A 53,966-nucleotide genomic window follows, 5' to 3' on the forward strand; every position below is an offset into this window, starting at 1 on the left:
GCTGAGAGTGGGATTGCTGGATTGTACGATAAGCATATGTTTAACTTTATAAGAAGTTGATAATACTGATTTGAGGTTCTCTGGAGGAGAAAAGAAATAAAGTATAAATATAAACAGGGTAGAGAGGACCCACTCCCACCCCAGAATATATTCAGTAAGCCTCAAAAAAAAAAAAAAAGATAAAAAGATTTCAGCATAGTATGGAATACCACAACTTGTCTATGCATTCACTGGTTGTATATGTGGGTTGCCTCCAGTTTCTGGCAATTACAAATAAGGCTGCTATGAACATTCATGTACAAATCATCATGTGGACATGTTTTCCTTTCTCTTAGGAAGCCATCTTGGAGTGGGATTGCTGGATTGTACGATAAGCATACGTTTAACTTGATAAGAAGTTGCTGGCTGGGCACAGTGGCTCTCACACCTATCATCCTGGCACTTTAGAAGGCCAAGGTGGGAGGATCGCTTGAGCCCAGGAGTGTGAGACCACTCTGGGCAGCATAGTGAGACCCCATCTCCACAAAAAATTTGAAAAATCAGCCAGTCATGGTGGTGTGCACCTGTAGTCCCAGCTACTCAGAGAAGCTGAGGTAGGAGGATCACTTGAGCCCAGGAGATTGAGGCTGCAGTGAGACGTGACTGAGCCATTGCACTCCAGCTTAGAGGGAGATCCTGTATCAAAAGACTACCCCCAAACAAAAAAACCTGCTGGTCCCAGAGTGCTCCCTGGAACAGGGAGCTAATGCCTGCTTGAGACCAAGCAACAGTCAGAGAATGAGATGCTTCCTCTGAGAGCTGATGGTGTCCTTTGGATGCAAGACTCAATTCAAGACACAAAGAGAGGTCTGGGCCCAGTTGCATGCAGGGCCTCTGGAAACAGGGTTGCAGCTTCTTACTCCAGTTCCTAAACACCAGCTTTTGAAACTTCTGAGTCAGGCCGGTTAAATTATAGCAGAGGGTTCAGTAGGTCTCAGCAAATGCAGCATCCAGCTCAAAGAGCATGCCTCCCAGCTGGCAGCAGTGCAGTGAGCAGCAAGGCAAGAGGAGAAAGACCCTGGTGCTGGTGCTGGTGCTGGTGGTGGTCATCACCTAGATCCCTGCTCACAGCACTGACGATGCCGCCACCCTATAGAGACAGAACAGGACCCTTCGGTGAGTGTGTGGCATCATCGGTCTTGACATCCGAACCAAATTTCGGATGGGGAGATCCATCCCATTTTTGCAGATGGCCAGAGCATCAGCCTTCAGGGTTCAACTCCAAAGTCCCCTCCTCCAGAAAGCCTGACCTGGGTTTCTTGCCCCCTCATTGCTCCTACAACCTGTCTGCCTCTCTCTTTTTATCACTTAACTTCTTAGAATGGAAACTTGGGCTTGCTCGTGGAAAAGCCAGACTGTAAAATATTTTAGAGAGGTTTATTCTGAGCCAGTAGGAGTAGTCATGGCCTGAGGAACACAGTCTCGAGAGGTCCTGAGCAAGTGCACACTGAGGAGTTGGATTACAGTTTGGTTTTATGCATTTTAGAGGCAGGAGTTACTGGCAAAGTCATAGATCAATACATGGAAGGCACACATTGGTTTGTCCTAAAAAGGCAGATCTTGAAACATATACTTACAGGTTATAGGTGGGTTCAGAGATTCTTTGTCTTTCTTTCTTTCTTTCTTTTTTTAGATGGAGTCTCACTCTGTTGCCCAAGCTGGAGTGCAGTGGCGCGATCTCGGCTCACTGCAACCTCTGCCTCCTGGGTTCAAGTGATTCTCCTGCCTCAGCCTCCGAGTAGCTGAGACTACAGGCCCCCGCCACCATACCCAGCTAATTTTTGTATTTTTAGTAGAGACAGGGTTTTACCATGTTGGCCAGGATGGTCTCGAATTCCTGACCTTGTGATCCACCCGCCTTAGCCTCCCAAAGTCCTGGGATTACAGGTGTGAGCCTCTGCGCCCAGCCTCAGACATTCTTTAATTTGCAGTTGGTTAAGGGAGTAAAGCTGTGTCTAAAACTTCGGAGGCAGCAGAAAGGAGTGTTTTTAGTTAACATAAGGAAATCTGTTAACTAAACCACCAGGTCAGAGCGACCTGCACAGTGCATGACCTCAGGTCCTGTGTATAACTTGGTATCTTGAGGTCACAAAGAGTTTATTTCCTCAGCCATAATCTCGATTTTAACATTAATGCTGGTCAGTTGTGCCTAAAGCCCAAAACGCAGAGGGTACAACGAGGCTTATCTGACCTCCCTTTCCATCATGGCTGGGAATTAAGTCTTAAAGTTTTTTCTGGGGTCCCGTTGGCCAAGAGGGTGTCCTTTCAGCTGGGGAGGGGCTTAGAATATTGATTGATTGATTGATTGAGACAAGGTCTTGCTCTGTCTCCCAGACTGGAGTGCAATGGCGTGAACAGAGCTTACTGCAGCCTCAACTTCCCAGGCTCTACTCCTGCCTCAGCCTCCCCAGTCGCTGGGACTAAAAACACTCGCCATCACGCCCGGAAAATTTTTTTTATTTTTTGTAGAGACAGGGTCTTGCTATGTTGCCCAGGCTGGTCTCAAACACCTGGGCTCAAGCAATCCACTCACCTAAGCCTCCCAAAGTGCTGTGATTACAGGTGTGAGCAACGGTGCCTGGCCCATTATCTCATTTAATTGTCTTCACAATCCTGCTAAATAAGTTTCATGCTCTCTGCTCCAGAATGAGGAAACCAAAGCCTCTCAAATCACAAGGGACCGCCCTCAAGATCCTCTAACCAGCCAGGGAAGAGCTGGAACTTGAGCTCAGGCTGCTTGATTCTCCTCTGCGGAAGGGGAAAGACTGAGCTCAACTCAGTGGCTTTCAACCTGCTCCAGCATGAGGCCTCCACTTTCCCTTTGGAAATTATTGCCCAGGGTGGTCCCAAACTCCTGAGCTCAAGTGATTCTCCTTGTCTCAGCCTCCCAAACAAAGTGCTGGGATTACAGGGGTGAGACACCATGTCTGGCCTAGGTTTTTATTTTTAGTTTACAGTTGTTAACACAAACTAAACATGGCCTGAGAAGGACTCCATACTTCTATATTTAAGTCCTTGTGGATGAACTGTAACCTAGCTTAATAGGCAGGCAGAATTGAAAACCTAACTTAGTAGTATGCACCTGTTACATCAGCTAAGTCTTGGCCAACCCAGCGGCCGTACTTCAACCATTCATACACTGCTGAGTGTTCAGACTGTGTTCAAATAAGACACATGCCGAGGCCGGGCGCGGTGGCTCAGGCCTGTAATCCCAGCACTTGGGAAGGCCCAGGTGAGCGGATCATCTGAGGTCGGGAGTAAGAGAGGAGTCTGACCAACATGGAGAAACCCCGAACCCCGCCTCTACTAAAAATACAAAATTAGCTGGGCGTGGTGGCACATGCCTGTAATCCCAGCTGCTTGGGAGGCTGAGGCAGGAGAATTGCTTGAACCCAGGAGGCGGAGGTTGCAGTGAGCTGAGATCGTGCCATTGTACTTCAGCCTGGGCACTAAGAGCGAAACTCCATCTCAATAATAATAATAATAACAACAATAATAATAATAAAAACAAATAAGACATACGCTGAGCTGTAACCAATCCAGCCATTCTGTACCTCACTACCAATTTCTGTACATCATTTCTCTCTCTCTCTCTCTCTCTCTGTTTTTTTTGGTCTACATATCTTCCACCACGTGGCTAAGCTGGAGCCTCTGTGAATCTGCTGTGATTCTGGGGCCTGCTCGATTCGGTAAATGTGCGTTGCTCAATTAAACTCCTTTACATCTAATTCGGCAGAAGTTTTTCTTTTACCACAGGCTTATATTCCCCACTGCCCTCAATAGCCTGGAAAGTTCCACGGGGACCCATGTACAAAGCCTCACACTGGGCCAGTGGCTGAGCTTGGCCTGACCCTCTAGGCTAACAAGGTGAAGTCCGTGGGGCCATGGAAGATGGGGTTCCATTAACCAGGATAGGGTTAAATCACCAGCGATTTTCCTTAGTGTAGGTCCATTCTTCTGTAAAATGGAGAAGATGACATTCCATCCAGCTGAGGCCTTGGGAGAATGGAATAAAAGGAGTTCCAGTGCTGTGCCAACCTGGACAAACACCAGAAAGCCTGGTTCGTCTTTTGACAAAATCCCCCTTGATTCCCCACTTTGCTTTTCTCCTCCTTTCTTTCCTCTCTTTCTTTTTCTTTCTTTCTCTCTCTCTCTCTCTCCGCCCCCTCCCCCCCATCTTTCTCTCTCCCTGTTCCTTGCTTTTTTTTTTTTTGAGACGGAGTCTCACTCTGTAGCCTTATCTGGAGTGCGGTGGCGCAATCTCGGCTCACTGCAAGCTTCACTTCTGGGGCTCAAGCAATTCTCCTGTCTCACCTCCCAAGTAGCTGGGACTAGAGGCATATGCCACCACACTCGGCTAATTTTTTGTATTTTTAGTAGAGACGGGGTTTCACCATGTTGCCCTAGGTGGTCTCGAACTCCTGAGCTCAGGCAGTCCAACTGCCTTGGCCTCCCAAAGTGCTGGGATTACAGGCATGAGCCACCATTCCAGGCTTCTCCCCCTTTTTCAAGCCTTCTCCATTTCCTGGCTCCACCAGTTCTCTCCAAATTCTTTCCAGTGCAGGCTTCCATTGTTATTAAAATTCCCCTGGGCAAAAAAACAGGAAGAGGAGGGCAGGTGGCTGAGAAATCCCAGAAGAGGGAGGAGGGAGGGAACGCTGAGTAGCTCACCACCTGGCCAGCCTTCCTGAGTCGAGGTGTTGTTGATAGTCAGAATCTCCAGCCCAGCTATGTCATTATTTTCTGTTCCATAGGAGGGATTTGGGTGGCTGCCTCCTACTCTCCAAAATCCACAGCTGTCACTCAAGGTAGCTCCCCTGGCACTGGGACCTTGGAGACAGCCTCGTAATTACACTAATAATAAGAGCAACAACAATAATGAAAATAATGACAGCTACCACTTATTGAGTTCTCACTCTGTTCCTGGTGTTCTTCTGAGCTTTTCACAGGAGCTCAATTAATCCTCCCAAAAGCATTCTACAGTCAGTGCTGTTCTTTTTTATTTTAAAAAGTTTATGGATACATATGGGTGGAAAGAGTTGAATTAGTTGGTGACACATTTTCATTCGTGATTTAGAGAGGATCGCTCTTTTGTTTTCCTTATTTATTTTGTTCCCTTTTATTTCCTTTCACTTCTGCTATTGTCTTTATCATTGTGTACCTTTTGCCATTATCTTTGTTAATGTGTATCCTTTGCTGTTGTTTTTATTATTGTGTATCCTTTGTAATTATTTTTGCTATCTTGTCTCCTTTGCTATTATCCTTATTATCCTGTGTCTTTTGCTGTTGTATTTATTATTGCATAGCCTTTTATTAAGTTGAAATTCACAAATCATAAAATTGGCCATTTAAAGTGGACAGTTCAGTGGTGTTTAGTATAATCACAACGTTATAGATCTTTTTATTAATATATGTCCGTACAAATTGTGTGTTGCCACCAGGAGTGTGGTTCCAGTTCAAGTTGGCCCATATCTTTGTCAACACTTAGTATTGTCCGTCTTTTAAATTTTCACCATTGTAGTTGGTAGCACTATACCTTTAAGATTTGATTCCTATTGCTGTCTCTAGTTTGTTGCTTTTAACTGCTGCAAAGTCCTCCATGAGGGATCCACCACATTCTATCATCCACTCCCCCGTTAATAGGTAACCGGGTTTCTTCTAATTTCCACCACAGCAAAAAACTCTGTGACAGAGAGCTTATATCTGCCCCTTTGTGAAGTGCATAATTATTACCTTTGTGTAGACACCCAGAAGTGGAACTACTGGGTCTTAGGATGTACATATACTTAATTCAACCAAGCAATGCCATATTAGTTTCTGAAATAACCACACCAATGTACATTCACACCAGCTGTCCACAAGGGTTCCTGTGTTTCCACATCTCTGCTAATACTTGGGATTACTTAACTTTGAAATTTTCTTAAATCCATCTAACAAATGTAAAGCAATTTGTTATTTGTATTTGTGTTTCTTGGATACCTAATGAGTCTGAGCATATTTTGTATGAGTGTTTTGGGTTTCCTTCTTTATAAATCTGTTCATACCCTTTGCTTATTATTCTCATTTATTTTTGCAGGACTTCCTTGCATATTTGGGTCAATATGTCAATCTTAAGTCAATAGTACAGACTGCAAATGTCACCTTCTTAAGCTGTTACATGTTGGTTTACCTTGTCCGTTGTATCTTTTGCTGAACAGAAATCTTTAACTTTGATGTAATGAAATTAAACATTATTTTGCCTTTAGATTTGTCTTTCTGAAGTTTTAAAAAAATCCTTCCTCAGGCCAGGCACAGTGGCTCACATCTGCAGTCTCAGCACTTTGGGAGGCTGAGGTGGGCAGATCGCTTGAGCCCAGGAGTTTGAGACCAGACTGGGCAACATGGTGAGACTCTGTCTCTACAAAAAATACAAAAATTAGGCGGGCGTGGTGGCATGCACCTGTAGTCCCAGCTACTTGGCAGGCTGAGAGATGGGAGGATTGCTTGAGCCCAGGAAGTTGATGCTGCAGTGAGCTGTGATTGCATCACCGTACTCCAGCCTGGGCGATAGAGTGAGACCCTGTCTCAAAAAAAAAAAAAGGAAAAAGAAAAAAAGAAGAAGGCAAAGAGGAGGAGGAAGAGGAACAGGAGGAGGAGGAGGAGGGGGAGGAGGAAGAAAAGTCCTTCCTCATCCCCAAATCACAAAAATGTTATCTGCCATTATCTTTTTTTTTTTTTTTTTTTTTTTTTTTTTGACAGAGTCTTGCTCTGTACCCCAGGATGGAGTGCAGTGGCGCAATCTTCGCTCATTGTAAGCCCCACCTCCCAGGTTCACGCCATTCTCCTGCCTCAGCCTCCAGAGTAGCTGGGACTACAGGCGCCAGCCACCGTGCCGGGCTAATTTTTTGTATTTTTAGTAGAGACGGGGTTTCACCATGTTACCCAGGATGGTCTTGATCTCCTGACCTCGTGATCTGCCCGCCTCGGCCTTCCAAAGTGCTGGGATTACAGGCATGAGCCATGGCGCCCGGCCTCTGCCATTATCTTCTATTAACTTTGTAGTTTGACCTTTTGCTTTGCGGTCTTAAAGCCATTTGGTGTTAAGCGCCATTGTTATACGTACTTGAGTAATGGGAAAACTGAGGCACACAGAAGGTGAGTAACTTGAAGAGTATACAGTTCAACAAGTGACAGAACTAGCATTCAAACCCAGGCAGCCTGGCCCCCGAAACTGTGTTCCATAGCTACTATGTCATGCTGTTCTCCATTGACGAGGATCGGTGATTCAGAAGTTGCTGTATGCAGAGCCTTTAAATACCTATCTTTCACTCTGTCCTCTCAACAGCCCTGAGCAGTAGGGCCTGTTATTACCAGATTAAGGAACTGAGGTTCCCAAGAGATAAAGTGGCAAAACCAGATCTTTCAGACTCCACCCTTTGTGTTTTTGAACACTAAACTATAGTCTCCCCTGAAAAAAACAGGAATCATGCAGGAATCATCCTCAACACTCACCCTCACCCCTACGGACACAGTGGATCCTCATTATTCATGGAATTTGTATTTTCAAATTTACCTGCTTGATGAAATCTGTGGGTAACCCCAAATCAATACTCTTGGGACTTTTGCAGCTGTTTGCAAATATGCACAGAGTGGTGAACAATTTGAGTTGCTTGAGGTGCGTGCTCCCAGGTGAGGTCGATTAAGGCGATGCTCTCCCTTATTTCCGCTCTCATTCTGTAAACAAGCGTCCTTTTGTGGTCTACTTAGTGCCACTTTTGCATGTTTTCGTTGATTTCGCTGTTTAAAATGTCCCATCTAGCGTCCTAAGTGCAAGAAGGCTGTGGTGTGCCTTATAGGAAAACATACAAGGTTAGGTGTGGTGGCTCATGCCTGCAATCCCAATACACTGGGAGGCCAAGGTGGGGGGATCACTTGAGTCCAGGAGTTTGAGACCAGCCTGGGCAGGAGATTGAGACCCCATCTCTACAAAAAAAAAAAAAAAAAAAAAAAAAAAATTAGCTGGCCGGGCCCAGTGGCTCAAGCCTGTAATCCCAGCACTTTGGGAGGCTGAGACGGGTGGATCACGAGGTCAGGAGATCGAGACCATCCTGGCTAACATGGTGAAACCCTGTCTCTACTAAAAAAATACAAAAAACTAGCCAGGCGTGGTGGCGGGCACCTGTAGTCCCAGCTACTTGGGAGGCTGAGGCAGGAGAATGGGGTAAACCTGGGAGGCGGAGCTTGCAGTGAGCTGAGATCCAGCCACTGCACTCCAGCCTTGGCGACAGGGCGAGACTCCGTCTCAAAAAAAAAAAAAATTAGCTGGGCATGGTGGTGCATGCCTGTAGTCCCAGCAACTCAGGAGGCTGAGGTGGGAGGATCACTTGAGCCTAGGAGTTCAAAGCTGCACTGAGCTACGATTGCACCACTGTACTCCAGCCTGGGCAACAGAGCAAGATCCTGTCTCAAAAAAATTAAATGAATAAAATAAATTTTGAAAAATTTAAAAATAAAATACATGTTAGAGAAGCTTCATTCAGGCATGAGGTACATCACCATCGGCTGTGAGTTCAATGCATCTATATTAAGTTGTCTTTAAAGAGAAACACACCTAAAACAAGGTTATATATTGATCAGGTGACAAAAGCATTGTGACCAGAGGCTTGAAGGAACTTAAACCCTATGTTTCCCCCTAGAAGCAATGCTTTAGTAGTTGCTAATTCAGTGTTAGAGGTGACTTTATAGATCGTAACTACTATGAGAAATAGGATTGATTGTATGCTAAGTTTCCTCAATGTGACTGCAAAACTCTCATTCTAATCCATCTTCATCTCTGTTGGCTGAGCCATCATCTTACCCACTGATTACTGCAGGAGGCTTCAGGTTCATCTCCTGGCTTCCAATATTCCCTCCTGGCACCTTGTCTCCACCAGTAACCCAGCAACCAGAGTGATAATCTGATTTCAGATATGATTCCTCCCCTGTTGACACTTTCCAGGAGCTCCCCCACTGCAATGGGAGAAAGACCACCTCTCTGACTACAGCAGAAAAGATTCCACATATTTGGCTCCAGCAGAATCCTCCAATCTCATTCCCTACCCAATCACTCCTTCATCATTACTGTACAGTCATGCTGGCTTTCCCTCAGATCCTGGAATAGGCTAAACTCAAGGACTTTGGCCCAGTGGCTCCTTTTTTCAGAGGTATTTCCCCCATTCTTTGCTAAACTGGCTCCCTTTAACCCTTTGGCCACATGCCACCTCCTCCAAGAAGCCCTTCTTGATCACCCTATTCAAAACAGCTTCCTTCTTGACTCTCTAAAACAAATCCTTGCTTGTATCCTTCAAGGAAATGTTTGCATTTGTTATTATCATCACACAGAAATCATCACAATCTGCAGTTATTTAGTTTGTGTAGGTTTTTCTTTCTTTTTGAGACAGGGTTTCACTTTGTTGCCCAGGCTAGAATGCAGTGGTGCAATCTTGGCTCACTGCAGCCTCCGCCTCCCGGGTTCAAGCGATTCTCCTGCTTCAGCCTCTGAGTCGCTGGGATTACAGGCACCTGCCACCACCAGCTAATTTTTGTATTTTTGGTAGAGATGGGGTTTCACCATGTTGGCCAGGCTGGTCTTGAACTCCTGACTTCAAGTGATTCGCCTGCCTCAGCTTCCCAAAGTGCTGGGATTACAGGTGTGAGCTTCTGTGCGTGGTCGTAGTTGTTTATTTTCTATAAATCCTCAGAGAACAGTTTATTTCCACTTGAGTGTCCAACAGTCCAATCAGATCCAGAATCTGACCTCTCGCCTTCTCTAAGGCCATCACCTTGGTCCAGGAACCATCACCTTTTGCCTGGGCTAATGTAGTCCCTTTCTCTCTGGCCTCCCTGAGTCTGTTCCCCATGGAGTAGCCAGAGGAATCCTGTGCACATTCAAATCAAATAAAGTGCCTCCTCTGCTCAGAGCCCTCTCATACCTCCTGGCTCCCTCAGAGGAAAACAAAGTCTTCATTGTGCCCCACAGGACCCAATGCAGTCTGCTCCGTTCATTCTCTGCCCTCACCTCCCACCCTCTCCTCCTCACTCACTCAGCTCCAGCCACACCAACCTCTTCACTGATCTTCAGACACACCAAACGGGCTCCTGCCTCAGGGTCTTTGTACAGCTGTATCCCCTGCTCCAGCGGCTGCTCCTCAGATATGCGCTTTGCTTCTTCCCTTCTTCTTTTTGGTCTTTCTTTAAATGTTACCATCTCAATTAGGTCCTCTTCCCTGGCCATGCTGTTTAAATTGTAATGCCATCCCTTCCACATATACAACCCTACATTCCCAATTCTTAATCCTTTCTTCTTCTCCTCTTCTCTTGTTCTTGTTCTTTTTCCTCTTCTTCCTCTTCTTCTTCTTCTTCCTCTTCTTCTTCCTCCTCTTCCTCTTCTTCTTTTTCGTCCTCCTCCTCTTCTTCTTCTTCTTTTTTTTTTTTTCTTCTTCTTCTTCTTCTTCTTCTTCTTCTTCTTCTTCTTCTTCTTCTTCTTCTTCTTCTTCTTCTTCTTCTTCTTCTTCCTCCTCCTCCTCCTCCTCCTCCTCCTCCTCCTCCTCTTCCTCTTCCTCTTCCTCTTCCTGTTTCTCTCCTTCTCCTTCTTCTTGACAGGGTCTTGCTCTGTCATCCAGGCTTGAGTGTAGTGGCACAATCACAGCTCACTGCAACCTCAAACTCCTGGGCTCATGCAATCCTCCTGCCTCAGCCTTCTGAATAGCTGGGACTACAGACTCATGCCACCATGTCCAGCTAATTTTTTAAACTTTCTTGTAGAGATGGGATCTTGCTGTGTTGTCCAGGCTGGTCTTGAACTCCTGGTGTCAAGCGATCCTCCCACCTTGGCCTCCCAGTGTTGGCATTACAGCCATGAGCCACCACACATGGCCCTTGTTTCATTTCTTGCCATGGCTTGTGGCACCACCTGACAGCCTATTTCTTTATTCAGTTTTGTTATGGAGACTTCCTGAAAAGAATGTAAGTTCTACAAGGGCAGAAATTTTTATCTGTTTAACTCATTGGTTATCACTTGTGTCTGCAACAGTGCCTGGCTCATGATAGGTACAAATGTTTGTTGAATAAATAAACTATATTTACCAACACCCAGGAGAATGCTTGCACATAGTCAACACTGAATAAATGTCTCCTGAGGAAAATAAATGAGTGCAACACCTTTTTTGGACATTTTGCAAATTCGAAGGGCTGTTATTAACATTCTAAGGTAATATTTTATGGGAATCATGCAAATAATAATAATAATGATAAATGCTTGACATTTATCCTTGTAATAATGCTACAATTATAAAAAATCATGAACCCATTTTATAGATGAGAAAGCACAGAGACTGTGAGTTTTATAACTTGTCCAAAGCAAGGATTTGCACTACATTTTAGGGTCATGGACAAAGATGTAACAGCAAGGGACACTGAACAAGGATGTTCATGGTGGAGATACAGGACAGAATATTTGGTAGGCAATATAGCTCAGGCAAGGAGACCCTTTGGTATGTTGAACCCCATAACTCTAGAGACTTAGGGTGCCATTGATTCAGAGAGAGGGAATGTTGGCAGAGATGGGGTATTGGAAGAATGTGGGATGTAGGTTGGGTTGGAACATCTGAGACAACCATAACAGTGTGAGAATGAACCATTCTGAGGATCCAATGTTAGCTGTGGTGAGTCACAGAGGTACATAGAATGTTGTCAGGGCAGAAGATTGTGGGCATAAGATAATATTTTCAGGATGAACTATCGTGGGAGTCTAGAGCCTTCTGGAGTGCAAAAAATAGAAGGTCTAGGATACTGGCATTGAATAAATACTTGAAGAGTTAGAGGATGTTGTCAAGGATGGTCCATTTATAGGACATATATTGTTGAGATGGGCTGACGGAAATATTTAAGAATGTGCCACAGACAGAACATTCAGGTGGTGATGTGGGCTCATAGAAGCCATGCTGATGCAGTTGAGAGATCTGGGCCGTTGTCTGGGTTGGGACATTCAGGTTGTTGAGATGTTTCTGGGATGCAACATCTGGGAGACTGCAAGCCTGGCAGTGCCTGAATGCTTCTGAAACATGGAATGTCAACTGGGATTGAGCATTTTTCAGGACATGGATCACTGGTTCAAATGGAACACTGGGAATACGGAGCAGAGAAGGGCTAAGCAGACCATACGAGGGAGTCATGGTGAAAGGACGGAAGCCGGTATATTTCACACCTTTTATTGTGGGCCCTTCAGCCATTTTTGCTGCTGGGTTTCATATTTTCGGATTGTTTCACGGATCCACAGGATATATCTTGAGACACGGGTGTAGACACCAGGCCGGTCAGGCTGCCCACATGGGAAGTCTCCCCAGGAGATGATGCCATACAGTGTTCTGTTACAGACCAGGGGGCCCCCAGAGTCACCCTGAGTTGGGGAAAGAAAGAGAGAGAGAGAGAGAGGTGGGTCCTTGCTGGGGCTAAACAAAGCAGGGACAGGGAGATGTGGGGAGAGAGTGAAAGATGGAGAGAGACCCACACAAAGAAGGAGACTCAGAGAGGCAGAGTCAGACACACACAGTGTGAGAGAAAGCAATGAAGACAGTGAGAAACAAACAAGAAGACAAACACAGAGGGACAGACAGCAAGAGACAGAAACAGGGACAAGAAGACAGAGATAGGCACAGAGAAAGAGAGACAGAGAGAAATTTCTGTGTCTTTCTCTGTTCCACAGTTTCATTAAAATGGTAACAACTTACTTCATACCCATTTTTGTTTCCCTGGTACTAAATCCCACCTTGCACCCCCTGCCCCACACCTGCTGAACCTGTTCCTACTTTAAGACTCCTTTGTGCCTCTCACTATTGAGGGAACCCATCCACATCTGGGCAGGGTATGCAATACACATGTACATCTATTTCTCTTCCTGAGCCCAAGGCAGATATCACTAGCGGATCAAGGCACATATCATTAATATAATATCATACTCTTTCTCACTGAATCAAATCTCTACTTCTTTATTGGATGCAGGTTTGTTTTTTTTTTTTTTTTTTTTTTTTTTTTTTTTTTTTTGCTCGTGTAGTATCCATTTCCTCTTATTAAACATTCATTTTTAACTATTTATTTATTTATTTATTTATTTGAGGCAGTGTCTTGCTCTATTTATTTCTTTTTGTTTTTGAGACAGGGGCTTGCTTGATCACCCAGGCTGGAGTGCAGTGGCATGATCTTACCTCACTGCAGCCTTGAGCTCCTGGGTTCAAGTAGTCCTTCTGCCTCAGCCTCCCAAATAGCTAGGACTACAGGTATATACCACCACACCTGGCTAATTAAAAAAAATTTTTTTTTCTTTTTGTAGAGACAGAGTCTCACTATATTGCCCAGGCTGGTCTCAAACTCCTGGGCTCAAGTAATCCTCTCACCTCAGCCTCCCAAAGTGCTAGGATTACAGGCATGAACTATTGTACTTGGCCATTTCCCCTTATTTTGGTAATAGCCACTCCTGATTTTTTCATTTGGGGAACTGCCCTTCTCCACTCCCAGTCCATGCCGTTTGTCCCTGCCCCTCTCCAGCACTCACAGTTAACTATGTGACTCAGGTTTGGCCCATCAGAGAATCCCACAGCTCTGATGGACTTATGGCTCAGGACACATGACTTAGGTCAGCCTAGTGAGAATCATGCTCAAAACTTTTATGTGAACTATTGGAAAAGAGAGATTCTCTTTCTAATAGGGTTGCCTAGGGGGTAGGATGTAAGCTCAAAGCTGCTGGGGCCGTCTTGTCATGGGAAGAACCTAACTGAGAATGAAGCCAAAAGAGAATAAAGAAGAGCTGAGAGTTAAAAGAAAGACAGAATTCCAAACACACAATTTGCATACCTGGATCCATCTGTGCCTAAAGTCAGACACCCTGGATTTTCAGTTACAAAAGCCAGCATTTTGTTTAAGCCAGTTTGAGTTGGTTGTCTGTCACTCACAATTGAAAGAATACCAACTTTTATGCATCTCAACACAGGGATCTGGGCAGCCACTCAGTCAAAGCTGGGGCTTATGATGAATTATTCCTGCCATCCCTGGGTGCCTCTTTTTGTCTTGACCTCCTATGTGAGGGGACATTGTACCTTATAAAGACTGGTTCCCCCTAATGCTGGAAACAAAGCTTTTTCCCCAGCATCTGTCACTTCCATTCTGGCTTTCTATCCTGTCCTAGGCACTCACCAATCTCCTGGCCTCACCTCACAGGAGTCTTTGCCACCCTCTTTGGTGCCAGCACACAACATGTTGTCAGTGATCTTTCCTGGGTAGACTTGACGACACTCCTCATCTGAGCGAAGTTGGATGTTGGCACATTGTAGAGTTTTGGGGTAATTCACTGGGGAGAAGAAAGAGAAGGTCTAAGGTATCCAACCTGAATAGGATATGGGATGAAGGTTAAATAGGCGAGTTGAATGGGTAAAGAGTAGGTAGAAAATTGAGATGGGAAGAGAAAGATGGGAGAAGAGATGAGCACGTATCTGGGTAAAGCAATGGAAGTGACAGAAATATGGAGGGACATGGGAGAGAGGCGACGGGAGAGATGAGGAGAAAAGTGGAAAGAAGGACAGGGACAGAAGGGACAAGAGAATAGGAGGTTGATAAGGAGAGTGGTGGAGCCAGTGGTGGGGACAGAAAGTTGGAGACAGGGAGTTGGAATAGGGAGATGGTCAGAAATAGAGAACTAAAGATGGGAAAGGCAGGAACAGGGATGGGAAGAGTTATGGAAGAGTTGGATAGAATGGTAGGAAGAGAGACGAGGCATGTTGAGGAGAAAGATACAAACATGAGTCTGGGAGAGAGTCAGGGATTGCTAAGGAGATGCAAAGGGCTCTTGTTGGTATATACATCAACTTTATATTCACATACACAATGTATTATACTTAATAAGTAATGATATATAATTATTAAATTGAACTATTAGAAATTTCATTAATAAGCATATTTAACATATTAAACATTTTATAAATTATAGAAATATAAAAATTTTATATGTATGATTTATATATTATACATGATAAAATTCATTTATAGTATATAAATATATAAATGTATACATTTATAAAATATATTTATAATATATAATTTAAATATAGATGATATATTTATAATATATACACTATGGAGAAATACATATTTAAAATACATAGTTGATAAATTTTATAATTTATAAAATACATTCAATTTGTATAATTTTTGTATAATATATAAATATATTACTATATAATACATAATATACATCATATAATATATTCATATATATTAGATCTATTTATATTTTTATATATTCATGAATTTATATGCATTTATGTAAAGGATACAGCTAACTGTATATAATTATAACTGTATATAAATTATTATATAAATAGTAAATATGCTTATTTACTAATTTATATTTTTATATATAAAAGAATCTACCTCAGACGTTCCCTCCCATCTCTGCCCCTGTTTCCCCAGCCACTCCTGTGGGGCCTCAAGCCACCTGTGTGGGTGCATACCCTGGGGACTGGTGGTGGTGCCCCAGCCAGACACCCGACAGGTGGTGCCAGGGGTTAGGCGGTTGTTGTGGGAAAGGGACAGGGTTTGGATGTAGCCTGTGAGCTGGACCGGGGACTGCAGCTCCAGAAGCATGATGTCATGGTCGTGGTTCAGGTGGGTGGGGCTTCTCCGGTATTCAGGGTGGGGGATAGAGTAGACAACTTCCCTCACCTGCTCACCAGCTTCCACACGCCCTAGGGCATGCTTGCCTAGGTAAACTTTGAGCCCCCTGTGGGTGCAGGAAGAGGGTGGTTAGAAAAGAAGAGGAGCCCATTTCCATCCCCATCCCAGCCCCAACCTCTTCCCATCCCCAACCTAACCTCTTCTCCATCCTACCTTCCTCATCTCCAAACATATCTCCCCCATCTCAACTTCAATCCCATCCAAATCCCCTACTTTGATTCTATTCCCATACCCAATCCCCATATCTCAACCCCAAACCTCATTCTCATCCCCATATCCATCCCCAACCCTAACTCCAACTCCATCCTCAAATCCAACTCCATCCCATCCATAATCCCAGTCCCATTCTCATCCCTACCCCATGCTCCCCTGGCCCCTACATACTCCTTCAGACAGTGTGCGGCAGTGAGGACCCATTTGGGGTGGACCAGGACTCCCCCACAGAGTAGCCGCCCTTGCACTAGTAGGGCTGCCTGCCAGGGCTGAGAGTGGGGAAAGCAGGTGTAGCCACCTGGGAGAAACCCACTGGTCCCATTGGTGTTGAGAACCTTGGAAGACTCCTGGGAGATACCTGGTAAAGAAGAGAGATTGTTTGAAAACTGGGATCCAGGGGACAGAGGAGCCCTGGAGTTGTGGTTCCTGGTCTTAGGGAAAGGGTCAGACTATTGCCCTGGGTGACCAGGAACTGAAGACGAATTTGCCGACCTCTGGTAGTTGCTATTCTTGACCAAGTGGAGATGAGTTAGGGCAAGGAGGTGACATTCTTTTCCAAAGAAGTACCAAATCTGTTAACCCCACTAGGGGTTAACAGAAGAGTTCACAAAATGAGGATGTTACTGATAGATAAGCAGGAGATTGACTTTCTCTCCACATGCATTTTTTATATCATTCTACCAGAGGATGGATTTCAGGAGGTAGAAGTGAGACTGACCTACACATCCACCTAGGCAATATCCATCCATCAATCTATCCAATCATCCATCCCCAATTCATCCTATTGATTTGTCCATCCATCTACTCATCCATCTATCCATTCATCCAGTTAGGTAGTCATCTAACCATCCATCCATCCATCCATCCATCCATCCATCCATCCATCCATCCGTCTATCCATCCACTCATCCATTTATCCACCAATTCATCCATCCATCCATCTATCCATCCATCCATCCATCCATCCATCCATCCATCCATCCATCCACTCATCTATCCATCCACTCATCCATCTACCCATCCACTCATCCATCTATCCACTCATCCATTTATCCACTCATCCATCCATCCATTCATCCATTTATCCACTCATCCATCCATCCATCCATCCATCCATTCATCCATCCATCCACTCATTCATCTCCATCCACTCATCCATTTATCCATGCATCCTTCCACCCACTCATCCATTCATCCATCCATCCACTCATCTGTCCCTTCATCCACTGGTCCATTTATTCATCCATTCATCCATCCATCCATCCATCCATCCATCCATCCATCCATCCATCTATCCATCCATCCATCTATCCATCCATCCATCTATCCATTCATCCATCCAATCCAACCATCTATCCATCCATCCATCCATCCATCCATCCATCCATCCATCCATCCATATATCCATCCATGCATCCATCCAACCATCTTTCCACCCACCTCTCTATGCTTTCACTGCATATATACTGGTTGCCTCCATGGCTTTAAATACCAGCTACAGGCTAACCATCTCCAGCCCTGAACTCTTCTTTAAGCTCAAATCTCAAACACTGTTGATTTGAATGCTTTACAGACATCTTAAGCTTTGTATTCCCAGTTTGATCCTTCTCAATCAAAACTGTTCCCTCCAGTGTTTCCCACCTCAGTGCTCAGCTCCAAAACTAGGAGTCATCTTTGCTTCTCCTCTTTCCTTCATCACTCACAACCAATTCCTATTGGTTTTATCTCCCAAATATCCAGTTATCTCCACACTTCTGCCACCATCTTGGTCCATGCCCCATCTTCTCTAGCCCAAATGACTACAACATTAACCTCAATTCTTCCACTTTCACATTCCTCCAATCCAGTCTTCTCAAAGCAGGCTGAGGACTCTTCAAACAAAGAAAGTCGGATATTGTTCCTAGGCTTGACTTCCTTTAAAATAAATCCAAAAAGCCTTCCCAAGGTGTGCAGGACTCTTTGCTGTCTGGCCCTTGCCAGCATCTTTGACCCCATCTCCAACCTCTTTCTCCTGACTTCCTCTGGTCCAGCCTCATGGACCTGTTCTTCAAACACACCAGGCATTTAAAGAAAAAAAGAATTTAAATAATCTTGGATGCCCCCATACTAGACATTTTATACTTACTATTTCCTCTCTCTGGACAGTCCTTTCTTCAGACCTGTGTTGTTTAATATGGTAGCCACTAGCTACATGTGGCTATTTAAATTTAAACTAATTAAAATGAAGTAAAAGTAAATTAAAAATTCAGTTCTTAAGTCACACCAGCCATATTTCAAACATTCAATAGCCTAAAGTGGCTAGTGGATAATTGGACAACACAGATATAGGATATTTCATATATATGGAATATTCTACTGGATGACCCTCAGAATCTAGAGGTTGCATGTCTGGGTCCTTCTTAATTCTGAGGTCAGGTAAATGTCTTCTTTTCAGAGAGGCCTTCCCTGACCACCTGGTCTAATGTTGACTCTCCTGGTCCCCACTCATCCCCCATTACATTCTTCTGGTTGGTTTTCAATCAGAACAATGATTGCTATTCATTTCTCTTCACATTTGTATACATTCATTTTTAAAAATCTCTCCACTTTGACTGTAAGCTCCATTGACAACAGGCACCTTAACTGCCTTATTCAGTACCATATTCCCAGGACTTAACACAGTGCCTGGCACACAGTGGGGGCTCAATAAATAAATGCTGTGTGTGCCAGGCACTGTGTCTGGTATTGGAAGCACAGCAGGTGTCCGTGGGACAGGGAGAATCCAATCCTGAACATGCATGCCATTTTGTGACTGTGTGAACTTGTGCAAATTACCCGCCTCAGTTTCCCCAGCTGTCAAGTAGAAAAAGTAATAGTTCATCTCTCATTGCACAGTTGAAGAATTCAAGATGATCCTGCATTTCAAACCATACAGCACAGCAGGTAGCACAGAGAGCACTCAGTCAGTGGGCAATGTTATTATTAATTATTAGCTACAGCAGGAGGTCCATATGCCTCCCTAGCTAGTTTCCAGGGCAAGCAGTGGGATTAGCCCAGTGGTTTTCAATTGGGTACAGAAGTTATTGGTGAGCACAGGATCATTTTAGATGGTAGAGAGATGAGATATAAGTAACATTAAATCGTACACTCAGACGCTGAGTCAGCATCCAGTTCTCTTTTAATCCTGATTTTGTCAAGGATAAAGTCTCGGGATGGTGCTAATACAGTTTTAACACCTCCCTAATCCTCACTGAGCTCACTTTTTAAAGCCAAGAGGACACAGAAGCCTCATCAGGTCACCTAACATTTATCATGTTGAAACATCTGCAAAAGCTGTTTTAGGAAGATCAAAAATGGTCAAGTATCAGCAATTTCAGGTGGTCCAACCCAATAAACACATTATTTTCTTTTCATTGTGCAGGATTTATTTCCTTCCTCACCTTTTATTTATGACAAAGAATTCTGTTCTCTATTCAGGACAGTAATATAAACTTGAACATGCTTTTGTCTGAGTAAAAAAAAAAGAAAAAAGAAAAAAGCTAACCTTAAGTAAATTATTAGGTCAAAAGTTATACAAATGGTTTTCAGAGCCTCAAGTCCAGGATATGGAGGACAGGGCGGACAACCTTGATTAGGATTCTGACTCAGGCATTGCTGGTGTCATTGGAGCAGGAGCCTTCTGTCTTTGAGTCCTAGGTTTCTCTGCCGTGAAATTGGACTGATTACAGTGCACCTACCTCGCCAGGTTGTTGAGGACTCCACAAGGCGTAGCATGTGGATCTCCTAGCCTAGGGTGTGGCACTCAGGAGAGGCATGGGCATGAATCCAGGGAGTGTCGCCAGAGGAGAAAAGCCACCCCACCTTCAGGCCAAGGATGGTGCCAGGTGCCAGGCACCCACAGACCCCTCCTTTTTCAGGTCTTGGCTCAAGGGTCAAGCCCTTTGGGAAGGCCTCTGGTGGGGGAGCCGCCATTACATCTCTAGGCCCCTGGCTTGGCTCCTTGAAGTCTTCACCTCATGTCAAGATAATTATTAACTAATTATTTGGATAATTGTTTGAATAACATCTGCGTCTGTCCCCGCTAGACTCCAGGTGCTGAGAGCAGGGACTGTGTTTCTGCTTGTACAGCACCCAGCACAGTGGCCGGTGTTTAATAGCTGTTTGTCGAATGACTAAATTATGCATGAATGGGGTTTCCAGAGAAACTGCCTACAATGGCAGGGAAAGATGGGAAAGATCCATACGGGTCTTAAGGACTACCAATTTGGGGTGAAGTCACATAGGTTTGGGGTCAACCCAAGAATGAAAAGAAGAACAATCTGGAAGGTTCTGGAAGGGACTGAGTATGAAGACAGAATACTAGAGACCGGGCTCGGCGGCTCATGCCTGTAATTCTAGCACTTTGGGAGGCTGAGGCGGGCCACCTGAGGTCAGAAGTGCGAGACCAGCCTAACCAACAGGGCGAAACCCCGTCTCCGCTGAAAATACAAAAATTAGTTGGGCATGGTGGCGGGCGCCTGTAATCCAGCTACTCGGGAAGCTGAGGCAGGAGAATCGCTTCAACCCGGGAGGTGGAGGTTTCAGTAAGCCGAGATCGTGCTACTGCATTCCAGCCTGGGTGATAGAGCAAGGTTCCGTCTCAAAAAAAAAAGGAGAGGAGAGGAGAGGGGAGGGGAGGGGAGGGGAGGGAAAGGAAAGGAAAGGAAAGGAAGAAAAGAAAAAAAAGAGACTACTACTAATAAGGTAATAACGGCTAAGTGGCTAACTTTCAAGTCCCTTCTGTCTGCGACATATTGCATGTTCGACGCATTACCTCGTTTCAATATTCACAGTGACCTTCTGTGGTAAGCACTTATATTTTGAGCCCATTTTCCAGATGAAGACAATTTAGGCACAAAGCAGCTGCTAGGCTACTGGCTCAAAGCGGCAGCGTCAGGACACGAACCTGTGTCCTTCAGCTTTCCAGAGAGGACAGGAAGCCTTGAACGGGGGAAGAGGCTGCTGAGAGGGTATTTTGGGAGGTGAGGGGTCTGGGGTCAGAGGGCGGACCTCAGCCGGGAAACCAGGTCACCCAGGGACAGGCAGGAAGAGCTCTGGGCTGTCCCCACGGGACCCGAGTCCGAGTGGGTGGGGGGCGGAGCTTGCGGCTTCCACGCCCCCTCCCCCTTCGGCCTGACCCCTCCTACCATTGTCCCGAGTGGCCGCCGCGCCTCCACCCCCACGCATTCTTACCTCCTGACAAAGCCACGGTCAGGGAGGCAATCACTAGGGCCAGGGGCCACATGGCTCCGGGATCGGGAGGGCAGGGTGGGCAGGGCCTGAGGAGAAGGTGAAGGGGGTGTTGAGGGCGTGCCCGGAACCTCCGCGTCTGAAACCTTTCGGCTCCTAAATTTCTCCTCCCCTCATTCACTCTTGACGGCTCTGACCCTGGAATCTGCCCCCCACCCCCAATTCCATCCTTGGAAGGGGTGCAGTAGCGAGGTGGGAGGAGTAGTGTGCAACCCCCTGGGGCTCCGGCGTGCAGCCCCTCACCCCTGGAAGCCGTCCCTTCCCCCCTGCCCTCTGGCAAGCTGGGTGGTCGGTGCACTCTCGCCCTTTTCCTCCAGAGTCAGCCTTCCACTCTACCCCTCTAGGTCTGTCCCCAGGCTTGGTATTAGCCCAAGTTCTTATCTGTCCTCTCCCTTCGCCTCTCTCCGTCTCTGCAGGTTTCTCTCTAGATCCGAGACTCTAGCTTCACTCTCCCTCTCCCTGACTCAGCTGCCCTTCTGCTTTCCCCATCCCTTCTATCCCCTCCTCTCTCCCCTTCCTGCCCTCCTCTGCTCCCCGCCCCGCCCCAGGCAGACCCTACCTGAGTGAGGGGCCCGCCAGGAGTGTCAGCCGTCAGCTGCCTAGAACTTCAGCCCCAACCCATGGCTTTTAACCCCTGAACTCCCTCCCCCAGCTCACTCAGCATTTCCTGGTCCCTGGCCTCCCCCTCTCCACCCCCAGTGGCTCAGCGGGCTGTCTCCAGGCACCCCCCAGCCTGGGCTTGGCCCTCTGCTTGGGGCGGAGCTTCCAGGACGTGCTAGGACCTAGATCTGACCCCGCCCAAGCCGGAGTTGAACCCACTGTGAACTTTCAGGCATCAGGACCCAACAAGGGTAAGGGGAAAGCCCATTTCCTTCCCCCTGCCCCACCGAGTTCCATGCCCATCCCTAACTTCAACCCATTCTGCACCTGGTTTTCTAACCTCTTCTCCAACCCCATTCATAATTCTTAATACGCAGTCAGCCCCCAGATGGCCATGTTCTACCAGATTCCCACTTCTCTATACATCCCTAACCATACCCGGTACTCCAGCCTGTTCCTCAACCCCAGTCCCATCTCCGACCTCATCTCAGGTTTAGCTCTCAACACATCTAGGTTCCAATTTCCAGTCTCATCTCAACCCTTTTTCTTTTGAAAGACACAAGGACACCCACAATTATCCCATCATCCTTTCCTCCCTGCTCCCGCCAACCATCGGACACAAGAAGAAAATCATCAGCTGGGTGGGTAGAAAGTCAACTGCCCTTGGATTTGGATGGGGGCAGAGATAGGACCTGAGAAAGCAACATTTTCCAGAAATGGCCTTTTAGGAACAGGGCCGGAGGGGGTGAGGGAGTCACGGGATGTAGGTGGAGAGGAAAAAGCAGGAGTGGGAAAACTCTGAAGATGTAGATTGGGGGTGGGGGAGAGGAAGGAGGAAGGGGTGGTGTTTTGGGAATGAGTAGGTGTCTCCAGGAACTATGACTGGGTGGAGCCCTGAGTTAATCCTAGGGGGTGGAGGGCACAGGATTAGGGATTAAGAAGGACTAAGGTAGGGTCAGAGTTTGGAAGAAAGCCAGGGATGTGGAAAAGATGAAGTCTGCAAAGAGTGAGAGAGTGGAGGTGTCACAATGAAGATAAGGAATAGAGATGGCTGGGGCAAGGGCTCACATGGAAACTCATACAGTCCTTATTGATGGAGTTCAGGTTTGGATGTGGAGATCAAATCTAGTGTCAAAGGGTAACTTTTAAAACATGGTCTTACCATGACTCTCTGACATATATGAAATGAGCATATGTCAAAGATTGTATCTTGACTCATTAATAAATGGCAGAGCCAGTAAGAGAGCCATATGCACACAGACAACAAGGAATGCTGAAATGCATTTACAAATAGATGCAAAACTGGCTATTCCACACTGGGAGGAGGAGGGAAATCCATTGTACTTCCACCTGGCAAAATTCATTTAAACAGTTATGGACAAGAATTATTTGCACTGCTCTCAGATATCTACAATTTAGAGCCATAAAGTAATTTAAAGACAGTAAAGGGTACAGAGACCTCATAAAATCAGATAACTCATTTAACTTTGCATTGGGGACACCTCAATGTCCAATGTTGGGTCCATTTCAAAGTCTTTTGCTGAGAAGAAAAATATGGCTTAATATAGGAAATGAGTAGAGTTTGTGGTTAGCTTAAGGATGGGCCTGATGACAGCATTGTGAATGCCATGAGTTGGGGAGGTGAATGAAAATTGGATGAGGATGGGTATAGAGTTGGATGTGGTAGTTGTGTTGGTTTTGGGATAGGATTAGATTGTAAGATGGGAGGTATCTAGGGATAATTTGGTGATGGGGTACTGTTGGGTTGGGGCTGAAGATGGAACCAAGATTGAGGTTTTGGATGGGGAAATGTTGAGATGTGGTTGAGCTGGGGTTGTGGGTTGACACTGGTGATGAGGACTAGCCATGAGGTTGAGTGTCTATGATGCAGTAGGTTTTGGGGGGTGAGTTGGGTCATACCCCACCTCTCAAGGTGAAAGAAAAGTCATCTTCTTTCTCCACCCTGGACTTCTCCCACCTCACAGGGTGGAGTCTGAGTTCACTTTTTGAGTGGAGTTGTGTTCAGGTGGTGTGGCTGGAGGGAGGAGGCCAGGTTAAATGAGGCAACCAGCTTGTGTGGGAAATCGGGGTACCTGTGCCCTCTTGTGACCTGGGTCCGTGCTTCCAGGGAAGCCTTTCTCACTTGAGAAGGACTGGAGCCTGGAGTGAGGGTGGTTGGCCTTGTCATTTGCTGAGGGATGAGTGCCAGGTCAAATTGATGTTAGGGGTTATGACTGGCTGAACATGGGATGGGTAGCTCTGGTTGAAGTGAGGTCATGGGCCCACCAAGGGCTGGGCACCTTCTACCCCCTCACTTGATGAACAAACCCACGGCTGAAAGTCACACAAAAACTGGACCAAATCCAAGTGCACTTCTGTCACAGGCGCAGGTCTTTCCTCCACCACAGAGAGTTGGGCTGGAGAATGAAGAAAGGATCTGAAAAAGATATGGTGTTCCTAGTGGTTCTGACCTCAGACTCTGGAGCTAGACTTCGTGAGTTCAGGTGATGTGACCGCTCTGTGCCTCAGCATCCCCATTTGTAAAATGGCACAATCAATAGCACCTGCCTTATGGAGAAGGGTTAAATGGATTAATACATGAAAATGCTTCAAAGAGAGTGTGGCATGGACCAAGGGCCACAATGCTCTTGTTAAATAAGTAAAGCTTAAGATGGAGGCATCCGACGGTTCCGGGAGGCCCCTCCCTAACTTGGCTTCAAAATGGGTTTCTTTGTCAAGCAGGAACTGGAACTTCTGGTTGGAAGTGCTAGCTGGGATGAGAAAGTAGGCCCCACACCCAGGCCCAGAGGAGGGGCCCCAATGCAAACATGAAGGGAGGGGAAGACTGAGAGACACAAAGGGCTAAATACACAGAGACAGAAAGATGGGGCAGGTGGGAGAGAACAGAGAGAAAATGCAGAGAAGGACAGAGGCACAGAGGTAGAAAGAGAGAGATGCCCAGTGAGAAGCAGAATCTTGGTGAGAAAGAGGCATAGAGAGTTGAGAAACATGGATTCTTCTTTAGAGCTGGATCCGTGTTATTCAGGATGTGGCTCCAGTCATCATGCATCCCATGCATCAATAACACATCACTTTCATCCATCAGAATAGCAAAAATTAGAAAGGTCAGTCTTGCCACCTACCTGAGTGCCCACATCCTCTGTCTCCTCTCCCATTTCTCTAGGTGAACAGTCTGCACCTGCAACTAAGATAGATGCCTCCGCTGGTACTGGTATCCTGTTCCCCTCTTCCCTTCTGGAGGGCATTGCTTCAGCCAGCAGTTCTCTGTTCTCTTTCCTGCAACATGTTTTTCTTCTTCTCCAAGGAGCAGCCCCACTAGCATGCAAATATACTACAGTTTCTCCCATCTCTCATTAAAATTTGAAAACCAACCAACAAAAAGTTTCTCCCCACTCTCATGTTCTCCTTCAGCTCCTGGTCTGTTTTCTGCTCCGTACAACTGCAATCCTTCCCTAAAAAGCTGGCTAAGCTCACTGCCTGCAATTCTTGTCCTCCCATCCTCCCTGGAGCCCACACTATGAAGGCTTTCTCTCTCGCTGCTGCACCAACCATGCCCCTTTTTAGGACAACAGTGACCTCCATGGTGTGAATCCAAGGGCCATCTCTTCAGGGTTTATCTTACTTGAGTTATCAGCAGCATTTAACAAGTGGACTACTCCCTGTTTCTTTTCTTGGCTTCTGGGACACTATGCTCTCCTGGTTTTCCTCATCACTCACTGGTTGATTCTCATCCGTGTCTGGAGATGGTTTCTTCCTGTCTCCCCAATCTCTACATGGTGGAGCACCTCAGGCTTCGGTCCTTGGCCTTCTTCTCTCCTCTGTCTATACTCACTCCCTTGGTGATCTCATCTGGTCTCGTGGCTTTAAATACCATCTACATGCTGACGACTCCCAAATTTATGTCTCCAGCCAGGTCTGACTCTCAAACTCTCCACTTAACATCCAGCTTCCTACTCAACATCTCCATGTTCAAAACCAACTCCTGTTCTCTGCCCTTCCCATGTTCCAAACATACTTCTCTTGTGGTCTTGGGTTTCTCAGTGGATGTTCACACCATCCTTTTCATTACCTGGTCAATACTTCAGTCTCGCCCTTGAATCCCTTTTCTCACACCATACATACATTTTGTTACCAAATTCCATCAGTTCTACCTTCAGGGTGGATCCAGAATCTGACCGTTTCTTACCACCTTCCATCCTTGCTACCCTGGTCCCACCCAGCCTGCATCATCTCTCACCTGGATTACTGCGAGTTTCCTATCTGATCTCTTTGCTTCTGTCCCTGTCCTCCTACACTCTAATTTTAATGCAGCTACCAGAATGACCTTTTAGAATGTAAGTCAGAGCAGGTCACTTTTCTCAAAACCCTGCAGTAGCATCCACTGCACTCCAAGTGAAAGTAGCATTTCCTTATGGCTGGCATATAAGACCCAAGACCAACTGACCTCTGATCCACCTCTGATGTCATCTTCTACCATCTTCTCTTCTCTTGTCCCTCTAATGCCAGGCATGCTTCCATCTCAGGGCTTTTGTACCTGAAACCCTCTGCCCCCAGATGTCTGCATGGTCCCCTGTATTCTTGTCATCTTCTTCATGAAGGCCTTCTTGAACACTGTACTTGGGAGTCTGCAGGAGAGGTTCAGTGATTCACTAGAAGGACTCATAAAACTCAGAAAAGTTGTTATAGTTTTGGTTTCTTACAGTGAAAAGATACAGATTAAAATGAGCAAAGAAAAAAGGTGCATGGGGCAGAGTCCAGGAGAGACCAGGCATTAACCTCCACCTGTCTTCTCCCAGTGGAGTTTGTGGACAGTGCATAATTCTCCCAGCAATAATGTATGACAACATGCTGGAGCATCACCAGCCAGGGAAGCTCACCCAAGCCTTGGTATCCAGGGTTTACATTGGGGGTTAGTCATATTGACATGACTGCCCACTTGTGTGGCTGACCTTAGCTCCAGATCCTCTAGAGGTCAGATTGACACAACATGTCCCTAGGTCCCTACCATAAGTCACATTGTTATCATAGATTATCTGGCATGGCTTAAGCCCCAGATAGACAAAGATTCTGTTACTCGGCAGGATATTCCAAGACCATAGAAGCTATCTCCCAGAAGCCAGGCAAGGAACAAAAGTTTCATTTCTTTTCTTATAGTGTCCTTGTCTGAGTTTGTGGAGTGTGCAGGATTCGTTGGAGTGTGCAGGATTTGGACAGTCCAAGCCTGCTGGGTTGAACAACCACCCAACATAAAATTGCAACTCCCCTCTGATATTCTCTATCCTGTTACTCTGCTTTATTTTCCTCTATGGCATTTACTCCCATCCGTCAGACGTTATGTTTTACTTATTCATTTGTTTCTGTCTGCCTCCCCTCTAGAATGTGAACTCCCTGAGTGAAGAAATGTTTAAATATTTTGCTCCTAGAACAATACCTGGTACACAATCAGATTTAATGAATATTTGCTGAATAAATAAATGAACTATAGGAATTAAATATTTACTGGATGAATAAATATGTGGTACAGGCAGAGAAAATGGGGGTCGTGACCAACTCAGTTTACCACTGGAGGCTATATGAGCAAACAGAAAACTGTTCTCATGAAAGCAGGATGTTGGAAAACTGACAACTGCATCTGCCACCAGAAAAGGTGCTGAGGGCAGTCATGTCTCAAGCACACTGTTCCTCGTGATTATCCGAAGGAACATCTGAAGCCTGTTGTACAAAGAAAGCAATTATATGTACCTGTGATAAATCAAGCAGCTGACCAACCGTTACCGCTCCCTCCCTGCTCTTTCTACCTAATATAAATGAAGGGCTGTAGAAGCTCAAGGCTGCCTTTGCTCACCAGAAGCAGGGAGCCCTCTGACCCCTTCTTTCAAAACAGATCTCTTGTCTTTATCTTTATTTCTGCGTTCGTCCCCCTTTGTTCACTTCCGTAGGAACCGTCAATGGCAAATATGGATATTGTTGAAGGTGTGGAAAGGGAAAAAACCCTTCTTTACTGAATGAATAAATATGGATATTGTTGAAGGCATGGAGAGGGAAGAACCCTAATTTTTGTTTTGTTTTGTTTTGTTTTGTTTTGTTTTGAGATGGGGTCTCTCTCTGTTGACCAGGCTGGAGTGCAGTGGCCCAATCTCGGCTCACTGTAACCTCAGCCTCTTGGGTTCAAGCAATTCTCCTGCCTCAGCCTCCTGAGTAACTGGGACTACAGGCACCCGCCACCACGCCCGGTAATTTTTTGTATTTTTAGTGCAGACGGGGTTTCACCGTGTTAGCCAGGATGGTCTCGATCTCCTGACCTCATGATCCGCCCGCCTTGGCCTCCCAAAGTGCTGGGATTACAGGCATGAGCCACTGCACCTGTTGGAACACTTCTTTTTTAGACAAAAACTTGCCAGTATTCGGTGAAATTGATTAATAATAGACCTTTAGGCCCCTTGGTCCCACTCCTGTGTGAATGGTCAAGAGGAGTCTTATATAGATGTATAAGTGGCACACTCAAAGTGAAGGGCACCTAGGTGTTCATCATCGGAGGACCGGGCTACTAAACATGGTGGATGTATACTATGCAGTGGCGCTTCTCAAATCCTAACATGCACTGAATGCCCTGGCAATCTTGTTATACATAATGCAGATTCTGATTCAGTTGGTCTGGGTGAGATCTAAGACTCCAGTTCTAATAAGCTCCAATAAATAATAATAAGCTCCAGGTGATTCAGAAGCTGCTATTTTCTGCACCACGCTAGGTGAAACAAGGGTGAAAACTAGAGTAGTGCTCTTCAATGGGACTTTCAGTGATGATGGAAATAATTCTATCTATAATATATCTATGCTGTCTGATATGGCAGCCACTAGCCACATATAGTTATTGAAATGTTGTGAGTATGACTAAGGAATGGAATTTTAAGGTGTATCTAATTTTAATTAATTTTAATCAGAAATTAAATGGCCACACCATTTGTGGCTAATGGCAACCATATTGGACAACCTATGTCTAGAAGACTCTGGGGCAGTTAGAAGCAATGAACTAGATGAGCAAACAATGACGCAGATAGATGGTTACAAGATTATTTGACAAAATCAGATGACCTATTTAATAATACAACCTGACTCCTCACCTACACTTGCCTTCCTTCACACATTATTTAATTGAATGTAAAATACTGTTGATTATATTTGCACTGTTATTTTGTGGACCACTCAGAAAGAAAAAGAACTTGTCAATTAAATTATGACATGTAAGACATCACACTGAATTAAGATGTAAGATGCCTCCTAATTTCAGAGATGTTAAAAATATGAAAAGAATGTGTCTTTAAATCAATGAAATATGGTGCTCCACCACCACAACTGGAACTTTGAGTTGCAAATAAGATTAAAGTAATCTTTCAACTATATTTACTTAGCTTTATAGAAGGATGCAGGGTGAGAATTACAGTGTGAGTTATATCATGTCACTGGGGGCCCAAATCTACTCAAGTACACAGCTTCTTTTGTCTCCTTTTTCCTATAGGGCTTGTATGACTGCTATGTATTCAACCCACAGTGTGTGTTTATCACCTTGACACAGAAGGTGCAACCTCCACAAACTCAGACAAGGACACTATAAGAAAAGAAAACTATAGGCCAATATCTCTGATGAATATAGATGCAAAAATCCTCAACAAAACACTAGCAAACTAAATTCAGTAGCATATTAAAAACATCATACACCATGATCAAGTGGGATTTATCCCTGGGATATAAGGATGGTTCAACATGCACAAATCACTAAGTGTGATATACCTCAACAGAATGAAGGATAAAAATTGTATGATCATCTTAATAGGCACAGAAAAATCATTTGGCAAAATACCACATCATTTCATGATAAAGACAGTCAACAAATTAGGTATAGAGAGAATGTACCTCACACAATAGAGGCCATATATGACAAGTCCATAGCTAACATCATACCCAAGGGTGAAAACTTGAAAGCTTTTCCCTAAGATCAGGAACAAGACAAGGATGCCCACTCTAGCCATTTGTATTTAACATTAGCACTAGAAGTTCTAGCCATAGTAATTAGGCATAAAAAAGAATAAAAGGTATTCAGATCAGAAGGAAAGAGTAAAATTATCTCTGTTTGCAGATGACACATCTTGTATGTAGAAAACCCTGAAGAGTCCACCAAAATCTGTTAGAACTAATAAATGAATTCAGTAAAGTTGCAAGATACAAAATGTGGTTGTGTTTCTACATCCTAACAATGAATTATCAGAAGAAAATTGAGAAAGCAACTCAATTTACAATGGCATCAGAAACAATAAAATGCTTAAAAATAAACTTAACCAAAGATGTAAATAATCTGTACACTGAAAACTATAAAACATTGATGAAAAAAATTGAAGATAACATAAAGAAATGGAAAGATATCCCATATTTGTGAATTGGAAGAATTAATATTGTTAAAATGTCAATACTAACCAAAGCTATCTACATTTTCATTGCAATCCCTATCAAAATTCCAATGGCATTTTTTTTCCACAGAAGTAGAAAAAATAATCATAAATATGGAACCATGAAAGACCCTGCAATCTTGAGCAAGAAGAACAAAGCCGGAGACATCATACTGTCTGATTTCAAAACATACTACAAAACTATAGTAACCAAAACAGCATGGTACTGGCACAAAAACAGGCATCTAATCAATGGAACAGAACAGAGAGCTCAGAAATAAATCCACACATTTACCGCCAACTGATCTTTAACCCAAAGGAAATGGATATTCTCTTTAACAAAAGCTGTTGGAAAAACTGGATACCTACAAGGAGAAGAACCAAATTGGGCTCCTATCTCATGCCGTGTATAAAAATCAACTCAAAGTGGGTTAAGGATCTAAACATAAGACTGAAACTGTAAAATGACAAGAAGAAGACCTGGAGAAAAAACTTCTTGACATTTGTCTGGGCAATGATATTTTAGATATAAAATATCTAAATAATAAAATATACCAAAGCACAGACAACAAAAGTAAAAATAAACAAATGGGATTGTATCAAATGTAAGAATTTCTGTGCAGCAAAGGAAACAACCAACAGATAATGATCAGCCTACTGAATGGGAGGAAATATTTGCAAATGATGTATCTGATAAAGGGTCAATATCCAAGATATATAAGGAATGCAAAAACGCAACAGCAAGAAAACAAATAACTCAATTAAAAAATGGACAAGGCCGGGCGCGGTGGCTCAAGCCTGTAATCCCAGCACTTTGGGAGGCCGAGGCGGGCGGATCACGAGGTCAGGAGATCGAGACCATCCTGGCTAACACGGTGAAACCCCGTCTCTACTAAAAAAATACAAAAAACTAGCCGGGCGAGGTGGCGGGCGCCTGTAGTCCCAGCTACTCGGGAGGCTGAGGCAGGAGAATGGCGTAAACCCAGGAGGCGGAGTTTGCAGTGAGCTGAGATCTGGCCACTGCACTCCAGCCTGGGTGACAGAGCGAGACTCCTTCTCAAAAAAAAAAAAAAAAAAAATGGACAAAGGGCTGGGTGCAGTGGCTCATGCCTGAAATCCCAGAACTTTGGCAGGCTGAGGTGGGTGGATCATCTGAGGTCAGGAATTTGAGACCAGCCTGGCCAACATGATGATACCCTGTCTCTACTAAAAATACAAAAGTTAGCTGGGCGTGGCGGCAGATGCCTGTAATCCCAGCTGCTTGGGAGGCTGAGGCAGGAGAATCGCTTGAACCCAGGAGGTGGAGGTTGCAGTGAACTGAGATCGCACCACTGCACTCCAGCCTAGGCAAAAGGGACAGACTCTGTCTCCGCCAAAAAAAAAAAGGGCAAAGGACCTGAATAGACATTTCTCCAAAGAAGACATACAAGGGATCAAGTATATGAAAAGGTGCTCGCTATCACTAATCATCAGGGAAACACAAATTAAAATCACAGTAAGATATCACCTCCCACATTTTGGAATGACTAGTATAGAAAAGGCAAACAATAACAACCTTGGCAAGGATGTGGGGGGAAAAAAGTGAATCCTCGTACCCTGTTGGTGGGAATGTAAGTTGGTGCAAGGAAATGAAATTGGTATCTCAAAGTAGTATCTGCACACCCATGTTCGTGGTGGCATTATTCATAATGTTCAGGATATGAAAACAACCTCCATGTCTGTTGATGGATGAATGGATAAAGGAAATGTAGTATATTAATATCAGTATAATTTAATATTATTCTACCTTATAAAAGAAAGAAATCCTGTCATTTGTGACAACACGGATGGACCAGGAGGACACTGTGTTAAGTGAAATAGGTCAGACACAGAACGACAAATACTGCATGATGTCACTTATATGTGAAATCATATATAATTATATTTTCACTTATATGTGAAATCACATATAATTTCATAATTATAGGTGAAATCTAAAAAACTCAAACTCTTAGAAGAAGAGAGTAGAATGGCGGTTACCAGAAGCTGGAGGAAGGGGTGGGAGGATGAGGAAAAAGGAGGCAGCCTCTACTTCCCACCAATCTTTCGTGCATGTCCCAAACCTGCCACCTTCGGGTTCCCCAATACTGTGCTGTCCCCATAGAACATAAGGTGAGTACAACATTCTATTTTATCTGTACTCTGTAGTGTCCAAGCACAGAATTTGAGAAGACAGACACTAAGATCATTAGGTCATTCCCAGGCAGACCCAGCCAAGGGTGCCTGGTAAAGGTTTAGCAATGACTGTCCGGCAAAGCCCTACCTCTAGTGTTTTTCAATTTCAGTGCAGTAAAATACTTCTACTTTGGCTATTGTCAAGCTACTGGTGCATACAGAGTTGGGGAGCTAGAAAGAGATGTACAGAAGCTCATCGTTACAGACGTAGTACAAGAGACATACCTCACTCCCAAGCATAGGTATTCATTGAAATAATTAGCAACAGTTGAGTTTTGAGTATTTACTGACCATTTTTAAAATCAATTATATAATTATAAGCTTATGTAATTTAATTTTTAATAATGGCTGCATTTAGCAACCAGCTCTCGAAATTCCTGAAAATTTGCCGGTCGACTCCTGCGAGCATGTATGAGCTGGCCCTGGCACACACTGGGCCTGCCGCCCAGCCCACGTTTATTGACCTCGTTACTCATAGGGACTCTGCTTTATTTTAAAATTATGTTTATGGCTTCTTGTCTGTCATCTCCTGCTAGAATATAAGCTCTGTGAGGGCAGGGATTCTGACTGGCTTGCTCATAGCGCTTCCTCCAGCACCCAGAACAATACCAGGTGCATAGCAGGTGCCCAATAAATAGACCAATGCCTGGCGCGTAGTAGGTACTCAATAGCTATTGATGAGTGAAAGTAAGAAAGAGAATGAGATTCCTAACACAATGGTTTCATGTAAATTAGAAACAACACTGTGACACTGCGTTGTTTTCCAAGAATGCAGGGCATTCAAAGTCATTTGTGTCGGTGCCTGTGGGAAGGGAGGGGAGCACAGCCAGAGATGAAGAGTGGAAATAAATTAATAAAACGAGAGAAAGGCTTTGCCTGGACAGGAACTGAAGCCTGTGATTAACTCAACTCTCCTCACCTGAGATCTGATTAGGAAAAAGAGGACATCTTCATTTGCATAGAATTTTCCAGGAAGAGAGGCAGTTAGTTCTCTGCCCTGGACCACAGGGGCTCCAGGGAGGAGGCTGGTAGAAGGCAGTTGTGCTCAAGGTCACTCTGCAGGGCTGCGGTGTTTCCGTCTAGAAACCTGATACAGTGGGGTGGACGGGGGACTCCCAAGGAAAAACATGCAAAGAGGGAGGCAGCCACTTGTCAGTACACAGCTCCCGGCTGGGCATGGTGGAGCCACTGTGTACCTGTTTCTTGAAGTAATTAAATGAATGGATGAGGCTGGGCACGACAGCTCACACCTGCAGTCCCGGCACTTTGGGAAACTGAGGGAGGTGGATCGCTTGAGGTCAGGTGTTCAAGACCAACCTGAGCAACACAGGGAAACCTCGTCTCTACAAAAAATTTAAAAAGTATCCGGGCATGGTGACGAGCACCTGTGGTCCCAGCTACCCGGGAGGCTGAGGTAAGACAATCACTGGAGCCCAGGAGGTCGAGGTTGCAGTGAGCCATGATTGTGTCACAGCACTCCAGCTGGAGACTGAGCAAGACCTTGTCTCAAAATATAAAAATAAATAAATGGATGAATTAATACAACTTAGGATGATTCCATTTTTATTGTCATTATTTATTCGGTTTTAGAGACACTAAGCGTGTTAGAAATTGTCTTCTTTGGAATGCAGTGCCGGTTTAAGGTGTCTGTGCTCCTGCCTTCTGTGCCTCTGGTCTTGAGTAGTGATGGTGACACAGCAAGGGTGGGGCATGGTGGGGAGAAAACGCTTGAAGCAATTGATCTGGGAAAGGAGAGATCAGAGCCAGAGTAAAGATCAGGATGCTGGGGCCTGGGGCTCCTGGGTCTGAGGGAGGAGGAGCTGGGCCTGTCCTCCTGGGTCTGAGGGAGGAGGGACTGGGGACTGGGGGTCCCGGGTCTGAGGGAGGTGGGGCTGGGGACTGGGCGCCTGGGTCTGAGGGAGGAGGAGCTGTGGCCTGGACTCCTGGGTCTGAGGGAGGAGGGGCTGGGGACTGGACTCCCGGGTCTGAGGGAGGAGGGGCTGGGGCCTGGACTCCCGGGTCTTAGGGAGGAGGGGCTGGGGCCTGTGCTCCCGGGTCTGAGGGAGGAGGGGCTGGGCCTGGACTCCTGGGTCTGAGGGAGGAGGAGCTGGGGACTGGGGCTCCTGGGTCTGAGGGAGGAGGGGCTGGGCCTGTACTCCTGGGTCTGAGGGAGGAGGGGCTGGGGCCTGGACTCCTGGGTCTGAGGGAGGTGGGACTGGGGACTGGGGCTCCTGGGACTGAGGGAGGAGGGGCTAGGGTCAGGACTCCTGGGTCTGAGGGAGGAGGGGCTGGGGCCTGGACTCCTGGGTCTGAGGGAGGAGGGGCTGGGCCTGTACTCCTGGGTCTGAGGGAGGAGGGGCTGGGGCCTGGACTCCTGGGTCTGAGGGAGGAGGGGCTGGGGCCTGGACTCCTGGGTCTGAGGGAGGAGGGGCTGGGCCTGTACTCCTGGGTCTGAGGGAGGAGGGGCTGGGGCCTGGACTCCTGGGTCTGAGGGAGGAGGGGCTGGGGCCTGAGTGGAGAGAGGAGGGCCTGGGCAGCTGACGAGGTCCATCCCACCGTGAAGACCATCATTTGTGCCGCATCGTTTCCTCAATCCAGCTTCGGTACTTGCACAGGTTGGTGTAGACACCAGGGTAGCCAGGCAGGGCGCAGCGCTCCATTCCCCAAGACACAAGCCCCTGGAGCTGTCCTCTGCACACCAGGGGTCCCCCAGAGTCACCCTGAGGGGGAGGAACAGAGATAGAGACACCGATGGACAGGTGGCTAGAGCCACGGCACAGAGAACCCAAGAAGCAGAGATAGTCAGGGAGACAGGAAGAGACTCTGCGGTGGACAGTTAGGGACACAGTCCTGCCCCAGCTCTGAGGTCTCAGTCCCAGAGGTCAGGGCACTTCCTTCCCTCTCCACTGGGTCTGGCTCTGTCTCTGTGTGCACCTGCCTGTCCCTTGAGTCTCACCCGGCCCCTCTCTGTTCGCTCCATCTATAGAACACTTGTGTGTCTCTCTTTTTCTATTTCCCCGTCTCTGCCTTTCTCAAGGATGCATTCAGATTTCTAGAAGCCTCAGCACAGCCTTTCCCAGACCCATATGAGCAGATGCCACTCTGCGATCTTTCCCCAACCTGCCTCATCGTACTCCACCAACTACCCTAAGAGGGTTATCCCCACCTGAGAGACGAGGAAACTGAGGCTTGAATGTTTTGAGTCCATTACCCAGGAGGCACAGGGCCAGGAAGCAGGGTAGCCTGGCTATTGGAATCTCTCCGTCCCTGCGGTTCACTCTCTTTTGAAGACCTATGCAGACTTCCATGCTCCTGACATCGTCTGCCTAAATCCCAGTCCCAAATAATCCCTCCCCCAGCTCCCATCCTGAGCCTTACCTGACAAGAGTCCTTCCCGCCCTGGGGAACTCCTGCACAGACCATGCCAGGTGTGATGGCTTTAGAATAGGCCTTCTGGCACACCTCATCCGGTGAGATGTTGATGTTCACACATTGCAGAGAGGCGGGGTACCTGGCTAGGGGAGCACTGCAGGATTATGACTGGGTCTTCCCTCCCATAAGACCCAAGTGTCCAGGCCCCCAGCCCCTCTTCCCTCAGACCTAGGAGTCCAGGCCCAGCCCCTCCTCCCTCAGACCCAGGAGCCCAGGTCCAGCTCCCTCCTCCCTCAGACCCAGGAGTCCAGGTCCCAGCCCCTCCTCCCTCAGACCCAGGAGTCCAGGCCCAGCCCCTCCTCCCTCAGACCCAGGAGCCCAGGTCCAGCTCCCTCCTCCCTCAGACCCAGGAGTCCAGGCCCAGCCCCTCCTCCCTCAGACCCAGGAGTCCAGGCCCAGCCCCCTGCTTTCCAAGATGCAGGAGTCCTCACCGATGGGGCTGGATATAGTTCCCCAGCCTGACACTCGGCAGGAGGTCCCGGAGCTGGCACAGGCCTGGGCGACCTCAATGGGCCTCACTGCCCTCCCGATCCGCGCGGGCTGCTGGAGCCGCAGCAGCATGAGGTCGTTTTCGTGGGTCCGGGAGTTGTAGTTGGGGTGCGTCACCTGGCGAACCACGCGCAGCACCTGCTGGGTGGCCTCCCACCTCCTCAGGTTGTGTTTACCCAGGGCGACCTGAAGAATCCTGGCCACGACCCCCAAGAGAAGTGCTGCTCAGGGTCTGAGCCGGAGACCCCTCCCCACCCTCCGGCCCGATTCCCTGAGGTCTAGCCTGCTTCTCACTAACTGCAGGCCGAGCATTCTTGGCCTCCTGTGCCCTTCCCCATGACCAGGGCATTCTCTTGGCCCAGCCCCAGCTGCCTCTCCTTCCGCTCTTGGGCTGAGCTCCAGCTCCTGGCTTGGGAAGAAGGTGATGATTGGGAGAGCTTGACTCCATTCCAGGGTCTGTGCTGGGCTCTGTGCTTTGAGTTCTAAGTGAAACTGCATTATGACTCTAGGCTGTAAATCAGAACTGATATTCTGGAGTAGGCTCCATTCCGTTTCTAGTCTGGCCTCTGGGTTCTAGACATCTTAAACTTCTGACTCTATGCTAAGATCAGGATTCTAGATCGAACCTGGATTATGACTTGATTTTTTGTTTGTTTGTTTGTTTGTGATGGAGTCTCGCTCTGTCATCTAGCCTGGAGTACAGTGGCACGATCTCAGCTTACTGCGACCTCCAGCTCCTGGTTCAAGTGATTCTCCCGCCTCAGCCACTTCAGCCTCCCGAGTAGCTGGAACTACAGGTGCCCGCCACCACACCCAGCTAATTTTTGTATTTTTTAGTAGAGACGGGGTTTCACCATATTGACCTGACTGGTCTTGAATTCCCAACCTCAACTGATCCGCCCCCCTCGGCCTCCCAAGTAATGGAATTACAGGCATGAGCCACCGTGCCCGGCTGTGACTTAATTTCTAGAGTCTGATGTTAGATTTCTGTTTTACGATAGGCTGAGGGTTTTATTTTGAGCGATGGATTAAGACCTGGGCTATGGGTTCTGGACACACTGATAGCTCCAATTTCTGGGTGGTGCTCTGGGTTCCTTATTAAACTCTGGTTTCTGAGCCGTTCTTAGACAACAGTATGAGCTCTGTGCTCCAGTTGGGGTCAGGGTTCTCAACATTGGTCTAAGCTCTTGATTCTACAGGTCTGTTTCATATTGGATTATAGGGCTCTTGGTTCTGGACTCTGATCTGAGCCCTTGACCTCAGGTTGGGCTCTGGGTTCTAGTTGGAGCTCCAGGTTATGGCCTGGATCCAAGATTCTAGAGTCTGATTTGCATTCTGGCCTTTATATTCTAGACTCTGGCCTGAGCTTTGATCTCTAGGTTCTAGACTGATCTTCTGTTTATGGCATTGACATGGCTTATAGGTATTTTGACTTCTTGGCTGGGGTCTGGGTTGTAAGTTCAGATCTAGAATTTAGGAGGGGTCTAGGTTTTATATGGGGCTTCCGATTAGGATCTCCATTCTGGGATTTATTTATTTATGTATTTATTTATTTATTTATTGAGATGGAGTTTCACTCTTGTTGCTAAGGATGGAGTGCAATGGTGCGATCTCGGCTCACCGCAACCTCCGCCTCCTGGGTTCAAGTGATTATCCTGCCTCAGCCTCCTGAGTAGCTGAGATCACAGGCATGCACCATCACACCTGGCTAATTTTGCATTTTTAGTAGAGACAGGGCTTCTCCATGTTGGTCAGGCTTGTCTCGAACTCCCAACCTCAGGTGATCTGCCCGCCTCGGCCTCCCAAAGTGCTAGGATTACAGGCATACACCGCGCCAGGCACATTCTGGGCTTTAAACACTGGGTTGAAGTCTGTATTCTAGGCTGCTCATAGCAGAGCTATAGACTAGACTCTGAACTAAACCTTGGATGTGGAACAGCCTCCAGGTTTTGCCTCTATTCTTAGAGTTGTACGTTCCAGCTGTGAGCAGGGTTCCAGTTCTGGATTTATGCCTAGACTGTAGGTCCTGAACTGGGCTCTGAGTTCTATGTAGTGTCCTTAGTTTCTGAATGTAGACGGGGTCCTGAATTCAGCCACCAATCTGGATTGGGCTAAGCTTGGTCTTGATGTAATGCGTGGCCTCTGGATGAAACACTGGATTAGATGTTTGGTTCTCAGCAGGCCCATGGGTTCCAAGCTGCCCATCTGCTTTCAGAACCTATGCTGAGTTCGAGATTTACGGAGGAGTCCACATCCCGAGCTGTGTTTTTGGTTCCAGGCTCTTCTCTAGACCTCAAACCAGGAGCCAGCCACTACATTGGGTTCTACACAGAGATCCAGGTTCTCAGCTCAGTTCTAGGGCTTTAGACTCTAGAATTCACTGGACACAGGGACAGGGGAGGGGGCCACTTACGGGCGGCCGCAGTGAGCAGCAGTGATGACCCACTGATCTGAAAGCAGGGCACCTCCGCAGAGGAAGCGGCGCCCGGGACCTGCCAGCAGGGCCGCCTGCCACGGCTGGGAGCTCCGGGTGCATGTATAGCCACCAATTATCTTGTTCTCATCCTCTTGGCTCCGTGTCATGTCTAGGAGTGGACAGGATTGGGTGGGGAAAGTAGATGAGCAAACACTCTCCACTCCACAAGTTTGTAGGATTCCAGAACTGACAAATCCCCTTCCTTTTGGTCTAACCCCTAAACCGCCCACTTCTATCCATCCCACCCAGGGTGAGACATGTCCAATATTGACCCCGTTATTGCCCCAACACGGAGAGTTTTCTGACTCACCTCCCAAGTCACCTCCGTAGCATCTCTTATTTTGTGCCATGGCCACCTTATCCAGGGCCTTGCTACATCTACGACCCTCAGCTCTACGCTCCCATAATTTCTGTGATCACGTCTCGAAATATGCCACATTTCCCCCCAGTGAGTCCTTCTCCAACACATTCAAGGACCTCCCTGTCTCTTCCCCAAAGTTCCCACTCAGTGGGACCCCAAGGGTCCACCAGCTCTTGCCCCACACTTGCCCCCAGCCACCTCGCACACCCCACACCACGATCCCGCCACCCCATCGTCCTTCTCCACCTTCCCTCTGACAACAAAACATTTTTCCCACATTGTTTCTTTCCTAGCACAGTCAAGTAGAACCCTGTGATCTTTCTGTTATGGCCCACTCAGGACCTAATAGTTCTCTATGATTCCTTATCTATTTTGCACCAGATCTTATAAACACCTCTCTCCCCAGTCCCACAATTTCCTAGCACTTCCACAACTAGGAATTTAGGCCTCCAGCATGCTCCCCCGCCATGATCCCCAGACCACTCCCTGCTCTTTCTTACGAGGTCACCATGAGCATCCAGGGGCCCCAAGGACCCATTCCCCATCTCTTCTCAGAGTCTCCAGGGGAACCCCTTGTCTCATACCCAACCCTTCTCTTACCTATAGCCAGGACTTGAAGTGCTGTCAGCAGGAGGAACATTTTAGGGGCTGAGGGCCAGGTTCTGTCAAATGCAGAGAGAAAGTGAGAGAGAAGGAACCTTCAACAGAACCAGGGGCTGAGAGGCAGAGACAGCGAGGGCCACTTACCCAGAGCCCAAGACCCTCAGCGACATGAAGACAGAGCAGAGAGGTAGGGACCACAGACCAGGAGGGCGGGGCCTGTAGGCTCTGCAGGCGACAGGCGGGAGGATGAGGAGCAGGGCGCAGGTCCCTCCTTGATGTCTTGGTGAAGGAAGGAGGGGAGGTGTCTCTCTTCCTAGTCACGCTGGCAAAGCCTTTTATCCCTGGTCGGGACAGCTGGCCCTGCCCCCACCTCCCGCTGCCCTGCTTCTGATTTTTTTTTTTTTTTTTTTTTATTGCCTAGTTCCCATTCCAGAACTCCCTGATCCCATCCCCTCCCTCCCCTCTCTGGCCAAAAAAGCAGCCACAATTGTTCACGAGAACCCGCCCCCGGAAGATGCTATAATCTAGAAGGAATCCTGGGAGGGACACCAGGGCAGGGTGGGCACGGGAGGGTTCTCTGTTACTGGAGGTGGTGGATCTGGTGGTGGAGTCAGGAAACCAGGGTGGGGAACCTCAGAGGAAAGGGCAAGAAGGGGCTGAGAGAGGGAGGAAGAGAGGCACTGAGAGAGGGAGTCACGGTAGGGGAGAGAGAGAGAGAGATAGAAAGACAGAAAGGGAGAGACAGAGAGACAGAGAGAGAGCCAGACAGAGAGAGACAGAGAGACAGAGAGAGACACAGAGAGTGAGACAGAGAGACACAGAGAGAGCCAGACAGAGACATACACAGAGAGAGACGGAGAGAGACAGGGAGAGATGGAGAGAGAGACAGAGACAGAGAGACACAGAGACAGAGACAAAGACAGAGAGACAGACAGAGACAGAGAGATAGAGAGACAGAAGGAGATGGAGAGACAGGGAGAGATAGAAAGACAGAGACAGACAGAGACACATAGACACACACACAGAGAGAGAGAGAGAGTGAGAGAGAGGGAGAGGGAGGGGGAGAGAGAGAGAGAGGCTGGGAAAATGAATGAGAAGATATGACAGTGGTGAGAGAGGGGTCCAGGAATACGAGCACAGAGGGAGATGTGCTCATGAGAGAAGGAACTGAGGAGAAAGTAGGAGAAAGAGGTGGAAGCTGGATGTGACAGGGAACAGGAAAGGCAGATGGTGGGAAAAAAAGACAGAGGAAGAGGGAGACACAGAGATGCAGAGAGAGAGGGGTGTGGAGAAGTGGAGAGAGAAAAGCAAAAGACGGAGGCAAGAAGGTGGAGACGGAATGCAAACAGACACACAGAAAGAGAAAACAGTGGAGAGAGAGGAGAGAGGCCGAGATGCCCCCACAATGAGGCACTCACCACAAACACACAGAGCAACAGCGATGATGATGAAGGCAGTGCGGGCATGAGACGTGGAAGAGAACGGGACATGGTGGGAGAAAGAGGACAGGACAGGCAGGCTGATGGCAGAGGGGAAACAGGAAGGACAGGCACCTACAGGGGATGGGGACAATAACAGAGGAGACAGGCAGAGATGAGGGATGGCAGCGCCAGGGAGAGATGGAGAGGTGGGGTGGGATGGAAGACAGGCAGGGGGTGGGTGGGAGATACCTGGACCTGGAGCAGAGCTGCCCACCTTGCTTTCTCACTTTCAACTCCTGAGAGATGGGGGAGCAGAGGCCCCAGCAGGGAGCAGGAAGGTTGGTGCCAGAACTGGCATTCCCCAACTTGGGCTCCGCAGAGGGGTGGGGAAGAGCTAGGTACAGAGACAAAGTGAGAGCTGGAGATGCAAAGAGAGAGTGACAGAGACCCAGAGAGGGGGACAGAGACCCAGAGGGAGAGGGACAGAGACCCAGAAAGGGAAGGGGACAGAGATTCAGACACAGAAGGACAGAGTCTTAAGAGACGGGGTCGGAAATTCAAAATGGTAGAGGGTAGAGAACAGGAGAGAGAGAGTGAATGAGATGGAGAAGGAATCTGGCCAGCCTGCAGAGGGGTTCTGGAGTTGGGGGGGTTCCATCCTCATTTGGGGGAGGGCCTACCCTCCTCAGCCCCTCCCCCAGCCCCTTAAATTCCCCAATGCTTCTGTCTGTCTGTGGACCTGGGCAGCCCCATACCTGGACCACGTGATGACTCAGGAGGCTGCCTGCCTCCCTCGGCTACCCCGACTGTTACCCCGGCCTCAGCCTGACTCAGCCTTGCTCTACCTGGACACCCACCTAGGTTGGCGCTTTGAGCTGGTACTTGGCCTGGATCTGTCTCTGCACCTGGGGACGCACTGTCTGTGCACCTGCATCTGGATGCACACACCGTCTCTCCCCAGGTGCCTTTCTGTGATTCCTGAACTGTTTCTGTTTAACTACGGGCCGTCCTGCTTTGTTTGAGCTGAAGGCCTCGGGGAGCCTTCCCGGCCTCCTCTGCCATGGCTCAGGCTCTGCGTCAACACAAAAACCCCCTCTTTATTTTTTACTTTTTTATTTATTTACTTTTTAAAAATTTTTTTTTATTTTTTTGAGACAGAGTCTCGCTCTTTAGCTCAGGCTAGAGTGAAGTGGCTCAATCCCAGCTCACTGCAACCTCTGCCTCCCGGGTTCAAGCAATTCTCCTGCCTCAGCCTCCTGAGTAGCTGGGGCTATAGGCACCCACCACCATGCCTTGCTCGTTTTTTTGTATTTTTAGTAAAGATGGAGTTTCGCCATGTTGGCCAGTCTGGTCTCAAACTCCTGACCTCAAATGATCCACCCTCCTTGGGCTCCCAAAGTGCAAGGATTACAGGCGTGAGCCACCGCGCCCGGCAAGAACCCCTCTTTTAAGAAAGGATTCTCTTGGGATCCAGGGATGGGGCAGCAGGAGGGAGCCGCTCTGTGGTGACGAATCATCTCTGCGCTGGATGTGGCGGTGATTACACGATTCTACACGAGATAAAGAGACACAGAAGCCCACGTGCGCGCGCACACACGTGCAAAGAAACGCGTGTGAAAAATGAACCCACAGTGCAGTCTCATTAATAGTTTGGTTTCTGTGCTGATTTCCTGGTTTCCATTCTGGACCTACAGTTACACAAGGTGTCACCACGGGGGGAAGTAGGTGAGGGAGATTCCCTGCACTATGTGTGTAGTCTCCTGTGAGTCTGTAATTATCTCAAAGGAAAAAGTTAAAAATAAAACAGAATTTCCTTGTAAACATAAGGTCTCCCTGTTCCTGAAAAGAACACTCTACTTAAGCAGAAAGCCTTGGTCAACCCCCAGGAGCCCGAGAGCGGCTCCTTTACGCCACTCTATCCCTGGGATCCAAGAGAATCCTTTCTTTAAAGGGTGGGCAGGGGGTGGGCAGGCATGGTGACTCACGCCTGTAATCCCAGCACTTTGGGAGGCCAAGGCGGGTGGATCACCTGAGGTCAGGAGTTCAAGACCAGCCTGGCCAACATGGTAAAACCCAGTCTCTACTAAAAATACAAAAAAAAAAAAAAAATGAGCCGGGCATGGTGGTGGGTGCCTGTAGCCCCAGCTACTCAGGAGGCTGAGGCAGGAGAATCGCTTGAACCTGGGAAGCAGAGGCTGCAGTGAGCCAAGATTGACCCACTTCACTCCAGCCTGGGTGACAGAGTGAGACTCCGTCTCAAAATAAACAAACAAACAAACAAATAAAGAGGGGGTTCTTGTGTTTATGCAGAGCCTGAGCCAGGGCACAGAATGCCTGGAAGGCTCCCCAAGGCCTTCAGCTCAAAGGTAGGGACACAGCTGGAGATGTAGCCGATGAGACCCAGTTCACAGCCCGTGACTCCCAAGGACCTGCCGCCCCCACCCCGGCCCTCAGCGCCCGCCGTGGTGTGGCCGGGTTGCTGGGTCCTCTTCCCACCACATTCTAGGTTCCCGGGGTATCTCGCTCCACCACTCTACCACCTGCTTGGCATGATCTTGTTTGCTGTGCCATGGGCATCGAAAAAGATCTAACGAATGAATGAACACAGGGCCTCAGTCGCTGCTCCTGTGTGAACTCACGGTCTGGTGAGACAGGCCAGCGGGGCCACAGGAAACTCCATCTGGTGTTACATGTGCTCCCCCGGAGGAGGTTGAGGGGCTGGATGGAGCCTCAGGTGTGGGAAAGGGTTCCGGGAGGAGCGGCTGTCTTAGCTGTGTTCTGCAGATGAATAGGAGTTTGCCAGGGAGGACCGACAGTGTGTGGACAGGGTAGCAGGGAGGTGAGCGGTTTCGAGTAGGGATGGTGGGGCAGGAGGATGGTGAGAGAGCCCAGAGCATAGGAGAGAGGAGTGACCAAGATGAGTAGGGCCCTGGCGCTGCAGCGGGGGTGGTGGCATGATCCTGAGTAGGGGAGAGCAGAATCCTTTGGGATACTCAGGTCTGGAGCTCAGAGTGATGGAGCGTCATGGCACAGATGGCGCTGGACACCAGCAGTGTGGAGCCCACCTGGGGAGAGGGTATACGGTGAGAGGACCCCACTGAAGACTCACAGCTCAGGGGATGAGAAGCATTTACCCCAGGGGTAGGAGTGATTGAAGAGCTAAGAGGGACACCAGGAGGGAGCAGTGTCAGGAAAGTTGAGAGCTTTTCTTTTTCTTTTTAAACAGGGTCTCACTCTTGCCCAGACTGGAGTGCAGTGGTGCAATCACAGCTTACTGCAGCCTTGAACTCCTGGCCTCAAGCAGTCCTCCTACGTCAGCCTCCTGAGTGGCTGGGACTACAGGCATGTGCTACCACAACCAGTTAATTTTTGTATTTTTTTGTAGAGACGGGGTCTCACGATGTAGCCCAGGTTGGTCTCCAGGGCTCAAGAGATTTGCCTGCCTTGGCCTCCCCAAGTGCTGGGATTACACAGGCGTGAGCCAGCGTGCTGTGCCCAGCCAGAGAGCATTTTTTAAATGAGGGAGTGGTGGGGGCGGGGGCGGGGGCGGGGTCAGATGCCTCTGGAAGGAAGACAGGTGATGGGTGATTCTGGAGAGAAAGGTTTTTTGTGGTGTGCTAGGGGTAGAAGCTAGGCAGAGCAGAGAAGACCATAGGTGCAGACAGCTCTTGGATGTTAGGGGAGGAGAAGGGTGCTTGACAGTGATGGCTGTTTATAAGAAAGGAAAACCCGGATGGCACTTGGAACAAAAACAATCGGTCACATGTATTCTGTGCTCAGCACAGCCAGGGACTGTGATGAAACCTTTTTTTGTTGTTTTGTTTTTGGTTTGAGACGGAGTCTCACTCTGTCACCCAGGCTGGAGTGTAGTGGCGAGATCTCGGCTCACTGCAACCTCTGCCTCCTGGGTTCAAGCAATTCTGTTGCCTCAGCCTCTCGAGTAGCTGGGACTACAGACGCACACCACCACACCTGGCTAAATTTTGTATTTTTAGTAGAGGCGGGGTTTCACCATGTTGGCCAGGCTGGTCTCAAACTCCTGACCTCAGGTGATCCACCCACCTCGGCCTCCCAGTGTTGGGATTACAGGCGTGAGCCACTGTGCCTGACAGATGAGACCTTTTTAAAAATGTTTAAACTTTAAGAAAATTTTACAATTTTTTAATTGTTGTAAAATAAACATAGCATAGGCCGGGCGCAGTGGCTCACGCCTGTAATCCTAGCACTTTGGGAAGCCAAAGAGTTCAGGAGTTTTGAGACCAGACTGGGCAACATGGTGAATCCCTGTCTCTACTAAAATACAAAAGAAATTAGCTGGGCATGATGGCACGCGCCTGTAGTCCCAGCTACTTGGGAGGCTGAGGCAGGAGAATCGCTTGAAATCGGGAGGCAGAGGTTGCAGTGAGCCGAGATCGCACCACCGCACTCCAGCCTGGGCGAGAGAGTGAGGCTCCATATCTACCAGAAAAAAAAAAAAAAAAAAGCATAAAATCTAGCATTTTAACCATTTTTAGGTACAGTTCAATGGGATTCAGCAGATTCGCGTTGCTGTGTAGCCATCACTACTCTGTAACTCCCCCAGACATTTTCATTGTCCCCAAATTCTGCACCCACTAAATGATAGCTCCCTGCTTCTCCCTCCCCCAGCCCCTGGCAACAATCATTCTACATTCTGTCTTTATGAATTTCACTACTCTAGATCTAGGTACCTGACATAATAGGAATCAGTAGGAATCAGCATTTTTTCTTTTTTTTTTTTTTTTTTGGGATAAGTGTTACTCTATCACCCAGGCTGGAGTGCAGTGGTGGAGTCATAGCTCACTGCAGCCACAATCTCCTGGGCTCAAGTGATCCTCCCACCTCAGCCTCCTGAGTAGCTGGGACTACAGGTGTGTACCACCATGCCCAGCTAATTAATTTTTTTTTTTTTTTTTTTTTTTTTTAGAGATGGGGTCTCCCTATGCTGCCCAGGCTGGTCTTGAACTCCTGGGCTCAAGTGATCCTCCTCCCACCTCAGCCTCTCAAAGTGCTGGGATTACAGGTGTGAGCCACTGCTCCTGGCCAAAAGGAATCATACTATATTTGTCCTCTTGTGACTGGCTTATTTCACTCAACCTAATGTTCTCAACATTCATCCACGTTGTAGCATGTGCCAGGACTTCTTTCCTTTTTTAAGGCTGAATGCTATTCCATTGTGTATATAGACCAGATTCTGTTTAACCAGCCAAGTTCTTTATCTGGGTTAGTGTCTTCCCTTTGTTTTCTTCCCTCTTTCCCTTCATCCCTCCCTCTTCTCCCATCTCCCTTCCTTTTCTCCCCCACCTCTTTTCAGCAAATATTTATCAAGCACCTACTATGTACATCCTCATAGTTCTAGAGGATACAGCAATGAGCACAATACATACCCCTTCCAAAAAAAATCTTTGCCCTAGTGATCTCTATATTCTGGAAGAAAAAGAAAATAAATAAATACAATATACGACACTACAAGTTATGCGGGTCTATGAAAAGGTGGCACCAAGGGCCTACCTGCAGTGGAAGGGGTCTGTAGGTTTGGGAACTGCAAGATGGCCAGTAGGGGGCTGAGTGGGTGAGGGGAGAATAAACAATGAAGGCAGTGAGGTCATGGAAAGTCTGGACTCCTCAGGAGACGCACTGTCTTGTCCCCATTTTACAGACAGGGAAACTGAGGTTGAGAGAGGAGGTGGCTTGTCCAAGGTCCCACAGCTGGGAGATGCAGGAAGCAGCAGAGACTCCAGGACTGTCCGAACCTCCGCTCCACGCTCTTAACTCTTCCTCTGTTGTCTCCCAAGGCCACTATCAAGTTCATTTGCACACCAATGTGTGTGTCCAACATGATTTGAACAATTTCATGAGAATTAACTCGCTGACACCTTCCCCTAGCCATGGGAGAGCTCGCAAGTACCTCCGGTATTGTTACTCCCCTCATTGTACAGATGGAGGAAGCCTGGACGGAAATGCTCAGCCACTCGCCAAGGTTACACAATGCTGAATGGGGGCGCCATGACTTGAACCCAGGTGAGGAGCTCTTAATCACCTCACGAAATGTTCAAGAACAAAGGAGTGGATGGTGCAACCAGCGATGTGGTGGGATTAGCCCCAGACATGGGGACAGACGCCTCTTCCATTGTTTCAGGAAGGAAGAAGGAAAGGGCAGGTCAGGTGCGGGTAGGGTGTGGGCCCGATGGCAGGAAGTCGAGGCTGGTCCGTCCTGTGGCTTGTTTCTTCCCAGGAGACGTCAGTCAGCTCATCTCAAGGGGCCTTGGTGGGTGGGGCTGGGAAGGCTGAGGGTGGCGGCGAAGGGGCCCAGGTGACGTTGAGGATCATGTTTCAAGGGGCGCCCTCTCAGCAGTTGGTGGATTTTTTTTTCCTCCAACTTCCTGGATGTAGACAAAGAGAAGGCGCCTGCAGGACTGGGTGATGGCGGGAGGGATGCTGGGACTGGGGAGCTGAGGGTCGCCAGGGCAGAGGGGACTCTGGGGCTGTTCTTGAACTCCTGGGCTCAAGTGATCCTCCTCCCGCCTTGGCCTCGCAAAGTGCTGGGATTAAAGGTGTGAGCCAGTGCACCTGGCCCAAAGGAATCGTATTACAGTTGTCCTCTTGTGACCTGCTTATTGCACTCAGCCTAAAGTTCTCAGGGGGTGGAGACAAGGGGGCTTGGTGGGGAGGCTGCCTGAGGAGGGTCAGATGTCTTTAAGGTGGAAGAACAGGTATGGTGCAGACAACCATAGCATAGAGGCACGGGAGGCTGTGGTCAGGGAGTGGGATGTGGGATTTTGTGGTTTCAGAGGTGGAGCCCTTCCGGATGGAGATAGAGGTTGGGTGTGACTGTGGGAACAATGGCGGGGGAGGTGGTCTCTGGCCACGTGGAGGTAGTGGGATGCAGAAGCTGGGGGGTCCTATTTTTGAAAGTTGGGGGGGTCCTCTCTCCTGAAGCTCCCCACTCCGTGTGTCAGCCGGTGCTTGTCCCTCTGTCCACTTATCATAGCAATGGAGCCGGTCACCAAGGGCTTCACATACATCCTCTCACATTTAATCCCCGTGAAAGCCTTGTGGGGCGAGGGACTCTCATTAGTACCATGTTATAGATGAGGAAACTGGGCCTTAGACAAGTAACCTGGGCAAGTGGCACAGCCAGGCCTCAAACCCAGATCATCGTCTGTTAAACACCATGCCACTCTGTCTGCAGATCCGTTTCCATGTCAGCGAGGGCAGGGAGTTTTGTTTGTCTCGTTCCCTGCTGGGTCCCCAGCTCCTAGAATGGCCTGGAGTGAGTGTGCGCGCCGTGAATGGTCGTGGGATGAGTGGACAGACCCCTGTCTCTGTCTTCCCTCGGGTCCTGATGGGCTTTTGGTTGGCAACTTTCCTAGTGCCTACTGTGTGCCACGTCTCCCTTAATTCTCCCACCAGCCCCATGAGACACGATGACACCCATTTTACAGATGACCAAGTGGAGAGAAATGAGGTCAGTTGTCTAACGTGGCATGGAAAGACTGGGATTTGAACCCCAGCCAGACTCACTGGATGCCTCTCTGCTTCTGATCTCATGTGTGTCGTCGATGATCCAAACTCTCTCCGGGTGAATCTCTCAGACGTTTCTGAGCTGGCACTGAAAACTGCTTTGTGCCAGGCAGCCTCTGTGTGCAAAGCTGGAGGCCCCTGAGGCTCGGCTGATGGGCAGTGAACATTCCTGCTCCCCATCCCCCCTCTATTACCTCCCATTTATTTCTGTTTAAGCTCCATGGTGTGCCCCAACCTTACCCCCGTGTCTCCTCTAAGTTAGCATCCTCTCCCCAGGTGCTTGGGTCAAAGACGCTTAGTAGCGTCCTTGATTCCTCCCTCACTCTCATCTCCCATTCTGGCAGCTCCTGTCACTTAGCTCCAAAGTACACAGGAAAGAATCCGCCCACTTGTCTCCTCTCAGTCACCCTCTTCCAAGTCACCCTTATCTCTCACCTACACAGGTGCAAGAGCATCCAAACTGGTCTCGCTGCTTCCAGCCTCGACCCCCAACCCCTCCCTCCCTCGCCCTGCTAAGTCCATTCTCTATTCAGCAGCCAACGTCTTCTTAAAACAGTATCATGTTAAAACCTGCTTAAAACCCATCTGTGAGTCCCCACTGCGATTATAATAAAACCCAAATGCCTCCAAGGCACTCGGTGTCTGGCTTCTGTCCATCCTCCCAACCTCATCACTCCATTGTGTACTGTGCCTCTGCTCCCCTTGAACTTCTTCCATCTTCTCAACACGGGAGGTGCTTTCCCAACTTAGAGGCTTGGCCTTTGCTGTTCCCTCTGCCTGGGACACGCTTCCCACCACTCTGCCTGTGATCTTCCTTCAGATTTCAGCTTAAAGGTCATCTCCTGACCACCTTCTCTAGAGCTGGCATATTCCCTTCCAGTTTCTATCTCGGCTTCTTGTGGGTTTCCTACCTACACCTTATTTCGATCTGTAATTGCTCTATCTGTTTGCTTCCTTATTTATTATTATTGCTGGTTTTCTTCCTCTCTATGGTGTTTATCACTGTCGGATGTCTCTCATGTTTTATTTATTTACTTTCTTACTCTTACGTCGTCTCTCCCCCACCACTTGAGTGCCAACCCTGACAGCACAGGGATTTTCACCGGCTTTACCTGCCCCTATGCCCTGGCACATAGGAGGCGCTCAGTAAACCTTTGTGGAAGGAAGAGACGTCTCTCATTAGAACTGAGGCTTCGCGAGGGCAGGGACCTTGTTTATCTTGTTGCTGAATCCCTGGTGCCACGTCTGCTACCTGGTATGTGGCAGGGGCTCTATGTAAACAGGCTGAAGGAGGAAGATGATCTCAGAGCCTGTTTAGAATCTCTGCTTTTCTCCAGAATCTCTGCACTCAGTGTTCCCACCTCCTCACACCTGACAGTGATCTCCAATGACCCAGCCCCAGGAGAGCACACAGGTGGAAGATGGGGAAGCCCGTCTTTCTGAGACTGGGCTCCGGCTCCAAATCCCTGCAGCGGGAAGAATGCTTCGGACCCGATCGGATGAGACGTTGGTGCTTCGCTCCACTGCCACCTTCAGTTGTGTTTATGTAGGGGCTGTGTTTGCCGAGAACACGGGCCACAGCAAAAGTCCCTTTGTCCCCATGAAGACTGGGGCCTCCTGTTTAGCTAAAGGACCGTCTGTGTTCACTTGGGCCTCCAGCCTCAGCAGCTCCCTGCCCCTGCCCTCCATATTGACTAAACCTTCCTCCTTCAGCAAAAGAATCTCCCGGATTTACCATGGCCACCGGCATATGTGGCGAACATCTTTTTGTTGCTGTTGTTTTTGTTCAGTCTGCTTGGGAGAAACATCTCTTGGATTTCCACTGCCTTTCAGTACACGTAACTCTCAGCATTGAGGAGGGTTCCCAGCTGTTGGTGAGGACTTCTTAAATAGCCCTCACATCCGTTCTCACCATCCTGACACCCTTGCCACTGCCCCAGTTTTGGCTACCAAATCCATCCCCAGACCTTTGTCCCAGGGCTCTCCCTGGCCTCCTGCCTCAGAATCTTCCCTACTCCAGTCCTTCCTGGACATGGCCCCAGAGGAATCTTTCTGACACCCAGAGCTGGCCCTGTCTGCTCTAACCCTCCCTAGGGCCCCATCCCGGCCAGAAGAATTCCAGCGCTTTATGGAGGGCTGGCCGCTCCCTTCACCATTCTGCACGAGGAGCGGCAAAGCCTCGCAGGGACTCGGGGCTCCCATGCCTGCAGGCCTCTGTGCCTGCCGTTCTCTCTGCCTTGCACGTTTGTCCCCATCTCGCCCTTTCCTGTGCTCATTCTTACTCATCTCCAGCTCCTGGTTTAAACATTACCTCTTTCAGGAAGCATTCATTCCATGACGCACCACGCTGAGTTAGAAGCCCCACCTTGGGCCTCCCCTGTGTTCCTCCTAAGCCCCACTGTGGCACGTATCCCTCTGGGTCTTGACTTGCCAGTGTCCCTGCCCGCCTCTGCTGCCAGACAGGGAGCCCATTGAGGGCAGGGACCAGGGCTGACTCAGCTGCATTGCCCCACCGCCCTGCACAGGGCCCGCCAGCTCCAAGGAGGTGTCAGGAAATGTTTGCTGCGTGAATAAAGGGGTGATCAGTATCCTCCTTTGCTCAAATATCCTCCATGGCTTCTGCATTGCTCAGAACCAAAGGCCAAGCCAAAGTCGCCTCTCCCTCTCACCTCTCTCCTCCACCTGCCCCCTCTGCTTTTCCCTCAATCTCAGAGTTTGCACTTGCTGTTTCCCGCCAGGAGCACTTTGCCCCGAGACCCCCCACCCCAGTGCTCTCTGCCTCACCCTACACCTTTCCCTGAATATCTCCTCCTTGAAGCCTCCCCTGTCCTTCCTACTTAAATAGAAGTGATTATCACCATCTAACATACCACATATTTGACTTATTTTTCTGGGTTTTTTTTTTTTTTTTTTTTTTTTTTTTTGGTCTCTCCCTTCAGGGCATGGTTTTGTTCTGTTCACTGCTGTCACAAATCACATGCTCAAAAAGTATTTGTTGAGTGGATGACACAGGGGTCTTGAGGTCAAGGAGTGTCCGGTGTTTATACGGGACCTTAAGATCTCTGCCAACCTGTGTCTCTCACCCTTGAGGAATGGCTCAGAGACCAATGGACAGGTGGCCAGAGACGCCTGAGCTACCAGTCTGGGCAGGGGAAGGGGAGACCTGGCTTTGCTGTCAATGACCACTGGCTGCACAGGCGAGGTCACAGCGACCTCTTGTGGCCAGAGACGAAAAGAACACCTTCCCCCAGCATTTTCATTTTCATTTATTTATTTATTTATTTATTTATTTATTTATTTATTTATTTATTTATTTAAAGAAAGAGGCTTGCTGTCGCCCAGGCTGGAGTACAGTGGCGCCATCTCGGCTCACTGCAAGCTCCACCTCCCGAGTTCACACCAGTCTCCTGCCTCAGCCTCCGGAGTAGCTGGGACTACAGGCACCCACCACCACGCCGGCTAATTTTTTGTATTTTTAGTAAAGACGGGGTTTCAGCGTGTTAGCCAGGATGGTCTCGATCTCCTGACCTCGTGATTCTCCTGCCTGGGCCTCCCAAAGTGCTGGGATTACAGGCATGAGCCACTGCGCCTGGCCTATTTTATTTTATTTTTTGAGACTGAGCCTGGCTCTGTCGCCCAGGCTGGAATGCAGTGGCCAGATCTCCAGATCACGGTTCACTGCAACCTCCGCCTCCAGGGTTCAAGCCTCAGCCTCCTGGGTGACTGGGATTACAGCCACCTGCCAGCCCGCCTGGCTAATTTTTGTGTTTTTAGTAGAGGCAGGGTTCCGCCTCGAACTCCTGACCTCAAGTGATCTGCCTGCTTCGGCTCCCAAAGTGCTGGGATTTCAGGCGTGAGCCACCGCATCCAGTACCCCAGCTCTTCAGAGTACCCCATGAGCAAGGCTGCAAGCCCAGGCTAAGAGGGAGGGCAAGCACTCACTAAATGCCAGGCGCTCTTCTAAGCACTGATATGTATTCATTAACAATAACCACAGGGCGGAAGTACCGTTCCTCCCCACACTGTACAGCCGAGGAACCTGCTCAAGGTCACGCAGTTCGCCAGGCAGAGCTTGACTCTGAACTCAGGCAGTCTGGGTCTAGGAAGCACATGGCAAACCTGCGCAGTCCAGTGGAGCGTCCACGAGTCCCATGTGGCGGCTGAACTGTGGGGAGTCTGGATTGAGATGGGTTGGAAGTGTAACACACACACTGAATTTCGAAAACTCTATATGAAAAAACATGTATAAAACATCTTGCGGCTGGGCGCAGTGGCTCACGCCTGTAATCCCAGCACTTTGGGAGGCTGAGGCGGGTGGATCACAAGGTCAGGAGATGGAGACTATCCTGGCTAACACGATGAAACCCCATCTCTACTAAAACTACAAAAAATTAACCACGCATGGTGGCGGATGCCTGTAGTCCCAGCTACTCGGGAGGCTGAGGCAGGAGAATGGCGTGAATTCGGGAGGTGGAGCTTGCCGAGATTATACCAAGATTAGGCCACTGCACTCCAGCCTGGGCGACAGTCAGACTCCATCTCAAACAAAACAAAACAAAACAAAAAAACAACTCACTTAAGTTTTAACATACTGATTATATATTAAAATTATAATTTTTGTATAAGTGGGTCAAATAGATTTATTTAAATGTCACTTGTGACCCTTCTCTAAAAATACGGCTATGAGAAGATTTTAAATTATACATACGGTTTGCATTTTCAATTAGAGAGTGCCTTAAACCACAAAAGAAATCTAACCCACTGCCCGCCTCCCCCGCCCCATGCAGAGGGAGAAACTCCAACGGACCAAAGGGAAATGGTCCCTTGCCCAAAGCCACATGGTAAATCCCTGGCACATCAGCAACAGGAACCTAGGTCCCCTGGCTTCCAGCAGGCAGCCCAGCCAAAGTGTCCAGAGCCCCAGCTCCTTTGCTGATTTGCTGCAGTGTGGCCCTGGGCAACTTACTTCACCTCTATGGGTTGTTCATCCTTCATAAAATTGGTGCTGAAGGAACCAACCCAAATGCCCATCAATCAATGAGTGGATAAAGAAACTGTGGTATATATATACGATGGAATACTACTCGGCCATACAAATGAATGAA

General features: G+C 47.9%; 2 protein-coding genes across 3 annotated transcripts; both read right to left on the reverse strand.

Moving 5' to 3' along the window:
- Positions 1-12,250: 12,250 nt before the first annotated feature.
- On the reverse strand, positions 12,251-21,932 carry KLK13 (kallikrein related peptidase 13). 2 transcript variants are annotated; one of them, XM_010369591.2, is made up of 6 exons: positions 21,821-21,932; positions 21,205-21,290; positions 16,165-16,351; positions 15,558-15,826; positions 14,262-14,398; positions 12,251-12,454 (listed from the first exon to the last, which is right to left on the reverse strand). In XM_010369591.2, exons 2-6 carry the CDS (start codon positions 21,254-21,256, stop codon positions 12,266-12,268), a joined length of 834 nt encoding a protein of 277 aa, XP_010367893.1. In that variant the 5' UTR covers positions 21,257-21,290; positions 21,821-21,932; the 3' UTR covers positions 12,251-12,265. The 2 variants fall into 2 exon arrangements, with proteins under 2 accessions (XP_010367893.1, XP_030797520.1); XM_030941660.1 differs by lacking the exons at positions 15,558-15,826; positions 16,165-16,351.
- A 12,155-nt stretch (positions 21,933-34,087) lies between these two features.
- On the reverse strand, positions 34,088-40,202 carry KLK14 (kallikrein related peptidase 14). The gene is made up of 7 exons (XM_010369592.2): positions 40,043-40,202; positions 39,896-39,957; positions 38,872-39,043; positions 36,401-36,654; positions 35,916-36,052; positions 35,094-35,257; positions 34,088-34,279 (listed from the first exon to the last, which is right to left on the reverse strand). Exons 1-6 carry the CDS (start codon positions 40,066-40,068, stop codon positions 35,105-35,107), a joined length of 804 nt encoding a protein of 267 aa, XP_010367894.1. The 5' UTR covers positions 40,069-40,202; the 3' UTR covers positions 34,088-34,279; positions 35,094-35,104.
- Positions 40,203-53,966: the final 13,764 nt, after the last annotated feature.

This window comes from Rhinopithecus roxellana, chromosome 12 (genome assembly GCF_007565055.1).
Source record: "Rhinopithecus roxellana isolate Shanxi Qingling chromosome 12, ASM756505v1, whole genome shotgun sequence".
Lineage (NCBI taxonomy): Eukaryota > Metazoa > Chordata > Mammalia > Primates > Cercopithecidae > Rhinopithecus > Rhinopithecus roxellana.

Bases quoted from the DNA above. Each gene is read 5' to 3' on its own strand.
- KLK13 (XM_010369591.2), bottom strand. From the start codon at position 21,256: ATGTGGCCCCTGGCCCTAGTGATTGCCTCCCTGACCGTGGCTTTGTCA. The intron at 15,827-16,164 runs GTATGTAGGGGC...CTGCACCCACAG, and splicing joins GCCGCACACTGTCTGAAGGA to GGGGCTCAAAGTTTACCTAG. The intron at 12,455-14,261 runs GTGAGGCCAGGA...TCCCCAACTCAG, and splicing joins GTGGCAAAGACTCCTGTGAG to GGTGACTCTGGGGGCCCCCT.
- KLK14 (XM_010369592.2), bottom strand. From the start codon at position 40,068: ATGTCGCTGAGGGTCTTGGGCTCTGG. The intron at 39,958-40,042 runs GTAAGTGGCCCT...TGCATTTGACAG, and splicing joins CTGAGGGTCTTGGGCTCTGG to AACCTGGCCCTCAGCCCCTA. The intron at 36,655-38,871 runs GTAAGTGGCCCC...GGTCGTGGCCAG, and splicing joins GCTGCTCACTGCGGCCGCCC to GATTCTTCAGGTCGCCCTGG.